This window comes from Falco rusticolus, chromosome 14 (genome assembly GCF_015220075.1).
Source record: "Falco rusticolus isolate bFalRus1 chromosome 14, bFalRus1.pri, whole genome shotgun sequence".
In the NCBI taxonomy this organism is placed as follows: domain Eukaryota; kingdom Metazoa; phylum Chordata; class Aves; order Falconiformes; family Falconidae; genus Falco; species Falco rusticolus.
In genome coordinates, this window is record NC_051200.1 from 1,814,941 (window position 1) to 1,872,969 (window position 58,029).

General features: G+C 54.2%; 3 protein-coding genes and 1 non-coding gene across 24 annotated transcripts; 1 reads left to right on the forward strand and 3 right to left on the reverse strand.

Moving 5' to 3' along the window:
• Positions 1-5,997: 5,997 nt before the first annotated feature.
• KLF8 (Kruppel like factor 8) lies at positions 5,998-12,961 on the reverse strand. Of its 6 annotated transcripts, XM_037408177.1 has the most exons (6): positions 10,058-10,265; positions 9,060-9,612; positions 8,305-8,431; positions 8,063-8,196; positions 7,184-7,235; positions 6,919-7,026 (listed from the first exon to the last, which is right to left on the reverse strand). In XM_037408177.1, exons 1-5 carry the CDS (start codon positions 10,112-10,114, stop codon positions 7,192-7,194), a joined length of 915 nt encoding a protein of 304 aa, XP_037264074.1. In that variant the 5' UTR covers positions 10,115-10,265; the 3' UTR covers positions 6,919-7,026; positions 7,184-7,191. The 6 variants fall into 6 exon arrangements, with proteins under 6 accessions (XP_037264072.1, XP_037264071.1, XP_037264073.1 ...); XM_037408175.1 differs by lacking the exons at positions 7,184-7,235; positions 10,058-10,265 and adding an exon at positions 12,913-12,961 and having other exon boundaries at positions 5,998-7,026; positions 9,066-9,612; XM_037408174.1 differs by lacking the exons at positions 7,184-7,235; positions 10,058-10,265 and adding an exon at positions 12,913-12,961 and having other exon boundaries at positions 5,998-7,026.
• A 5,428-nt stretch (positions 12,962-18,389) lies between these two features.
• LOC119157349 (ras-related GTP-binding protein A) lies at positions 18,390-32,466 on the reverse strand. 4 transcript variants are annotated; one of them, XM_037408209.1, is made up of 11 exons: positions 32,226-32,333; positions 31,704-31,739; positions 29,407-29,506; positions 28,337-28,403; positions 27,111-27,333; positions 25,027-25,122; positions 23,349-23,471; positions 20,999-21,090; positions 19,924-20,039; positions 18,819-18,928; positions 18,390-18,682 (listed from the first exon to the last, which is right to left on the reverse strand). In XM_037408209.1, the coding sequence occupies exons 2-10, from the start codon at positions 31,728-31,730 to the stop codon at positions 18,831-18,833; spliced, it is 942 nt and encodes a 313-aa protein (XP_037264106.1). In that variant the 5' UTR covers positions 31,731-31,739; positions 32,226-32,333; the 3' UTR covers positions 18,390-18,682; positions 18,819-18,830. The 4 variants fall into 4 exon arrangements, with proteins under 4 accessions (XP_037264106.1, XP_037264108.1, XP_037264105.1 ...); XM_037408211.1 differs by having other exon boundaries at positions 18,390-18,928; positions 31,704-31,737; positions 32,223-32,466; XM_037408208.1 differs by having other exon boundaries at positions 18,390-18,928.
• Positions 32,467-32,796: 330 nt separating this feature from the next.
• TRNAE-UUC lies at positions 32,797-32,868 on the forward strand. Its single transcript has one exon. It is a non-coding gene; the product is annotated as a tRNA-Glu (tRNA).
• Positions 32,869-34,064: 1,196 nt separating this feature from the next.
• Positions 34,065-46,015, reverse strand: LOC119157390 (translation initiation factor IF-2-like). Of its 13 annotated transcripts, none has more exons than XR_005107516.1 (6): positions 45,461-46,005; positions 44,040-44,126; positions 41,341-41,400; positions 39,996-40,179; positions 35,952-35,999; positions 34,065-35,302 (listed from the first exon to the last, which is right to left on the reverse strand). XR_005107516.1 is itself a non-coding variant. In XM_037408289.1 (4 exons), exons 1-4 carry the CDS (start codon positions 45,956-45,958, stop codon positions 40,063-40,065), a joined length of 744 nt encoding a protein of 247 aa, XP_037264186.1. In that variant the 5' UTR covers positions 45,959-46,006; the 3' UTR covers positions 39,148-40,062. The 13 variants fall into 13 exon arrangements, 2 of the variants coding, with proteins under 2 accessions (XP_037264186.1, XP_037264184.1); XR_005107515.1 differs by having other exon boundaries at positions 34,065-35,575; XR_005107513.1 differs by having other exon boundaries at positions 34,065-35,742.
• Positions 46,016-58,029: the final 12,014 nt, after the last annotated feature.

The window sequence follows — 58,029 nt, forward strand, 5'->3', positions numbered from 1 at the left end:
CCGGACTGGGCTGAGGGGCTCCCTGTTCAGCCTCCGTGCTGCTCAGGAGCCTTGTGGGAGGCACACGCTGGCCAGGGAAGGGGAACCCCTCACACCCCCCCCCAGCCCCAGCTTGCCTTTCACTGCAACCAGGAGACAAAGGTCTGCAAAGCTGCCGGAGCAACCCGCTGCTTCGCTCCCCCACCGAAACCCAAAACCACCTATTTTTGTCTTTTCCTTTCGCCTCCTCGGGAGGTTTCCAGCCATCAAATCCTTCCTGGGAGCCCTTCAAAGGAAAAGCGGCCACCACATCCACTTGCCAAACCAGTCTGAGCAGTGACGGGCTGGCAGCGGGAGAGGCCCCCGGCACCCCCCTGCCTGGTGCAAGCTGGGACCAGGAAAGGACCGAGAAACCAGCTGGGGGGACCTCGGGTGACCCTGGGGCAAGGAGTCCGACCAGCATCACATACCATCGGGCACCCCAGGGAGGTGGGGATGCCCCCAGCCGAGCAGGGACCCCCCTGGCAGGCTGCAGTCCCCCACACGGCCGTTGCTCGTCCACAGCGGGGAAGCAATTCTTGGATTGCTAAATTTTTCGCTTGGCTGCGGTGTGAGGAGAGGCCAGGGAAAAGGGCAGCTGGGTGATGGGCAAGAGCCCCGGGGAGCCCTGGACACCTCCAGTGTCCCCAGGCGGGCGGTGCTGGAGCACAGGGAGGAGCGCGGCCCCGGGCAGGGACATCAGCAGCTGCCCCAGGCTTTCCTGGGAGAGGAAGAGGGCGGTGAGGAAGCAGAAGGGCCTGAGGCTGAGGTTTTTCCTCGACAAATGGCAGGGTGGGAAGAAAGGAAAATCTGCCTTCCTCCACCCCTGCTAAAAACCCAGCCTTGGACCTTTGCCAAAGGTGGAAAACAACCAAGGGGGGTTTCCCCGTGCTCCCACCTGGGCCGCAGGGATGGACCTGGGGGGTCCTGCAGCAGGGACCAGCCCCACACGATAAACCCAGCACAGAGACATGATTTACCCTGAGGGGTTTTAACTACCTGCCCTCCCCAAGCCCCACCTGGAGAAGCGATGCCCCAAAAAATTAAGCCAAGACCAAGAGCTGTGGCAAAGCCTGGGCCACCCAAAGGCGCTTGTGCCCCCAGCCGAGCTCCAGCCGAGGTCCATGCCCAGTCCTCCTGGGACACGGGGGCCCTGCCATCGCAGCAGCCAGCCCCCAGCTCAGCACTTAAATGCCCCACACATCGCCCCACCGACCCCAGTGCCCCCCAGTCCAACCCCATTTGAGCTGTCGCTGCCTGTGCCAGGAACACCACCTGCGCGCAGGGAAACCCCCCAACACCCACGGAGTGAAAAGCCAAGCTACAAACACAACCCCACCCAGCCACTGGAGAATCCACCTGGAGAACATGGTGCTGGAGGCCACCTTCATGCCACAGCATCTGGCAACTCCAGCGCTGAGGGGCTTTGCTGAAGCTCAGGGACCACTTGCCCCAAGGAGGGGGGTGCCACTGACTTTTCCGGGGTTCACCTTAATTTTGGCCTGAGCAGAGGCTAGAGACTTCTTTGTGGCGTTTGGCCATCAGGAAGGTGTTAGAGGCTCACAGTCATGCGGGAAAGCCACCTGGGGGTGTCACAGGGTCAAGGTTCAGCTCCGCTGTCTCCAAAACAGGTCCTGAGTGGCTTGAGGGTCAGGAAGCTTTGCCCACTGCTGCCTGCAGTCCCACCGTGGAGGTCACGGATGCACATCCCAGTGTGTGGGGCATAGTGAGGACCAGCAGCTGCCATGGGAGTGACAACCTGGCCAGCAGGCCCAGACCCACAGGGATGAGTCAAGGCCAAGGCCAAGCTGGAAAGCCAGCAAGGTCCAGGGCTGTAGTAGGGCTGAGGCAGCTGCAGCACAGCTAAGGGAGAAGCTGGAGCCCCCAGGCTGAGCTTGAAGGGTCTGCTGGGCCCACGGGTGTGGGGTGGAGGTCTTAGGCGGGGCTGATTAGAGCAATTAAGGCCAATTGATTAGTGCCCTCAGGGTTTTACACAGGAGAGCAAGCTAGGAGAAGGCAGAGCCTGGACCTCATGAGATGGTGGCATCAACCCTTGCCCTGATGCCTTTCTGCCAGGACCTCAGTATCTTCTTCACCCACAGGGTGATGCCTATGCTGGAGAGGTGTCCCTTTGCTACATGTGTGTGACACAGGACCCTGTGTGACCCACACACATGTGACTCTTTGCCTCTTCCCAAGACCTGAGGGCTTCATCCCACCTTCCCACTGCCCACCCCAGCCTATGCTGACCATCCATACGGCCGTGCCCTGTGAAGGGGCTGTGGGATGCTGAGCTCCCCCGAGGCAGGGGAAAAAACAAGGGGGTGAGATCGGAGCTGGACAGAGCATGGGGGTCCCATGATGGGGGTGCTGCTCCAAGCGCTTCCCAAGCTCTTCCCTCCATGGCAGCGAGGTGAGGGGGGCTGGGCAGGAGGGCTGTTTGCTCGGGGGCTGGAGCGTGTGCCTCCCTCACAGCCACGCTGGGGCTGCCACGCGGCAGCAAAGCAGGACGGGCAGCCTGACCGAGGGTGGCTCACTCAGCGGCGGTGTGAGCCCAGGGCTGGCTTGTCTGGGTCCGAAAGCATCGCCCCAGATATCGCAGGGTGTCCCCAGGCCATGGTGGGCTGCAGGAAGCAGTTCTGCATGATTTGGGGTGAAGGTCACTGCCTGCAGAGACACCCCCTGTCTCCCCCCTTCACCAGGGTAAACACAGCTGCCAGGGCTCGGCAGCAGCACCTCCTCTGCACGGGGACATGCCAAAACCCAGAGCACATTTGCATGGAGGTGTAGCAGGTCTGGGCCCCCTTCATTAGCCTCCTCCTCCCCCAGTGAGCATCCATCACCCCACGGGGCCCCCAGCATCGGAAAAACAGGTGGGAATGGGGCCAGACAGGGGAAAAACAGGAGAAAAGGCACTTTGCCCCAAAACAGTGTCCCCACTGGCATGAGCTCAGCCAGCACTGGCACCTGAGAAGAGCAGCTGACAGAGTTCTCCTCTCTGAGGGCAAGACAAAGCCACGGTCAGCAGCTGGGAGGGGTGACATGGGGACACACGGCTGCCACGTGCCGCTCAGTTGCAGCCGGAGATGTCTCAGTCATTGATGCAGCGAGTTCTCCCTGCCTCCAGTCCTCAGCACTCCCCTGGGTGCGGCCCCAGCCCCCTGCACAGGGTCACAGCGTCTTCTCCTCTTTCTGTGGTTAAGCTGGGAGAGAAAACACGCGCGGATGGCTTCAGGGGGCCTGTCTCCCTGGCAGCCACAGATCTCGCCATGCAGGAAGCTGCGGATCTGAAGCCGAGGGCTTCCAGGCCAGCTCCTGACGGAGAGCTTCCATGCACATGGAGGTGCTTTCCCTGGGGAAACCGCCTCGGCACAGCCCATGCCGTGACACCTGCATCCCCCATCGCCCCTCGCCCAGCCTGCGGCCACCTCCCAGGGCCACCTCCAGGCTGGCCACAAGGAGCTCAGGGTTTGACTCGCAAAGGTCCAAGCCTCGTGCCCCACCGTGGCCTTGGGCTTTTTCTCAGCCAAGAAAAACGCCTCTTCGTGTCACCATCCGACGGCACATGGAGCAGCACGTCTGTCCCAGCACTTCCGCAGCAGCTCTGGAGCAACGTGTCTCCCTGGAAAACCACTGCCTGCACCCAGGAATGTAGGGGATATTCAGCCAAGCTGCTTTAAAAGTCATTTTTGCTTTAAAAGTAATTTCTGCCTTTCAAAAAGTCCTTTTAAACAAGATGCTGAGCCAGCGGATCACAGCAGGAGGGGGGAACATCAGGGGGGTTTAGCACCTCTCCCTGCCCAGGGTGCGGTGGGGGACTGCCAGCCCTCTTCACTGCCACCCCAGAGGGGTTTGCATCCCCCTTCTCCACCTCGGGGGTTCGGGGAGCGGACAGGGGGTGCCGCAGTGGTGGATGAGGGACGTGACTCAAGGGGAGGCCCCCATCACACAGGTTGCTGCTGAAGCCAAAGGCAGGCCGAGGTGCTGGTGCGCATTTTGCTGGAGATGTTTAAAAGGAAATGCCACATTTTTCCGTGACTCTGAAAATTCTTCAGTTCCTGGGAAAAGGGAGATAATCAAATGATAAAAACGCTGCTTTGGCCAGCTCAGCCCCCCTCCTCCTGACCCAGCAGAGGCAGGAGCGCTCCCACTGTCCACGCTTTGCCCTGGCCCCAGCCCCTCTCCCTGCCCCACCACTGTGGCAAAGCAAGACACACACGGAGGAAACGCATCTACTTTCAATATTATTCCTGTGTAGAAAAACCGTCAAAGTTTTGTATAAATATCACAGCTCCAGAGTTTAAAATTGTATGTTGGGTTGTTGGTTGGGTGGGTTTTTTTCTTAACAACAAAACAGAAAAGAGAAATGCACACACACCCCTGCCCTGGGGCTTGGAAAACAGGAGAGGGGCAGGATGGAGTCCCCAGCCACGGGGGTCCCACGGGGCTGCCAGCAGTGCTGACCCCAGAGCCTCGGAGGCACAGCGCAGCCCCCAAGGCCCAGGGGGTATCACAGCCTCTCCCCGTGGGGGTTCTCACCATTGCTTCCCGGGAGGACCAGGGCCATGCTGGGGGAAGGAAGGACATGGGGGCACAGCCCTGGGAGAAGCCGCATTAGCTGGCGAGCACGGCTTTGGAGAGGGGATGTGCGGCAGAACGGGGGGACACACACAGATCTTGCAAAAATCACGGAATCACTTTGGTAGGAAAAGACCTTTGAGATCATCAAGCCCAGCCGTTACCCAGCACTGCCAAGCCCACCACTAACCCTTGTCCCCAAGCACCACGTCTATGCGTTCTTTAAACACCCCCAGGGATGGTGACCGCCACTTCCCTGGGCAGCCTGTCGCGGTGCTGGGCAGCCCTGTCGGTGAAGACATTTTTCCCAATATCCAACGGAAACCTGCCCTGCTGCAACTTGAGGCCATTTGCTCTTGTCCTATAGCTTGTTCCTCGGGAGAAGAGACCGACCCCCACCTTGCTACACGCCCCTGTCAGGCAGCTGTAGGGAGCGAGAAGGTCCCCCCTGAGCCTCCTTTTCTCTAGGCTGAACCCCCCCAGCTCCCCCAGCCGCTCCCCACAGGACTTGTGCTCCAGCCCCCCAGTGCCCCCCCTGCCCTGTGGGGCCCAAACCTGAGCCCAGGGCTCGAGGGGCGGCCGCACCAGCGCCGAGGGACGGTCACTGCCCTGCTCCTGCTGGCCACGCTGTTTCGGCTACCAGCCAGGGTGCTGTTGGCCTTGGCCACCTGGGCACCCTGCGGGTCACATCCAGCCGCCCCCCCAGGCCCTTTCCCGCCGGGCAGTTCCCAGCCCCCTGCCCCCAGCTGCCTGGGGCTGGTGTCCGCCCAGGCACAGAGCGGTGCTGAGCCTCACACCACCGGCCTCGGCCATCGCCCCTCAGCCCAGCCCCCCTGTAGCCCCTGCCCCCCAGCCAGGTGGCACCACGTGCAGGGGGCCCTCAGTCCCCTCACCCAGATCACTGATAAAGATATTGAGCAGGGACACCAGTGTGCCTGGCCACCAGCTGGACTCTCCCTCCAGCTGTGCCCAGACCCAGGAGGGCCAGGGGCCACCGCAGGACCAGGGACAAGCTCTGTCCCATGGAACACCTTGGCCAGCAGATGGAAAGCAGAGAGGAAAAGCAACTTCCCAAGCATCTGCCAGAGTAATTTTCAAGGGCCACAGATCTCTGCCCCTCACCCCCACACCAGGCCCTCCCCGCACCAGTCTGCCCGTCTCCAAGCAGCCCAGCATCCCCCAAGCCAAAGGGAAGCTCCCCTCCACCCACAGGTACTGGTTGGGGGGTGGTGGTGCTGTCAGTGTCACAGCCCTCCCATTACCCAACACCCATAAGGCTCCAAGCCCAAATCCTGCCACCCTCCCAGGAGAGTGGGGATGCCCCCACAGCAATGGGGAGGGGGCTTTGGCTGGGTGGGGGGCACCCCACCAAAATAATAATTACAATTAAAAAGAAAAGCATGTGGCCACAGTCTGCCTTTTTAACTTAGAAATGGTTCCACTGTCCCATAGTCTTCAAAAAACCCGAGAGCTGGCAGCCCCAGCCCTCCCCACCCCATCCTACCCCCTCTTTAAACTTCATAAAATCACAGTTCCACGTTCCGCAAAGTTTCCCTTTTTTTTTTTTTTTTTTTTTTTGATGGTGGTCATCTTGTTTGTGGGTTGCTGCTGGGTTTTTTTCTGCTCTTTCTTGCTCTTTCTTTTCCTCCTGGCCCTCCTGCAAAGCCCAGCACTTGCCCAGTGATGCAGAGAGGTGATGTGCCAGGGTCCCTTCTCCTGCTGCGACAGGGACACGCAGTGGCTGGAGATGGAGAGGCAGTGGCTTTCTGGAGAGGACAGCCCGACAGCTATTGCACGGGAGCAATGGCAGAGCCCCCCCCCCCAGCCTCTGTCCTTGCCATGGCTCCTGGATTTTGCCACGAGGGCTGGGAGGGGAGCCAGGGACAGTGATCACACGAAGTGGAGATAGGCAAGAGGCTGAAGAGGCCAACACGCAGGTCTGGAGGCAGCTACTGGGTGAATCCTGGGTGAGGAATGGAGAAGGAGCCTCTGGACATCGAGTGGGGAGGAAAAGCCCAGGAAAAGGAAGAAATGGGAGCAAGAGAGAAGTCCAGAAACTATCTTTTTACATCTTGTGCCGGTGAGGCTCCTGGAGCAGCCACAGTTCACTTGCCATCAGGCGGAGCTCAGCTTCTCTGCTCCCACAGTCCCTTCACCGCACACTGAGAAGTGGAGGGGGATGCTGCCCCCCCATTTTCCACCGCTGTCCTTCCCATCCCAGCCAGGCGCCACAGGGACGTCAGCCCCTTCACATCATGACGTGCCGCCGGCGGTGAAGGGCCAGGTGGTCAGAGCGGGAGAAGCTGCGGTCGCAGTCCGAGCAGCGGAAGGGCTTGATGCCCGTGTGCTTGCGGAAGTGCCGGGTCAGCTCGTCGGAGCGGGCGAACTTCCAGGTGCAGCCTTCCCAGGTGCATTTGTAGGGCTTCTCGCCTGCGCAGGGGGAGCAGAGAGGGGTCAGCTCTGCAAAAATTACTGCCACATGCCTTACAGGGCAGGGGGAGGGAAAAAAAAAGGCAGTTTTTTGGTGACAGCGGGGTCGCCACGGCCAAGCAACCCCCTCAGCATCCCTGCACTTGCCCGCACCCACCTCGGCGCTCACCCAGCGCGGTCCGTTGGCGCCACCGGGTGCACGAGCGTTGCTGTAAGGCATAACACAGCGCCGCGCCCGCGTCACCAGCCAGACCCGAGATGGTATATCGGGGTGTGCACACACCCCCCACCTGCAGCATCGCCAGGTCACCCCTCGCGGGACAGCAAGGGGCACCCCGCGAGGTTCATTACAGCACCCCCATGCATGGGTGGCAGAGGGGTGCCCACCCCCTGTGACACCCTGCCACGGGCAGGGTGTGAGTGTAGTGGCAGCACCCCACTGTCCTCCCCGGGGCCTGCCGCGGTGGCACCCCACGGCGGAGCCTGGGGTCCCAGGCGCACGATGGGGCCACCAGGAGCCCTCCTCCCAAGCAGAGGGACCGCAGGGCACTGAGGGGGCGCTGAGGAGGGGGAGAGCCACCCGAGGGAGTGTCCCATAATGAGGCTGGGGGGCAGGAGGGTCCTAAGGGCATGGCCTTGGGTACCAGCACAGAGCCCAAGTGCCCCCAAAGGCCCCTAAGGGGGTCACCCCGAACCCTGGCATAGGGTGCCAGCATCCTCTAAGAGCACCCCTAAGCCCTGACACAGGGTGCCAGTACTCTGAGCCCCCAAAGGGAGTCCCTAGTTTCAGGCAGAGGGTGCCAGCACCCCCATAAAGCCTGCCCGAGCCCCTGAAGTGCCCCCAGCCCTGACACAGGGTGCTGGCACCCCCAAAGGGCCACCCCGAGCCCAGGGACACACTATTATCAACCCCAAGCCCATGGACAGACTACCATCACCCCTCCAGACCCATCCCTGCGTGCCTCCAGCCCAGCAGGAGCTGGGGGCACTGATCCTGACCCTCCCAGGCAGGGGGGCGCACGGCACTGGCCCCTACCCGTGTGTATCCGCCGGTGAGCTTTGAGGTGGGAGCTTTTGGTGTAGACCTTATTGCAGCCCTCGAAGTCGCACTGGTGGATACGCCGTTTCTTGAGGTCGGGGGAATCAGCTCGCTGCCCCCGTGCCGCCGGCCTGCCAGGAGAAGCAAGGGATGGAGGGCACGGTCCCCACACCCATGGACACCACGGGGCACCTGGGGACACAGGTGGCCAAGGCTGGGGGACATACAGGGAGACTTACTCTCTCTGGAGGTCCTGGAAAGGTGCTGGGCCACTCTCAGAGGCGCTGTCCTCACTGTCGCTGTTCATGTCCATGGGGTACATGGAGCCCGGGTCAATTTTCACTGGTGGAGGGCGGGAAAGAAAAGCTATTGAGAAACAAGGAGGAAGAAGGTGAGGCTTGTGAGCAGAGAACAGACACACACCCTCAAAAAAACCTCACCCCTGCACCAGAAGGGCAACCCTCCCCGGGTCTTGCAGCACCCCAAATTCTGTCGCCCCCCAAAAACCCAGTAAGATCAGGTTAGGGAGATGAAAAGCCCCCCGTCCTGGGGCACAGGCATCGGGGGCAGCCCTTTCAGTTGCCTGCTCCTGCCTGGACGAGGGGAGGTCCAGGACCCCCACCCCGGGTAGGGTAGGAAGCTGGGAACGTCCTGGGGAAGGGGCTGGAGGGGCCCGGGAGGGGCAGCTGAACTGAAATCAGAGCCGCTGGCAGCCCGTGGGAAGGGCAGGCAGGCTGCCAGCAGCGGGTTGGGTGGCAGGCAGGCAGCACCATGCCCAGAGCGTTCCCTGCCCTCCCCATGTCCTCTGGGGGGCACAGGCTGGGGGCTGAAGGCCCGGGGGGGGGAAGTGCTTTGATGAATGTGGCATATGTGGGGAGGCAGCCGGTGGGTGGGGGGACACCCCAGGGTGGAGAAATCAAGTCCCCTTCAGGGGTGCCGCTCCATGAGGTGGGAAAACCACCCCCAAAACATCAGGGTTCCTCCCTCCACGCACCCTTACCAGATCCAGCATTCTTCCCGTCCCCCCCGATGAGGGGCACAGTAATGGCAGTGACACCATCGGTGGGCATGGTAGTGTAGACGACGGGGAGGGACTGAACCACCACGGGGATGGTCTGGAGGTTGCCCATCTTGCTGGGCAGGTTGACGGAGGGGATGGTGTGGATGACGTGGAGGATCTGCTGCCCACCGCTGCCCTGCGTGGAGGCCAGGATGGAGCCGGGTGAGAGGACAGCCGGGATGGCCGAGGTGGAGCTGAGGCCGGAGGGCGAGATGGAGACGGTGGCGGGAGCGGGGAGGGGGGGAGCCACCAGCAACGGGGAGGACTGCACGGCCACGGGGGGCGGCGGCGGGGGGGCCGAGGCCGCCGTCGCCTTGGACTTGTTGAGGGAAAGATCGACGGGCTCGGCTTGGGGCTGGCCACAGTCGCTGGCCAGCAGCTCCTCGGGGGGCTCCGTCTTGATGTCTGCCAGCAGCACCGGCGGGTCGAGGGGGCCCTCAGCCAGCAGCGCTGACGAGCTCATGGCGGGCGTCGCCTTCCCTTGGCCCTGTGAGAGACCCGCGGCCCGTGAGGAGACGAGGAAACTGAGGCACGGGGCGGCGGAGGGGCCTGCCCGGCCCTCCCCTGGCCAGCGGGCGCCCGGGGCACGGCTGCTGACCGGGGGGGCCGCGGCAGGCGGCCAGGGGCGGGCGGCTGCCCCGGTCCCTCCAGCCCCCGGCCCCTCAGGCGGGAGGCGGCCGAAGGCGGGAAGGGCAGCGCCCGCCCCCCGCGCGCCTTTGTGCCGCCGCCCGGCCCCGCCCTCCGCTTCCCCGCGGGCGGGGCGGGGTGGGCGGGGCGCGGCGGGGGTGGGCGGGGCGCGGAAGGCGGGGTCCCCGCGGGGCGGCGGCGGGCCCCGCCACGCTCCCCTCCCCCGCGCCTTAAAGGGGCCGGGGCAGCGCTGCGCGTAACCCGCGGTGAGGAGGGGGGGTGGGAAGAGGCGACGGGTCACTCACCCACGGGGGGCTCCTCCGCGGGTGCGGCGCGCTCATCCCCTCCGCGGGCAGGATCATGCTCCCCGCCGCGCTCCGCCGGCCGCGCCGCGCCGGGCCGGGCCGGGCCGAGCGAGAGGTGTGAACGGCCCCGGGCTCCACCCTGGCTCGTCCCGGGGTGGAGCTCCTTAAAGGGGCCCGGCCCTCGCGGGAGGCACCGGGGCAGAGCCCCACCCGCGACACCCCCCCCCCCCCCCCCCCCCTTCCCCGGAGCGCTGCGCACACGCGGTACCCCAACACGCGCGGAACTGCCCCCCGCAACAGGGACCCCCACACAGCCCCTCGCCGGGGACCCCCGGGACGCGGGCACGCGTGGGGCAAGCAGCAGGCAGGCGCCGCGCGGGGGACCCCCCCCCCTCCCCCCAGCAGCACGGCATCCCCCCAGCGCGGGCACCCCTCGCCCCTCCCCCCCCCCCCCCCGGGACCCCCGGCACGTACCTGCCTGTGCCCGCTGCCCTTCCCCCGAGACGGGCCCACGCGCCCCACGGACACGCGCACGGGCACACGGCCGGCCCCGCCCCGGGGCACACCCAGCGCACACACCCGCGCGGCACACCCGTGCGGAGGCACACGCGCAAATGGGGGGGGGGGGGGGGGGCGCAAAAACCCGGCCAGTGACCCCTCCCCAAAACCAACACAGCCCCACACCAGGGACCCCCCGACACGCCCAGCCACCGCCAGGGACCCCCCCAAGCCACAGACACTCACCCGGTACACACGTATCCAGCTGGGGAGCCCCCCATACACACTTAGCCAGCCCCCCACCAACCCCCACTGCCGACCAAGACCCCCCCCACAATATCCCCCCACAAGCCAGAGACCTCCAAACTCACACACACACACTCAGGCATCACCAGGACCCCCCAAAACACCCCCCCCAAGCAGAGACACCCCCAAACACGCCCACTCTCACCCAGAGGCACCCCTCAACAAACCCACTCACACAGCAACAGGATCCCCAAAACACACACCCCCCCAAACACACCCACATCCAGGTACCCCCCCAGCCAGCCATGCAACTGCCCCCGCCAGGGGACCCCAACCCCAGCACACCCCCTGGAGGCCCCCCAGACCCACCCCACCTCCTCACGCCCGGGGGGGTCCCCACAACCAGGCCCTTTTGGGGTGCGGGGCACAAAGGGGCCACCTGCCTCCCCAGGAACCCTCCCCAGCCCATTTGGGGGGGCAGGGGGGCTTGCACCCCAAAGCTCCACGGGGCTGGGGAGTGAGGGATATGGCAGCCAGGTGGGCAGGGGGCCTTGCTGTCCCCCCCCGGGACCCCTCGCCCAACCCAGGATTTCATCAGTGAGCTGAACTCCCCCATTCTCGGCCCCAGCACACCCGAAACCCACCCAGGCGGGGGGGTGGGGGGCAGGGAACACACACCCCATGCGGCCCCTGCAAAGCCCCACGTCGGGGAGCTGCTGTGCACCCCCCCGGGAATAAATAGCGACACCCCCCCTTTTTTGCCATCAAGTACCTGAGGGATGTGGGGCAACCCCAAACTATGGGATGACCTTTGAAGGGGGGGGGGGGGGGAAGGGGGAGAAAATGCCTTCCGTCCCTCCCTGCCTGGTCCCTGTGCCCACCCACCCCCACCCCAGTCCGTGTCCCCCACCCGTGGGCGTGGGGGGGCACACCCCGTCGCCGTCACACCCCCCCGAGGAATTTCCTCCCCGCTCCACCCTCTGGCAGCCGCCCGGGATGCTGGGGGGGGCAGGGGGGGCAGGGACCCAGCGGGGCGTCCCCCGGGGGGCGGCTCCGCCCCACTTCCCACGGCTGGGGGGGCCTCCGGGTGAATGGATTTTTGGGGACACCCCCCCAAGAAAATATATATATCATATATAGCCCTGCCCCCTGGCACGGTCCCCCAGGGGCATGGGGCAGCCCGGGGGGGTCCTCGAGGAGCACCCCCACACCCCACAGTTTGGGGGTGCGGGGTGGATCCCCAAAGCCAAGGCCGTGTGTGCGTCCCCATACACGCGTCCCGCCCCCCCGTACACACCCCACATGCCCCATACACACCCACTGGGGCAGAGCAGGGGGCAACATGCGAACGGCTCTGCTCCCGCCTGCCCGGCCTGGGGGTGGGCAGGGGGCAGGCAGGGGGCCTGGGGGCAGGCAGAGTACAGGCAGGGTCCTGGGTGCAGGCAGGGGGCGGCAGCTGCACCCCGGTGCGGGCGGCGCTGGGGCAGCGGGGACACGGCCGGGTCACCTCGAAACCGTCTTTTTATAGCGCGGGCAGCGGCGCAGGCAGGGGCGGGCAGCGGGGGGAGGGAAGGGCACCGAGTCCCGCCAACGCCATCTGCTCCGGGGCCCCCACCCCCCAGCGCGGGGGGGCCCTGCCGGCCCCACCGCTGCCCTCAGCCCCACGCGAGCAGGGCAGGGCAGGGGGGGCCGCCCGAACGAGGAGGCGCTGGCCCTTTAAGAGCAAAGGGCGTGGGAGGGGGGGGAGGGAGGGAAGGGCGGGGCGGGGCGCGCCGCGACGTCGCCCCTCGGTCGCACACACACCCCCCCCACCCCCCCCGCCGTGACCTCCGAAGCGCGCGGGGGCGCCCTCCCCGGAAGCGGCCACGGTGTGGGGGGGCCACGCGGAGCCCGGCGGGGGGGGGGGGGGGAAGGGCGGGAGGGGCGGTTCCCGCCCCCCCCCCCCGCCCTTCCCTTCCCCCCCCCCCAACCCCCCGCCAGGCCCCGCTGTACCCAAATGCCCCCCCCGCAGGTCCGCTGCCACCCGCGGGCGCTGCCCCTTTAAGAAGCCCCGGGGGTGGCACCGGCCGCGCTCCCCAGCCCGGTTCCCCCCGGCCGGGCCCGACACTCACGTTCCCCCGCGCCTCCGAGTGCATCCCCGCCGCCGACGCCGCTGCCCCGGGGCGGTGCCGGGTGGGGCGGGTGGGGCCCCACGGGCGGGGAGGGGCGGGGCCGCGCTGGGCGGAGCTCCCCTCCCCCACCCAGTTTTGGGTGGGGGCACACCTACCCCACCCCACCCCCCACCCCAAAAAAAATTAAATAATTAAGGGGTGCCCCGCCCTGCGGTGACATCACCAGCAGCCAATGGGCGGCTCCCCGCGCATCCGCCGTTGCCATGGAAACAGATACAGGCTTTGGGGAGGGGGGCTCCCCCACCTGACACACCCCCACCCCCTCAAATCGGGGCGGGGGCGGCACGTTGCTGGAGGGGCTGAGGCCTGGCCAACTCATGTCAGCGATGGTTGGGAGGGGCAGAGACACCCTCCCCAGCTGGGGCCGTGCATCCGCCCCCACGCAGGAGCATCCCCCTGCACCCCGCACCCCCCCACAGGGGCATGGAGCACCCCCAGACCCGGGGCTGAGCACCCATGGGTGCCCCAGGGGGAGATTCCCACGGGGGGGGGAAGGGGCGGGGCTGCCTGCCACCCTGCCTGCAGTCATGCCCACACAGCCCTGACACCCACATACAGCTCCCCCCCCCTCTCCTCAAAACGTCTGGGCTGCCTGGAGCCCCCCACCCCAGCTAGGGGGGCACCGGGCTGGCTTGGGGGGCAGGCTGGGTCCCGGGGGAGTCAGGACCCCGGTAGCGTCTCTCCGAGGGGCCCAGGGGGATGGCAGGCGTGAGGGGGGTCTGGGGGTTCCCCAGCCCTGGCTCCTTCTTGGGTGTCTTGGGGAGCCCCCAGCCCCAGCTGCCAGGTGGGGATTTCGGGGGGGGGGGTGGGTGTCACTCCCGTGGGAACACGTGGCAGGGCCAGACCTCCCATGGGGGCTGCTCCCCCCCCCCCCCCCAGCCTGCAAGAGGTCACACCAGAGCCCCCAGACCCTCAACTGGGCCACCCCCTCCTCCATGCCCAGGGATCCCAGCCTAGGGGTGCCCCGTGGGTCCCACCCCTGCCCTGCTGTGATCCCCCCAGTCAACCCGCCCACCCGCGCAGGGGGCAGCGGTCGCAGCCCCCCTGTAGGACACGCTGGGGGCAGCCACCGCTCCCCACTCGTGTCAGTGTGACTCAAGGGGCTGGACAGGGCCACCCCAGCGGGGACCCGGCCTGGGGAGAAGCTGCCCTGTGTCACCCGGGGGGGCAAGGGCAGGGACCCCTGGTGACATCCTGCAATTCTCCCCCCCAGGAAAGACGGGAGGGGGGCACCTGGCTGAGCTGAGGACTCCCCCTCGCCTCCATGGGCCCCCCCTTGGCCGTACCCCAGAGCTGTGACACTTTTGGGGACTGAAAGAGCTTTTTGGGTATGGAGCCCAGAGGGACCCCTACCCCGACATCCCCAGGCTGAAGGACACGCTGCAAGCCCCAACATGCTGAGTCACCACCCCAAAAAAGGGGGAGGAAAAAGGGGTCACTTCCGCTCCCCCCCCCCCCCGAAACCCCAAAACACAGGGCTGGGGGAGCTGGGGGGGGTGGGACTCTGAGCACCAGTGCCGGGGGGTCCCACAGCACCGGTGCCACCGCTCTGTCCGTAGGCTGGTGCTGGAGGGGAGAAGGGCTGAGGATTCCCCATGGACTCCCCGAGCTACCCCTCCCCCCGCAGCCCCCTCCGCCCCCCGAAAGCAGCAAAAGAACTTGGGGTTGTGCTGTACCCACGGAGGGTGGCGGAGCCAAAAAGTCATTTATTTGCCTCGAGAAGAGCAAAAGCGCTCAGCCCTGCTGGGGCAGAGGAGTGGGAAAGGGGGGACAGACCCCCAGGAAGGGCCCTGCTGGGGCGAGGGGGCTGGGGGGGGAAAGGGGGGGGCAGCCCCCCTGGGAAGGGCCCACCCGTGCTCCCACCCACCGCCCGGTAAAGCCCCGAGGGTGGTGGGTCCAGCCATGGGGCTGGGGCTGAGGGACGCAGCCCACCCGCAGCAGGGCAGGGGGCTGGCTGAGGGGGAGCAGCAGAACGAGCCCGAACGGGCGATAGATCACGGACGTGACGATGGATGATGGACACGCGGCCGGTGCCAAGGGCCACCAGCACCCTGACATCTCCGGAGCGGAACAGCTGCCCGATGACACAAGTGGCACGCGCTGTCCTTGCCCACCCTTGGAGCAGGGGGTGTGTGTGTGTGTATAAATGCAAGGACCCCCAAAACGGGGGCATGCGGCTGCTGGCCCACCACCCCGAGGCAAATAAAAATGTGTTGAACAAGACCAGCGCAGCGCCGCGCCTCCGCCGCCACCGTTAACTGCCAGCCCCTTGACCACACACACGGCACCTGCCCGCCAGCACCGAGCACACCGAGCCGTTTGTGCAAACCGTCGTCACCGGGCAGGGGGATGGTGTACCCCCAGGAGCGGAGCCCCTCCGGCACAGCGCCAGCGCCCGCTGCTTGCTCGATCAACCATGTCCCTCGTGGGGGTCTCGGCCCCTCCCAGCCCAGCCGACCCCAGGCCACTTTGTCCTCGATGCACCAAACACTTGAGCAACCGCAAACACCGACTCAGCCTTCAGGAGCAATGCACGGAAAGGTGGATGCTGAGGTGGAATATTGAACTGTCGGACTCAGAGGGTTGTGATGGGCGCTGGGAAGTCCCCATGGTTATAGAAGAGGGGACCGTTCCGCGCTCTCCAGCTTTTTGGAGACCACAGCAGGACCTTGTGTCGTCTGGGGCTCCCTAGTACGAGGGAAATGCGCGTGGAGATGCTGGAGCATCCAGCAGGCACAGGGAGAGGCAGAGGGAGCTGGGTAGCTCGGCTGCTGCCCCCAAGCACTTGCCGCGGGGACAGGGAAGCGCCGGAGATGGATGGTGACAGAGCAAACAGTGACAGTTCAAGTTGTGCCATGGCAAGCTCCGATACACATATTTTTACTAATAATTTCAAAATCATGAGGATGATCACACAATGGAGTAGAGCCCTTGGATAGGAACGCCCACCCCGGGGATACTCGAGTCCCAGTTAGGCCAGTCCCTGAGCCGCCTCCCCCCGCCAGGCTGATGGAGATGGGGCCTGGCCAACGTAGCTCTGTGCCGACCACCGACTGAGCGCACAGCAGCACCCCCAGACCAGCCCACCTCCCCGGGCTGGGGACCTGCCCCCAGGGCGCACAGCAGCTCCCAGAAGAAGGGCAGCCTGTGCACAGGAACAGGGCCAAGCAGGGGAGGTTACTCAGCACCTTAATGCCAGGCGGCGGGAAGGTTCTACTGGTTTCACAGTTGAGTCCTCGAGGCTGGAGCTCTGCAGCTTCATCAAGACTGTGCAGTTTGGCTTTCTGGGGCCAGACCCGTGCACCAGCCCGTTTGTAAGAACAATGTCTGGAGCAGGCACCGACCTTTGTTTTATATAGCCAAGAGCTGCCAGAGTAAGGGGGAAGACTCTTCCAGAAGTTTGGGTGAGGGTGCTGGAGCCCGATGCACCAAACCTTGTGGCTGGGCGATGCCCAGGGAGCGTGGCTGCTTGCTGGAGGGCCCTGCCCAGCACCAGCCTCTGCTGGCAGCGACCGACCCTGCGGTCTGAAAAAAGCCCTGGGGTTTGGTGGTGGGAGAGGCAGACAAAATACAACAGGGGCTGCCCAAAGAGGCAGGACAGCGTCCTCAGATCAACCCACCTGCGTGTCTGTGTCCACGCTGCGGGTGTTGCTCACCAGCACGCGCAGAGCAGCACTAGCACCATCTCTGCCAGAGAGCAGAAGGAAACGTGGATTTCAAGAGAGCCCCCAAAACACCGTGTGCTGTAGGAAAACAGATCGCAGCAGCGAGAGTGAACAGCAGAACTGCAGCCACCACCGCGTTGCTGGCCACGGGGAGGCCGCAGCAGGCCAAGGCGCCTGCACGCTGGCGTGGGCTCGCCCTCAGCTGTCACACAGCGCCTTCATAGCGCTGTTATCTGCTCCCCCGGCCCACGCTTCCCCCCTTCACCTTATCACTTCCACACACTAATGTTTACCCCTAGAGGAAACCCAGTGGCAACTCCTTGTAACCATGGGAATAGGGCAGCGCTTCCCGCTGTCCTTTCCCGGCTCTGGGAACCGCTGCCTGCCGTGAACGCCTGCCCGCAGCAGCCAGTGCTTTGCCCTGCGCTGGAACCCGGGCCGTAAGCCATCTTCTGCGCTCCTGGAGCCACGACTGCCTCTCCTGCAAGCAGAGCCCATCCCAGCCATCCCTTGGAGGCAACATTCGCCATCGGCAGCAACTCATCCTCTCGCTCCACAGGCCGGGTTTGGGTGCAGAACGCCGTGAGGCTCCTCCGGTGACCGAAGGAAAGGCAGGGACTGACTGTGCCCAAGCCACGCGGCAGTGGCCTGGCACAGCAGCTGGTCACGCAGCCTGCTCCACCCCGGCGTCAGGCAAAGGCGACTGCAGGCGAGGTTTGCTGCTCCCGCTCCAGGACCTGCATAGAATTCCATGCCTGCAAGCACCAAAGACAAACGGACCCCCGCTGCCGCGCCCCCAGCCCGTTCCCAAGCTCTCCAGCAGCTCAGGCACCGGAATTAACTGGAATCTCAGTTAAGTTCCTCTCCTACAGGGACGCTGTCTTGATTCTCACTGAAATCACACCCAGGCCGACAGGGCACTGCCGAGCGGGCGCTGCAAGGCCGTAACGACCGAGAATCGATGGGAGGTTCTGCGCGGAGCCCCCCCTCAGCTCCCCAGCCCAGAAGCGCCCTTCAGCCGCCCGCTCTACGTAACACCCTGTCACTGCCCCGCAGCGCGTGTGTGGGCACAGATACAGGGGGAGGCATGATTTTGAGAATACAAAGTGGAGAGCCAGGCTCAGTCACCACACCCTTTTTTATATAGTAATTCGATGCAGCAGGAAAAAGAAAAAAAAAAAGAAAGGGATGCTGACAAGAATCAGCTCCCACCCAGCACGCCAGAGATCCCCCTAACTCACAGTGCTTTTGTTGTTCCTACGTTTAATGGAAATGCACACAAAAAATTCATTAAAAAATAGACAGTAATGTCAAGTTAACATCGGTGCCAAACACTGCCCAAGTGGCTCGTCGCAAACATAGCTAATACAGCTCATGCACACACCACACACCACCACCGCGCTCCAGGGCTGCCCCGTGCCCGCACCGGCCCCCCCTGGCTCACCAGGACCAAGACCAGGCACACCAGGACTGTATCGCTGCTTGGTCAGTTCAGACCCTTGGCCCCCTGTTATTTACCGTGGCCTTTCCATTGCTTTGGCAAGTGTAAAAAGGCCAAGGCCAGCCTGGCTGCTTCATCCGCTGAGCGAATTTTACCTCCACCTGTCGGGGAATCCTCTTAAATGAAGCTCTGGGATGGCCTCCAGCAACACTCCCCCAAATAACGCGAAAGGAGAAACGCAGCTATTACATGCCTGCTTGCCAAAGCTGCCCTAGGTTTTAGAAGAGAGAAACCCCCACTTTCCAAACCTCTAGGGTCTGAAATCCCTGGTAGCAAAAAATTTATTTTCATGACTGAAGACAAGGAGAAATTTATAAACGTATTCTAGCAACCAACCAATAAAACAGTAAATATTCCATTCCTGTGACTTGTATGATCACCCGGGAGCAAAAACATCCAAAAAATGGCTCTGCCATGTGCCACTATGACAACCAGGAGTATGAGGCCACGTGCACATCACCTGTCCTTACTTCTTCCCAACCCCACGTACGCCAGGGAAGTCTCTTTTGAAGGTCTGCAGTGTATCCAGCCATCCTCGGAGTGACTAGTGTCCAACGTTAAAAGGAGAAAAAATAAAGCAGCACACTCATTTCAAAGCCCAACAAAGACATCGACATTGTTAGATTCTCCTAAAAATAAGTAGTTCCAATTCATTTTTTCTCCCCCCAAAGGCCACGTGCCTTGGCCAACGTTCAGCGCATAAGCAGGCTGTGCTTTGGTCCATCCACTCTCTCCAGCTTCTCAAAGTGTTTTCTGGCATTGCGGATGTTGATCAGCGTAGCTGCAGAAGCTGGGATGGGAAAGGAACAGGGGAGATAAAAGAAAAAAAAAGTTAAAAGGGATGGGAGTAACCGAGTCCTCAGAAGTTCAGTGCCGCCTAAAAGCGATGTCCTGTCAGCATGCTTATTGCCACCCTGCGGCTCCCTGGCTGCGCAGAACCGAGTGCTGGAAGGTCGGGGCCGCTGGCTGATCCTGGCGCAACACCCAGGGAGTGGGAGCACACCGCGCTCGAGCGGCTCGCTCCCAGGGCCGGCTGCCCCAGCCACCGCGCTGCCCGTTCACTGCACCTCAGGCACCATATCGCAGCGGCTGCCAGCTCAGGGCTTACACGGGTTTTCCCTAATTCAGTAAAACCTCTGAGGAGGACGGAAGCATCCGCACCGCAAGCCCCAAGGCTGTCCTGGCCAGCATCTTGAGCACCTCAAATCCTAACAGAAGTGGTTTCAAGTGGAGCTGTGTAAACAGTTAAATGGTCACACTGCGCCTGTAAGGGCTGGCACTGCCAGCTGCAGTTTCTTCTTTAAGATAAATAGATGCTGCTATAATTAGAGTCCTCGCCCACCAAAACAGTTCAGGCAGCAAGAGCAGAAACCCAAATGTGATCCGTCTTCTGCTTCCTCTCCGAAAAATCACTGGGGCTGCCAGCTCAGAACAGCCCAAAATAGGTTGTTAGACATGACCCACGAAGTCAGGTCACATCTGTTTCAGTGGTTCCCCACCGCTGCCACGATCCTCCACCCGACAGCAGTGAACAGCTCGGCTGCCAAAGGCACACGGCTCTGGCCCACCGCAAAGCCAGGCACTTTCTAACCACCTTCCCCCACCCTCTGCTCAGACAGGGCAAACCCGCAGGACAGTAGATCCCTCTATTTAATTACAATCAGTTCCATTGCTTTCCCTGGCGTCTGTCATTTTCCAAAAGAAAAATCGTTTAAACTAGACTCATTTGGCTTTTTGTCCCTGCAAACAAAAGCAGGCCAGCAGCTTATCTTGGCGTCAACTTACGTATTGAAGGGTCTGACATGACCACCATCACATATGTATTTGATGTAAAGATGTCAATGAAAGCAGCAAAGTTAGAGTTCCTGACCTCCATACTCTGGAAAGAAGCTGCCAGCTTACTAAGAGGAGAGAAAAAAAAAAAAAAAAAGAAAAAAAAAACCAAGGAAAAAAACAAGGTTACTGGAACATTGCTCTAACAGCTTTTGTGCCTACCCAGCCAACATCCCATTATTTGAGCTGACGGTAACAAAGAAGTGTTTGAGTCCTCACTTGGCAAGCAACACCAGGTACAACTACAAGTTTGGTTGGTTGTGGGTTTTTTTGTTTGTTTTGTTTTTTTTTTTTTTTTAAAGAAAAAAAGTCTTTAGCTTTAGGCTAAAATATAAAATGATTTGTGCACTGAATGGTGAAGGCAATTCAAGAGACAACCCTGTGGAGTCTGCTATACCCAAGCAGTCAACATCACTTCCCCCACGGATGCCACAGCTCAGCCATTTAGAAAGGCAGGTGAACACTGTGGATAACCAGCAGAAATAAGTATAAAACTGAAACATCTGGAGACAGGTCCATACACCACCCCACCAGCTCTCCATCCTACCCAGGCTCCAAACACTTGCAGATATTACCAACAGACTGCGGAACCTGGAGGCTGTTCAAAAGCTGAGCTGCTCCCAATCAAGCTTTCCGCTTTTCCATTCGAAATACCAATAAACAGTGCCTGCAAGCCTCTTGCTCCCAAACCAGCACCGCAGTACAGGGTCTGAATCAAAGCTCTCCGCCTGACAGCAGCACTGTTGACTCTCACTAATTTATCAGTTTCATCCTGAAGCTCTCCTACCTTGCCCAGGAGAAAACGGTTGTTTCAAAACAAGCCTCCTTCCACCATCAGCAAAGGAGGAAGTTACAAAAGATAACTATTAATTCAGTTGTGTTTAAGCGTGGTGCAATTTAGAGTACAGCATCTCTGCTTGCTGAGGAGTCAGAGAACTAGCAGGAATTTGGGGAGCCTTTGTGCTTCTGGATGAAGCCGAAGTGCCTGCTGAGGTATCTTCCCCACCTAATGATTAAATCATCTCACCTGCAACTCAGCTTGAATTGTTTAATAATGTTGCTGATTTTCTCAAATCTGTGGACATCCCGCTGTTCTTTGCATTGATAGTGAGAAATGACCTGGAAGGCAGAAGGACAGTGCAAGCTGGTTATTTGTTTCAGCACAGGTTTCTCAGCCTCGACAGCAGCTATGGGGAACGGGTAGCAAGGACAGATTCCTTTTGCGTTTTGCCGACTGAACTTGGAAACTATTTGCAACAATACTTGTGGTGCTTTCATGATAAAGCAAGACTCAGTAATACAATTACCAGAGAGCCTTCCACAAGGGCAGATGCAAGTATGTTAAGATATGCAAGAGATGCTATTGTCCATCTGAGGTGTGAATACTCCCAACACAGCAGCAATTTAAATCTTGATTTCAAAAAAGAAAGTGCACAGAGAGGAAAAAAATGCAAGACCATCACTGCAGGTAGGGGAAACACACACTTGACAAAGGCTGGAATAGCTTTTCCTTCCTAAGTCTATCGTGCCGCAGGTTCTCAAGGACCGAACCAGGGCAGTTTCCCGTTCTGCAACAGGTGGGCTGCACAAGCACCGCTCTCAAAGCCCGGCGCGCTGTTCCTCCCCAAGACAAGCAGAACAAAGGCAGCCGGTTCCTAGGGAGTTCTCTCCCCGTCAGTTCACTGAGTCAGACCAAGAAGCGCTAAGCTGCCTGCATTCAGATGGGGTCCCCTCCTCTTCCTCCCACGTAGCGATCCATCAGCAGCACAGACCTCAGTGCCTGGCTGCCAATATTCAGAGGATCAAAAGGTTTTTTGAAATCCTGGCAGCGTGACCCACAGCTCTCTCTCCCTGACCGTTTTCACAAGGCTGGTAGCCTATAGACCTCCTCTCCTCAGCCAAATCAGCTAACGGGCCGAGAACTGCCTTTACTGCATCAGGGGAATGGCACACAACCAAACAGTTACATCATCTTCGTTCCCACAGCAAACCAAAAAGGAATATTTTTAAAAACTTACGCTGTGTGCTTCAAGCTCTTAAGAACCATTACACGGACTGCTACTGGAAGTGTCAGACGCCCTGGTCCAAGGATGTTAAATCTTACTTTTCTACCTACACAATCACATTTAACAGATGTGTAAGAACTAAGCTTTCTGGTTGGTTTCCTCCCCCCGCCTCACCTCAAGCACCTTAAAACGATCATGTACTTTCGACTTTTTAAACCTGCCTGATTATTCATACAAGTACAGGTTTAGCCAGATTCAAGGACTGCATTCGTACCAAAGCCTTCATTGTATGCAAGTTTGTTCCTTAACTTTCCAGATCGGTTTTTCTCTTACTGTGATTTGAATACAATCTCAGAGCAAGATTTCACTTCAGGAGAAAGAAGTCCTGGGGGAAGTTTAAATACACGAAAAAAAAGTGAGAAGAAAAGAGTCTTTTAAAAGAGAAGTTACCATTACACTAAAAAATAAGCATAGAATTTTTGTAGCAAAGATTACTCTTTTTCAGTAAAAAAAAAAAAAAAGTACTTATAACAAAATTACATACCACCACGGTGGAACCATTTATTATCTACAAAAGGTCAAAAAGCAGAACTTGCCAGAAAAGGCATGTGTTTACTTCCGATAGTTTAAGAAATGAGAAAAGCTAACAGCTCCTTTTCCACATTCCCTCCATCATTTCCAAGTCAGACATCTAGCCATCAAGGAAAACACTCAAAACATATCAAACCCAAAATTCCTTCAAGAGTTATGGCGCAAAGTCTGAAGAGACCAATCCAGAAACCAAGAGTACAAATGGACAAGCAGCAACGGTGGGTTTAACCAAAACATTTTATCCTGCAGAGACAACAGATCGGAGCACAGCTACCGTGCAGCCGGTAACTTCGAAAGCCATCACAAACCAACCGCTTGTGATCCTCTATCCATACTCTGGGTTTGTAGAGCATCAGACAAAAAAAAAAAAAAACAACAAAAAAACAGAAGAAAAAAGAAATCAGGCCCAGATAAAATGCTAGGCCAGGAGGAACTGAAAAGACTTATTTCAAGCTAAAGAAGGTTCTTGCCCAGGGTAGAAAGGAATTCTCAGAAAAGTCCCACAGCTGACAACAGAATGGGGATATGAAACCCTCTCATAGCTTGGAAGAGGGAAATACTGATCAAGCCCTCAGCTCAACTGCTAGAAGTGGAAATTTTGGGAAGGTCCCCGTGATCCACGGAGTCACGTCAACTCCGCTCAGTATCACAAGGCCTGGATCAATGCGTTCTGCCATCTGGCACCTCTCTTTGGGCTACTGCCACAACAGCACTTTCCACCCAGGGAACTCCGTCCTAGGCTGGGCAGAGGAACCCGAGGGGCAGAACTGCTGTATTCACCAGGAAAGTGGCTCTCTCAAACAGAAGCACTTCATCTGCCTCGATGATCTGAGCAAAGTTCCTCAGGTTCATTTCCAGCTGCTGGACGTTGGGGATCAGCTGATAGACTATACTGGACCAGGCCTGTCAGTAAAGAAAGACACAACATAAAGGCTGCGTTAGCACTTCTCTGCCTCATCCTCGTTAAGCAGCGTGCTCAAAAACTGATTATTTGCAGTTCTGGGTGCCGCTAGCCTAGGTGAGACTGAGAAGCTTCTCCCACCTCCACGTCCAGGTATCTCCACTACAGCAGAGACTACAAGGGGCACCCCAGACCTGAGCAAACTCTTCACTAGGGCAAGTTCTTCTCCACATCACTCCCAGAGAACCTACAATACTACTAAAAAGACTTAAACCATCCTAATTTTAAGCTGCTGCTTCTGGATAAACCCGCTCAGGTTTTCAGAGGTTTTTTTTTTTAATCTTGAGTAAGGTCGACATGAAGATGGATACCTGGCAGCTCACCACTGACCCAAACAGAATGCTCTACTCCGACCCAATGAATCGGGCCCAGGCCCAGAAGGGGTTGGGGATGCTGTAATGGGCATCTGTCCTTGTTCAGACTCAGGTCCTCTAAGCTCAGCTTCACCTCGCTGCCTACCTACCGCCCCAGGTTTGTGTCAGTGCCTGCCCACGCGCTTCCCCCCAGGAGTCGGGGTGGATACTTGTCTCCCCTATTCACCAAGTAACTGATAGACCCTAAACACTTCTGCCACCCCACTGGCCAAATGCAAAGTCAAAAGCCTAAGCCATGGGTACAAGCTCTGAAGAGCTCTGGCAGGGCTGTCTAGAACAGCCCAGGTGCATCAGCCACTCAAACAAAGTCACCAGCGTAACAGATGACCATCAGGGACACCTGCAGGAAGACAGGGCATGCTTTGGAAGGCTGATTTCTAGAGGCAGGTGGGTATGTGCTGTGTGAAGAGCGATGTCTGGCCTATGGTACCATGTCAGCCTCAGCCAAACACAGCACACACTGAAGGCAGAGGAATTTGCAACAGCATTGGATGGATTTGCCAGGATGGTGAAATCTGCCATCCAAAGTCCCACTGAAGTCAGAAGAAAGGCCAAATGGTCCTCACCTTCCGACAAGCAACCCAGCCACTACACTACCACCGCTGCTTATTAGCATTCGCTGGCAATTATACCAATCATTTGCTATCAGCGTAGCCCTGATAGCACTCACCGCTCCCACACCTGGAAGACCTCCGACACTGCAGTCAAGACTGACAGATAGCAGAGAAACCCCATCATCTCCCAAAAGAAAAGCAAATTCCCAGAAGGGTAAATGATCATGTTGCAACAGTGCTACAGAGAAACACAGGAAACAATTCCTTGCTGGATAAATATGACTAAAAAAACCCATGCAGTAGCTCTTTCTAAAGCACCCAGGCACAGTATTCAAGCAGTATTAGCGTACTGACACCATGACTCCAACACGGGGAGAGGTTTTACTTTCCCTAATTAAAATCCAGATGCTCTGACGCCATTTACAGCAGCTAACCTCCAGAAGTAGCTGCTGCAGAACCAAAAGGGCCAGTCACTAACAAACAAGTAACAACTAACCACTCTCCCTCCTCGTGCTCTTACGTTCAGATGGGACGGGGGAAGCCAAATACGGAGAGGAAGCTGTACAAACCTTGTAAAGCGTTTCATCCCAGATGGAAGTTCTAAAACACACACATTCCAAGGGACGGGAAAGGCGCTTCAAGTCTTCCTCACGCTCTTTAAAAATCTGGGGGGGGGAAAAATGATTAGCAGCTAAGTGTAAGTATTTCTGCCTTTGGTGCAGTTGCTGTGCTGCATTTACAGCAAGCATTTCAAACAAATCTCAAGTCCCTACAGCACCGGAGAAAAGACAGCAGCAGAGCATGCCGGCCAGGACAGGCCAGCAGAAACCCCTTTCACTGGAGCAGCAGGGACTTGCAGACCACAGCTGTCTTGCAATAGATCTGACTGGGACTCAAAGCTGAAATAACTATGGGCATTGTGGAGTGGGAGTGGAAGTGGACACACATGAGTGTCTCCAAGGACCTACATTTTGACAACTCCCTGGTCACAGGCAAGAAGCTCCATCGCTGAGGACAGGACAGGAAGAAAGCACTCGAGGTTCATCAATATGAGGAGCTCTGAGGCATGTACTTGTACAGTCTTGTCTTCTCTTCTCACACCATCCTCTGCCCTTAGAAGTTATGGTTACAAAAAAAGGGGAGCAGGGGGAACAGCAGAGACCAGACAGCCTTGTGCCAGGCTCTGACAGAACTGCTAGAAATGCAACAGGACAGCCAGCACCATGCCTCTACAGAGGGAGACACAACGACCACCTTCACCTCAGCTGTTTTTAGGAACACAGGAGAACATTAACCCATCCCCAGGAAACGCTGCGCAGGCCAGCACTTACCATCTGGGTCCTGGGATACCTAAGGCTTCAGTAAGATTTTACCGAGACAGAGATTTGGCCCAGTATTTGCATGTTCTTCTGAGTAGCAGAATCAAAACAGCTCTCGATGGGTGTGCAATGATACATGTCGAAAGCATATCTGAAATAAGGCCCCTCTTCTGTCCACCCCTCGCTTCAGGGCCTCACTAGAGTCTGCCCCACCGTGTAAAACCAGAATTTGTGTCCACTAGTCCCAAAACAAATCAGGACAGGACAGCATCAAGCAGATTTTAAGAGTCATGCTTCAGCCTGGAGGGAAGGCAGATGGAAGTAAGGAAAAGCTCCTTGAGTCAACCCTACGAAACCAGCTTGAGCTATTTCTGCACTGAGCTGGAGGGTAGAACCAGAACCAGCAGAGGAGGATCACCACTCTGAGACAGCACGCGTGATCTGAAGCCAGCCTGCTACGTGGAAGAAGTCTGCCTGTGCCGGGAGGTCAGGGTGTGGTTTCAGCCACAGGACCTCGCACAGCCTCCTCCGCAGCTGCCCAGGCACGTACTCACCAGGAATCAGAAGAAATTAATAAGACTTCTTACTTCAGACAAAAGCAGACAGCCTAAAGGGGTCTCCAAACATGCTGCAAGCCAGGGAGTGGCCAAGCAGCCAGGGATGTGCTTGTCTAACCCATAAAGCTCATTTTCCTTTCGGTATCAGGAGTTAGTTGCTTTTCAGTCCAAGGTGGTAGGAACTCAGCATCTTTAACCTCCCTGCCACCTTTCAAGAGCTCCAAAAAGAACAGAAGAACTCCAGACATCTCTTAAAGGCTGATCTCCAGGCTCTGCAGGATGCCTTCTGGGGCAGAGGAGTGCTTATGAGGTGATCTCTGGGCAGGCAGGCCCAACTGACAGAACAGAATCCACTGACAAACCACCTCCTAGTTAACGGGGAAAGTTTCAACTGCCACCGCCACCATCTGCAAAGCCAGCCACATGGTGAGCAGCAAGATTAAGGTCACTGGTTTTCTTTCAGTTCTACCTCCCTTCTGGAGCCAACGTCTGGTGAAAGTGCTAGAATCAGCGCTATAAAAGAAAAGGCTTAGAGTAGGTGTCACTGAAAATAGTTAGTTCTGTTCTCAAATAGATTATATGCAAGAGATAGCGATGACATACAGTTTAGAAAAGGCAGAAAAAGCTTAGAGGGCTCTGACAATTCCTAACATCTGAGAAACCCTTCTAGGAGCAGTGCTGATGGGGCTGTATTTGAACTATGAAATCGCAATGCATCAGCACAGCCAAAAGATGTTCTGTTTGAAAGCATTTCTATGGCAACTATCAGGTTCTCACCAAATCCCGCTGATCCTCCTGCACCAAGTCCATCTTGTGCACTAGACAAAAGATCTTTGCGTCAGGAGAGTTCTGAAGAATTGCCTCCAAGCATGACTGGTAGTAGTGCATGTCCTTCTCCAGTTCACGGCTCTCTACATCAAAGACATAGATGAGGACTTCTACGTTGCGGAAGATGTTGTCCCGCTGACTGGTGAAGTAGTTCTCCATGAAGGTGTCCTGTCTGAGAAGGAGCAGAGTGACAAAGCAAGGAGATCCCTGTTAGAGCAACCAGGTCCTGATTAGCATTGTCAGGAAAGGTGCTACGTGTAAAATACCTCCTGCTAGACAGGCAAGGTTCACATTTGGAGCTAGAGACCCCCCCTCACGGGAGTCCAGGCAAAAGCCCCAGGGTGGCTATATTCCCCGTGACACACGGCTCCCTAAAGCATTTCCAAGCAAGCAGAGCTGGATGCTGCTGAAGAGCATCTGCTCACCAGTCTCACAAGAAGCCACAGCTTCCCTCACATCACAGCTGGCTGCAAACAGAGCTACACTGCTTCTGGGCCCAGGCTGGCTTTCAGAGAGTTGCAAATAGAAAAGCCACAGCAGCAGAAGCTAAAACATAACCAAAACCATCGGTGCAGACGGCAGGATTTAAATCTCCTTTAAGTTTTCCTGAAGGTGGCTCAAGCAATGCATGAGAACTTGAGAGCTGATGGAAGATTCAAGTTGGACAGCTCTGCTGAGGCTCTGCCAGCGGGAGAGCATCCTTCAAAAAGCTGCTTCCAGGAGCCAGAGGATCAGTGTCAGCCTTCAGCACCGCTTCCCAGCATGCACCCCCTTTGGATCAAGCTGGTGATGAACAACTCCAAAACCAGCACCACCTCCCACCACCTGAGGAGAAAGTCCAAGTGAAGGACTCAGGCTTTTTGCCAGCAGAAGAAAGCAGGCAGTGAGGGAAGGGCAGACCTATGCACCGCACCTTTTATGCGGGGATAACTCAAGAGACAGTGTAACTGTGCCAACCCCTTCCACCCACAAGCCTAAGATGCGAATCCATTCTTTCCAGAGCTGTCTCACAAGTTTTACAGTGCACGCATGAAGCCTGCTCTATTCCCTTCATACACAACACCAGCACCCACATCCCTCTGGGGCAGGAGGACCTCTGTTTTGCTACATCCCAGCCTTATTCCCCAGAGCCAGCCCCCAACGGTTTCAAAAGCAAAAGAATAAACAGTACCTACCCTCCACAGTCCCAGAGGTTTAATACCAGGTTTCCTAGAAATCTAACATGGGAGTGCTCCACATCAACTGGAAAGAGACAACAGGAGTTTACCAACTGCACCACACTCCCAGACCAGAGCTACCTCTTCAGGCAGCCAAAAATGCCATTCTTTGCAACGCAGCCCACAGTTTGTAAAATCCCATCTAAAGAACACCCTTGTACGCAAATGTGTAGATGAAGGCGCCACGGAAACAGACAGTTCCCAGAATAACTCAAGCCTTCCTACTCTCTACCCAGGACACTATTCTCCTGAGAAGCGTAGTGGGAGGTTCCCCTTTAACATGTTCTCTCATCTCTGTGATATTTTAAGAACGATATTAGTTCCAGTGCAGTCTGCAAGGCCTTCAGCAAGCCTTAAAAGAATAAATCAGTAACACAAAGAATGTAAACTTTATGAACAGGCCAAGTTTATGGCAAAGAGGAAACGTACACCAAAAACGGCATTAAGTCCTCACAGGTGCTTCCCAGCAAGGAACATTAGAACCTGACAATTGACAGCCCGGTTTCAGAGGAATCACTTATTGCTTTTTCAGATCCATGGCTTTGGAGGGGGAAAAAATCAAAAAGGTACATGACACCAACTGAGCCTAGTGCATCACCCTGCCAAAACTACAGGTGCAGAGCAAGATCGCTGCGCCTCCAGCTGCGCTGGCGATCAGCTGGCTAACAACAGGAAAGCCTCACCAACAAGGACCACCACGAGAAGACTCTGAAAAGCCCTCCAATAAGAGGTGTAGCTGCAGCAAAGGCCGCTTCCTGACCAAAATAAAAATTAAGGATGTCAGTTCAACAGTAAAGCAGCAAAACTGAACCCAGTGCTGCCTTCCCTTTCAGTTCAGCCTCCTACATGCCCTCAGCTGCGCTCAGGAGTGAAGCTCCCTGTGAGGTGCGGCACCTGGGAGGATCAGCAGACACCCATCTACCCCAGAGCAGAGGAGAGGCAGGGATTGCTGGAGGTAACAGCCTCACCCTTTTAATGAAGGCGATTTGAGCCTTGAGAACTTGTGGTTCGAACAAGAGAAGACTTACTTGTGGCACCCAGGCGCCGTGTGTCCCTGGCGATGTAGTTTGCAAAGATAATGGACCTCATGCTGGTCTTCCCAGACCCACTTTTACCCATCAGCAGCACCTAGGAAGAAAAAAAAAGGAAAGGATTAGTTGCCACAGAGCACAGAGTCCTTCACAGCTCCCTTGGGATTAACACCTTACTGCCGAATAAACAGCCACCAAAATAAAGGACAAATGTAATTCAGACATGAATACATCACGAGACTGAGGCAAAGAAGAGTACCATGCCCGGGAAAGCAGGAGACAGACATGCTTCCCTCCTTGCTATGCATGGTCACCAAACTGTGGTCAGACTGAAACCCTTCCCTCTTGTTTGCATTCTCAAACTATGGCCACCCCACCCCCCTCAGGAACCTCTGCCCTTCCAGGCACCACACACCCGTTCCCTCAGCCGGCTGCCTACCCCCCAGAAAGCACAGCCAGCCCACAGCCACTGTCCTCCAAAGCCCCTTTTCCCAATGCACGCTGGCAGAGGACTCATTATCAGCACCCGGGGAAGAGTGGGAGCTGCTCCCAAAGCTGCCACAGCCTCCCCATCCCCTCACACCTGCTCGCTTTCCAAACACACTGGCACCACAGGTGAGGGCTTGATGGTTTTGACAACAGCAAAAGACTTTGCCAGGACAGAAGAGGAGCTTTACCTCAAGCCTTTAAGACCAGGCTGGAAACAATCCCTTGCCCACTCAGCTCTGGTATTCTCCACCTATTACTTCTCTCCTAAATCACGCTCTTTTCCTTCCCCTTATGTGACTTGTTTTCTGCTCCCCCACAGAAGTGAAATACAAGTTACGTTTCAGGTATCAGAAAAACAGCAAAAAGTTAAAAGCAGATGGGACAGCCCAGTTTCAAGTGCACCAGGCTCTTGTGTAGGGGGGACACTTGACTCCAGAGTCCTGTCTGCAGATCACCAGGCCAAAGGAGAGGCAGCACCTTTGGTAGTCAAAACCTAGGGGGTGACTGGGGGGGGCGGGCAGGAAGAGGGAAGACAGTCACACAAGGCAAGACTCTACACTGATCTAAAAATAAAATTGAAAAGCCCCAACAGTGACAGTCAACTCAGACTTGCTCACAAAAACAGCTGTCAAACAAGTTCCAGTTACGAAGTCATATTCAGCCTTTGGCAACAGCTCTAAAAATCTATCATCAAGGATAGAGATCGCAACCGGCCCAAGTCTGCCTGCCCAGCTGCGCCAGTGCCAAACGCGAGCTGGGAAGGGAAGGCACTCACTCGCCTCCCAACCTCGCTCTGCGACTGCATGGCAACAGCTGCCAAAATCTCAGGGCAAAACAGGAGAGGCAGAATCGCACCATCCCGTTTGCATAAGTTATCCTTCCGAGAGTGACTGCAACGTTTCACAGGCTGGCGAGCACCCTTTCCAAGGAGAAGCTGACCACATGTCTCGATGATTTGGTAACAAGGGCTTTTCCTCAGAGAGGCAGGCTGCCTACCCGCCTTTCCAGAGCAAAACCCCCAGAAACCTGCACTGTCTTCTGCCCCTGAGCTACAGGCAGGGCAGAAGGAGCAAACATCAACATCTCTTATTTCATAGCACCTGCAGAAAAAGCACACGCAGAAACACAATACGGCTCAACAGCACAGCCCAAGCCAGCCTACAGGCGAACCCAATTCCCAAGTTTTAGGCTACGGAGGCCTTTCAGAGGGGTCAGACAACAGCACTTAGGCCTGGGCAGGAAACTCAATCCTAGCACACCATGGAAAGGCAGCCGTGTGGCCTCTACACAGCCGCTTTAACAGCTGTGAGTATACTTACTGCTGGAATACACCCACCTCCACCCCCCGAGTTCTCAGGAAAAGCTCTACTCTTTCCCCAGGTGTGAAGTCTGAGCCTCCCAGGAGCCCTCAGCGAATTACAGGCTCCCCAGACAAGTTTCTGTAATGCACTGGAAGGGTCTCCCCTGGGCTGATGAAGCGGGTCAGGACGTACCCTCTTCCCTCATACCACAGGAGGCACGCAGCGAGCCCAGGATTTTGCAACACGTACCAGTAACGCGGATGCAGTGGTTACCACGACGGCTCCATGGCAAGCCTGCCCTGCCACTCATGCAGCCAATAAACTCAACTCCAATTTTAGTTTCTAGCACTTTAAGTGAAGGATGTGTCTGCTGACACTGAGCCTTCAGAGGCACATGACGGCTGAAGAACACGCTGAGGCAAGGATGCACACACATAATGACATTAGCAAATGCAGATGGGGAATGAAAACCCAACTGCAAGGGATTCTCCTTTCAGTTCTTACCTTTTTCTTCATGGCTGTGCTTGGCATCACCCACCTGCAGAGAGAAGACCACATTCTTAGCCTGCTCTGCCTTCCCCACGTACAGGCTTTGCTCTAGCGCCTGCATCCCACCCCAGCAGCGCGGTGGGAAAGGGGAAGCGCTCCCACCCGGGCAGGGCGCCCCCGGACCTCCGCCGTGCCAGGCGCTTGGAGCTGCTGCCTCAGGCGGCTCAAACTTCAGCCGAAGCCCCCGGGAGCCCCCTGCGAGCCCCCGGCCAGCAGCGCTCCCCAGCAGGCCCAGCAGGCCGGGCAGCGGGCCCACGAGCGGGCAGCACACCGACCGGTCCCGGCCCCGGGCCCTGCCCGCGGGGCGCCCCGCAGCCCAGCCCCGGCTACCGCCGCCCCCGGCCCCGCTCCCCTCGGCCACCGCCGCCCCCGGCCCCGCTCCCCGCGGCCGCCCCCACCCCGCCGGGCCCCGCCGTGGCCTCGACCCCCGGCTCGGCCCGGCCCGCGCCGCCGGGCCCCGCCGCCCCCCGCTACCTTCTAGCCGCGGTAGGCGCCTCCCGGGCCGGCTCGGCGGTGCCCGCGGGCGGCGGCGGGGGAGCCTGCCGGCCTGCGCTCCGGAGGCGGCGGAGCTCTGCGGCACCGAGCGCCCCCCGCTCCGGGGTAGGCCTCAAAGCCGCGGCCTCACGTGAGCCCGCCGCGCCGCCGGGGTCTCGCCCGCTCCCGCCGCGGCACCCGGGACCCCCCGCCCCCCCCCAGCGGCGCTCACGAGACCCAGCGCTCGGCGGCGGCCGCCGGTCACGTGAGCGCTCGCCCCACCCCTCCCGCACCCCCTCCCGTCACGTGACGCGCGGCGCCGCGGCGGGCGGGCGGAGGCAGAAAGGGGCGGGGCGAAGACGAGGCTCTGGCTGCCATCTTTGATGCGGGCAGCCCGTTACTGGCAGGAGGGGGTTTGCGGTGGCGGGAGCGCGGCGCGGCGGCCGGCGGCGGCACTCAGGGGACGGGCGAGAGCTCTCGGCGGGGCCCGCCCGAGCCTCATAGCGTCCGGGGCGGCGGGAGCTCGCGGGCTAGCAGAGCTGTGAGGCGGCCGGGGAGCTATCCCTTCAGCGCCTCCCATATGGTCTAGCGGTTAGGATTCCTGGTTTTCACCCAGGCGGCCCGGGTTCGACTCCCGGTATGGGAAGCTATGATCTTTTCTTACCCGCCCCGGAGCGGGAAGTGCCGCCCGCTTCCTCCTGTTACAGATCTGCTAATAAGTTAGAATTCATTGACTTTATTTGATTTTATAAAATCATTTGGAATAACAAATATATTTTAATGCAACTTGTAGTTGCACAGTAAAAGCTGCTATGAAATCCTTTGTACAGCCCTGTACCAAGGCCAGAAGAATGGGCTAGAATCATTGTTTAAAACTTAGGTAACAGATCTGGGATTTTACAGATTTCTTGGTATTTGACTAGTCTTCTGTATGTAGAAAGTGTATTGAAATGTCAGAATATAGAATTAATGGGAACTGGGGAGAGTCGACAGGCACAACTCGTAGTTACCTGCCAAGAAACCGTGAACTTTAGTAAAAGGTAATTCCGACAGGGGGCGATCGCGCCCACCGACTCATATGCCGCCTACCCAGATGGTACCCCAGACCCATTTCTGGACCTTTCTAACCTTTACTGCGCAGAATCAGATATGGGAGGAGAGTATGTTAATGATTATTTACTATCATGGGGAAATACTATGATTATGCATGAATACTTAATGAATATGTATGAATAAGTTCTAGAGAAATTCTATAAGAAGGTTCTATGTAAGTTCTAATAAGTTCTATATAAGGTATATGATTTTGAAACTTGGTGTGCGTTGATCGTGAGAGGACTCACTCATGCACCCGGCTGTTAATAAAGGAAGTGTCTGCCCTTCTACATCACAGTGGTGTTGATAAGTTCTTCGTTCCAAGATTTCGGTAACACTCCATTCTTGGCATAAAATCTTTTGGGTTGGAAAGGACCTTTATCAAGCCCAGCCGTTACCCAGCACTGCCAAGCCCACCACTAACCCTTGTCCCCAAGCACCACGTCTATGCGTTCTTTAAACACCCCCAGGGATGGTGACCGCCACTTCCCTGGGCAGCCTGTCGCGGTGCCGGGCAGCCCTGTCAGTGAAGACATTTTTCCCAATATCCAGCCTACACCTCCCCCAGCACAAGTTTTCCCGCAGAGTCCCCTCCCGGCGCTTTCAGACCACATTTTTTGCACCTCTGTGACCAAATGCCCTGACCCCAGAGCCTCCGGAAGGGTCGCAGTGCTCCGCCACTGCAGCCCCCTCCTACCAGCTCAGTTTAAAATGTTCAAGTAAATTGGACAACAAAGTGCCTAACTAATGTGGAGTTAATTGCTTTTTTCCTCTAATGTAAGCAAGAAAATTACTGCTTGTGTCCCACAGCACAAACTGCCCTGGCTATTGTCCAAGGCAAATAACTGCTGTATGGCAACTCCACCAGCAAAAATCTCCTTAAAGATATACATACGTACAAATACATATACACATAATATACATGAGTGTGTCGGGCTAGTCATTTGTGAAGGGAAATCCTTCACACCGCCAGGTTTGTGCAACCTTTCTCACTAAAGCGCTGGGGCAGGCGGCGCAGGGGCTGGGCAGCGCGGCGGCACGAGGCCTCGCATGGCCGGGGTCACCCAGCGAGGGCAGGGCCTCCTCCCCGCACCCAGAACCAGGTGACCCCCCGAGCCCCGGCACCCCCCGCCTGGCAGGAGCAGGGGCACGGTGCCCCGCAGCCCCCCGCCATCCTCTGTGGGGGTCCCGGCCAGGGCAGGCTGTGGGGCACGGGCTGTGCCACCGAGGGGCGGCAGGTGCTGTGCAGACAGAGCTGTCCCCCCGTGGGCTGGTGGCCCAGCACCGCCCGCCTGAAGCCCCGTAGGGTGGGTCTCTGTGCCCCCTCCTGAGGACCACGGAGAATGTGGGGGGGTGATGGTAGGTGCTGCCCCGGGAACGTCCCTGAACACGGCAAGTTCCTCCTGTCGTCTTTTGTTGCTACACAGGGTTAAGATACATGACGGAGCTCTCTGTCTCCAACAATAAGCAGGAAGCAACACTCAAAATAGCAGCTGAATGTCCAAATGATGAAGAGCTGAAGGCTTCAGGCACTACCAAATACATTTTGTCATGTTACGCACCACTGCGTTGTGCACCTCCATCTACAAACAGGGAATATTCACAGTGTTTCTCTTGCTGGCAAAGACGGAACCGCATTGCCACCAGTCAGCCTGCAGCCTGCGTTAAGAACGATCAACCCTAGCTATCGAGTAAGTACAAACATGGTAACTCCGTAGGCTCGGGATGAGTGAGACTGAAGATCAGCTCCACATCCATTCTGATTTCAGTCCACACAGGTTGATCAACCCGATCACGAACCAGGTGCAAACCCCTCCGTGCCCCACGAAGGCTGACAGAGAGCCTAACTGTTACAAACCCACAATGCTCCCATCATCATCGTCAATATTTGAGTTTCCTCATCAAGTTTGCAGCATCTGTAATGCATTTGTCTCGCTCCCGTGTGCTATTCCAACAGCAACGTGTGCCATGCTGATGCTCTGTAAGAACTGGATTAAAATCAATTAGTTAGTAACTTCTCAAGCGAAGCAACAGAATTGCTGTCCTGAAGGTAACCAGTAACAGGATCTGCTCTCAGGTCCAAAATAGTGCCTTTGGAAGTGACTTAAAGGAGATCTAAAGCGAGAGCTGTCAGGTTTTCAGCTGAAGAGGGAAGCCAACTCCAGGGACGGGAGAGATGCTCGGGTCAGTCAGGCTGGCTGCCTGGGTAGCGTGAGCCGCACACAACTTGGAGATCTGCATCCTACGGTGCTACAGCATACCTAGGGGCAGAGAGTGGGTCACACAGCAGGAGAGGGGGCACAGCACGCTGCCACACTGAAAGGGTCTGGAAGTGAGGAACCCAGCCTGGCCAGAGCGTCAGCACTGCGGGGGTTGTCCTCTCACCATGGAGATGCTCGGAATTACCTCGAGTAACTCGGGACGGCACCTGTAACAGATGCCTCGTTCAGTGTCTGTACATCAAACAGGACAGAGTGAACTACAAACAGACCAGAGGAGGCAGCCAGCAGAGAAGCTGAAGTTCCAAGAGGGAAGAATGCCTGCTAGATTAAATAACTGTTTCAAAGCCTACAGTAGACAGTTCTTCTTATATATTTAAATAAGGTGCTTTTTTTGAAAATAATTGATAAAAATTACCTAGCTTATTCCTCATGAGCTGAAGCTTTTCGATGAAGGCTTGATGTCCTAAAAAGAGAATGAAAAAGAAAAAAAAAGGAAGGGAAAAAAAGTTGTCTGACATAAAAAATAGAATTGGTGATCTTTGCCAAGAATTGACTTCTGTCTTTAAAATTTAAGCAGAAATGGACCTCTGAATATTTGAGGATATTAGAAAAGGGGTGCATAAAATGGGTTGTTTTTTCTCTCTAGGTACTGCAATGTAAATTTTCTCAACCCAGGCAGGTGCACACGAAGCCCTCCACCAATGCTGCGCCGTAGCTCTACTGTTCCTTTTGCACCAGAAGCCTGCAGGCAGGCTGAAGCAGCCCCCCTGTGTAAGAAAGGACTGCTGAGAAGGATGGTTCAAGTGCAAAAGGAACAACTCAACCCCAGAATCAAGACAATTAAGATCACAGAACAGTAGAGGTAACATCTCAAAGGGGTGACCGTGTGAGGTCTCTTAAGAAAGTATTTCAGCCTGCCAAGACACACGCAGTACCACGTGTACGGTCTCCCACGAGTCTCTTTGTGCTCTCTAGGGAAGGTCAGCACTAGTCCTCCCCCTCCTGCCCGACATATCTGGAACACTTTGGCTATTTACTGCTCTCACGTGCCTTCTTGTGACAGTACATCAGCTGCAGACATACATTCACAGAGCTGCTCTGTATTGACTTGGGAAGGTGTTTCCTTTCTTTTTTAAATAAAAGTGGTTCCTGGCAAGGATTCCTGTGAGCGGGAGCTTCACATCGTCACACGCAATAGGAATGTTCTTTCTAGACATGAAGAACGGGGTAACTGCACATTCCCTGTAACAGCAGCTGAAGGAATGTGAGCAGTCCTTTTCCTGAAGAACAGACTGCCTTCTGCTGAGAAACACCTTTCTCAAGAGACACAAGGCTCTTGGGAGCACCCACCAGCCACAGACAGTTACCTACATTGCTTACACAGCCACTACTCCAACAGGGTCGGTGGGAACAGATATGTAAGTAAAGAAAACTGTTCTCGAAAACCAGAGAACAGAATATGCAGGTACAAAAGCTGTAAGGGAGCGGAAAGACAGGGCTGATGTGTCTGAAAGACCATCTGCACTGGTAGGCTAAAGGCGTATGTCCTTACGGTTTTAAAAGCTACAATGCACAGAGCAGTTGCTGCAGCCAGTTTCAGCTGAAGGAACTCCCCGGGGAAGGCATTCGCAGATACATTACTGGGAAGAAAAGCACGCTGCTGCTAAACCAGTGCATGTAGCAGCCAGGGCAGCTGAGGCAGAAAACAATCCCTGTATAACCAAGGAGGATTTCCACACACATGGTGCACGCAATAGAATGGAAGTTTAGCCCATGAACAGCCCTGTTTCTTGGATGTTGGATAAAAAGTGCCCACACAGCAGATAAAAATGTTTTCCAATAGAGTAGCAACAGCTGAAAAGACCTGTTTCTAAGACAAACAACACCCGCACAGCGCCCACTGCAGAATTGTTGAGGCTGGAAGGGACTTTGAGGATGTCTGGTCCAACCACCCTGCTCACAGCAAGGTCAGCGAGAGCAAGTTGTCCAGGACTGTGTCCAGCTGGGCTTTGAGTATCTCCAAGGATAGGACATTCCACAACCTTTCTGGGCATCCTGTTGCAGTGCTTGATCACACCGTGTTTTTTGTTTAAGTGGCAGTTCCTGTATTTGAGTTTGTGTCCACTTTTCCTTTCACTAGGCACCACTAAGAAGAGCCTGGATCTACCTTCAGTCTGAACAGCAGGTATTTATACATGTTGAGGTTACTCCTTGAGCTTTCTCTTCTCCAGGATAAACAGTCCCGGCTCTCAAGACTCTGCTACTATGACAGATGCTGCAGCCACTTGATCTCAGTGGCCCTTTGCTGGTCATTTACTGGTCTGACCCTGTCCTTGCACTGGGGAGCCCAGACCTGGACACAGCACACCAGCGCCGATCACCCCCCTGGACACGCTGGCAGCGCTCCCTCACGCAGCCTGTCCGCTGCCTTTGCTGCAGGGGCACATTCCCAGTCCAGGCTGGTGTTTGCCAGGACCCCCAGGTCCTCTGCAAAACTGCCTTCCAGCTGGTCAGCTGCAGCACGTACTGGTGCATGGGGGTCATTTTAATTTACAAACCGGAATGATAGTCAGTAATCAGCTGGTTAACTGCTAGTAGAGTCCTCCTCCTGCTCCTTAGGCAAGTAAGCTGAATTACTATTAATTTTATTTAAAAAGCAGACGTTGCACAGTCAAAATACTTCAATATTTTTCCCTCTGACAAAATGACCCTTAACTATTTAGTGGTGTTGGAATGGAAGTGAATGCCCCAGAGGATTTCAGGCTTTTAAGCTTTAAGCCTTTTTTTCCTCCCCTGTTACTCAAGGCTTTTAAGAGCCAACACAGACATGAAGAATGGTTTTATAGGTCTCCTTTTAAGACTGGGAAAGATGTCAAGAAAACATTCCGCCCCACTTCCTTTTTATATTGGCTCATTTCAAACACCTAGTACAACATCCTTGTCAGACCTTGAACCTGAAATTGTAGAATCCTACAGTTTTGCATGACTCTGTGGTACATTCATCTCACATTCATGCAAAGTATTTTTCAGTAGTGGCTCTGATGACTTTGTGCTCTGTAACAATGCCAAGGTCCACCTTTGCCATGGAATTCAGAGCCAATTCACTTCTTCATTTTTCTTGCTGAACTCTCAGACGTCCCAATTAAGCAAAAAAAATTAAAGGTGTGCTGTGATGAGCTGTGAAACAGCATACAAGCAAGCCTCTTTGCCAAATCCATGTTTTGAAAAGCACTATCCTGTTTAGCAGTTGGTGGAAGGTCGTAAGACCTTATTTTACATAACCACTATTACAAGCTGCTGCTACTAGATAGCTCTTCTCTGTTCGTTTTCGAGTCAAATATGCTTTTTCTCCCCTACCCCCCTTCCTTATGTACACCTCCCCTATTTTTAAAGCACATGTTCAAAGAAAAAAGTACAAAGTCTGATTATTCTGATAAAATCCTTCTAATTCCCTGGGACTCTTACAGGAGATAAACTTTTCTCAAATTCTGGAACTGACTAAGTTTATAATTTAACTGCACAATCCGGCATTCACTTACTGCCAGCACCTAATCTGTGTTATTGTTATTTATAAAGTGCCTTCTGCTACACAGATTCTGTACATTGTATACTCAAGTTGTTAATGCTAGAAGCTTTATTGGCAAAATTTTCACTTGAACATTCCAAAAGGCTCTAAAGCTATAAAAATTGTAGCTCAGGGACTGTACAGCAGTAACAACACTACTTCACGAGACAATTTGCAACCACAGAACAAGAAATCATACTTCTTTGGACATTCAACCTCTTGCTTTTACGACTGTAAAACAATTTACACAGTAAATCACCAAAAGAGATCGAGCTACACTATTTCTTTGACAGACTGCCCTGTTAAGCAGTAAGGGGCGTTTGCACAGAGATGAAACCACAGATACCAGTACTGTGATCATCTTTTGCAGCAATACAGGAAACAAGCTAGGAAGACTTGCTCAGTTCCAAAGGTATCTGGACTTTTCTAATTGTGATCACAGCCCAAGTGCCGTTATCATTAGAAAAAGACTAAAATAGCTTAATCATCTATGTATTGTTTAGTCGGCTTGATTACTGCAGCTATTGCACTTAAACAGATCACACAGTGACTCCACAGAAGTGTCGCTGTTCATCAGTACCCACCTTCTTCAAACCGAGCTGCCAAAACTTTTAAGACAAAATGTTTCATCTAAAAGTGAGAACTTCCTGCTCCGCAGGGTAAAACAGCAGCCTGTGATTCACTTCTCTGATAAAACTTGTACTAAGCACACAAGCAAATGACAAGGTGCTCTCTTCCCAGGGGTCTGCCTACCATACTGCCCTCACTGCAGGTTTTTCTTAGTACACTGAATGTTTTCACCTGCTTTAAATGCTTTTATGTTAAGACAGAGACAGCAAAATGAGGTAATACAAGATTTAGTCTTTACATGCTGCCCTGGCACTATGGGCTTACATCAGTAATGCAGGCTTCTTGCACACTTGCACTCAAGTCTGGTTGTTTGTAGACTATGCGAGTGTCACTAGGTGACACGCAGGCAAGCAGGTATTTGCGCTCGTCCTTGGGCTGCAGGGACTTCAGTGGCCATAGTCAAAGGTGCCGTCTTCACGTTCTCCCAGAAGGGCCTTCCCAGCATCGCCTGCTAGTACATTATAGGTGAGATTTAAAAGGCCGAAGTTTGGTACCACCTTGAGCTGCCAAGATTAAGATGAACTGCTCTAAGCAGAACAGATCTGCACAGAAACCACAGACCTTTTCATGCAGGCACAAAGGTATTTAAGTATTAATAACTATCTGTGCCCAAGGAAGCAAGATACTTAATTATCTTTGGAGCTATACAAAATTTTAAAGCAAGAGACATCAACAGCCAGCCCTCCCTTCTCCTCCTGTCCTGTCCTGGCTAACAGCAAATTCTCCCAAGCAGGTGAGGTGGGCTGAAGAGGCAATTTCTCTGTGCCAGCGCTGCCTGCAGGTAAGCAGGCTGCCTCTCCTTGCCCCAGTGGCAGCCAGTGTCAGTCAAGAGACAGTGAAAAATTTCAGTGAACTACAGTATTACCAGAAGCGTTTCCAATACCTTGAGAGCGCAATTTAAAAGAGGATCACACAGAGGATGTAACTAGAAAAAATATCCTGCACAAAGGCATGAACTGACCTGGCACGTCCAGGAGGTGGCTCACGGGCACGCTGATTGCAAGGCCCATTTCCACAGCGTGAATTCTTATGTTCTTATTGAATATATCACCGCTTGTGAAATACAGTACACTGCAATATTACTTTTCTCCAGGGGGCCAGTCTGGAGTAAGAGAGAGAAGTAAAAAAAAATACACAGAAGACAAATACGAATAGAAGCCATTTGGAATTCAGGCACTCGGCCATTCTTCTCGATTTACTGCCCATGAAGTGCACAGATACAGAATTCTGTGCATTTATTTCCCCAGAAACCTGATGCTTGGCTGCAACACATATCAACGGAAAGTACCGCACACCTGCCTCGGCCTGTGAATTACTGGTGTTCAACCAGTGGCTATGGTGCTGGAGGCCTGCTCAGAGCTAACATTAAAGCATCCGAGCAGCGTGATAAAGCAGCTCATAATTCTGGATATGGACATAAAGCAGCCTGTTTTGCAGTTGTGAGGCGAGATGGAATTCTTGCTCACAACCCGCTGCAGAGATCAGCAGCTGTACAATGGCTTCACTACAAAACAAAGGACCTGGGTACCCTGTGTTTCGCGCACGGGAGGAGACACCTGAATGCACATCTTTAATCAAACGCTTGTGATGGAGCGGAGATCTAGCGTACTTGCCAGGTTTGCTGTGGATAGGCTGTTCCATCTTCTTTATTGGGTGGGTGACAGACACCCTATGAGAAAGCAAATAAAGCAAAAAATGCAAAATTGAGAGTCTCACAGAGTTTCACAAACCTCCCCACCACTTTTTGAAGTGCACATCTCTAAACACTTGTAGTTCTGTGACCACAGGCTGTCTTGAAATGCTGGTAACAGATGGTGCTCGTTAAACTAGAATGAAATCGTAACATACAAGTTTCACAGTCTCAAAGGGATTTGCCACATGGACACGACAAATCAAAAAGAAGCAGCAAAATACTTTCGGAAGGTCCTGAAAGCTTTCAGCAACAGCATGTTAACATAGCTCATCTACACCTTACTTCTGTCCCCTGCACTGAGTGCAAGACTGCTTTCAGCTGGTTACTGAAATCCACTCCATGAGGGTCAACTTATATCTGCACGCTGAGGCTGATCACCCGTCAGCCTGGAGGGCAAAGTTAATGCCCTGCCAAACTGCTTAGTTCAGTATTTTCCAAGAATATCTGGGTGTCATATGACTGCGCATAAAACTCAAGTTGACAGAAAAGGAAGGCTCTTTCTTGAGAGCTCCTCTCTTGCTTTTCACATCAAACTGCTTTGTAGCCCCTGTGTGATCCACTTTTCAGCTTTGTTTCATGTCTTGTCTGTAATCACCTAAAATGATCAGACAGTATGTGGAGCAGGGGAAAAAAAAAAAAAAAAAAAAGAGAGAAAAATCAATGAATGATTAGACATGTTCGCACAGGAGAGTCTTGTAAGATGTATCCTCCAGCTTCACGCTGAGATTTCCCCTTCTATTCTTAGCTTTATTTTGAAAGCCAGATATTGCCTTTGCTTTTTAAGTTACATGGTCTGTCTCCCGTACCAAGGATTTGCTCTGCTGAAATTCTCAGCCGTAATCACACTTCTGTTCTCTGCAACATTCCTTCCTTACCTTCTGCTTTGAAGGCAACGATTACAAAATCCTCTCTAAAACCTGTCAGGATTACACAGAGCAAGTGGTCAAACTGTTAATGAGCTTGTAGGGCTCTGAATGCAAACTGGGATGCAGTGTCTCTGCTTTGGCACACAGATGCGCACTCAGCTTTACATCAACACAACACTCACGCTCTTAACTCATGGGCAAGAACAGGAACTATTCCTCCTCTCACAATGTAACTGTCCTGGGTAATCTGCTAAGTCTAAAAGCACGTGCCAGACAGCAGGTAAAAAATAGTACAAGCACTAATGGCAGCGATTTAGGGAAGCTCATCTGATGTGCACCCCCGTGGATAAATCACAACTTGAAGCATCTCTTTTCATTTACCCAGCTAAGCAGGGAGGTTTCTCCAGGAAGTGGGTTTTTCCCAGGATTATCATGATCCCGTAGGTTAGACCACCTCAAACCTCTGCACATTAAAGGCGATTTTGGACAGGGTTTCACCACAGCCTCCCAAGTTAACCCCCTTCTCCTGCTGCTGCCTCTGAGCTCTGGAACACAAACTGAATTGTAGTCCAAAACACCCAAGCAGCTGCCTCTCCCACATTCCTCAACTAGATCTGCGCTGGTAAAGCCACAACTGGCATCAGCGCAACTTCAGCCTCTTTTACGTGCTTTCCCTCAGCTGAGATTTTTAACTCAGAATTGGTGATGCTTTCATGTACCCCTGCAAAAGGCCAAGAAAGCTATCATGTAACTCTCCCTCGGACATCCCTGCGAGCGAAACCAGCGAAGACAAATTCCGTCTGGATTATTTTAGCACTTCCAAGTGAAAAAGAAGACATCATGTCCTGTAACAACCTCTTTCACCCTGGGACACCGAACATCTTTAAGCATTTACACCTTCCAAAAGATTAACTTAATATTTTTATTCTTTAGCAGGAATTCATGCGGCAGAGCCTTTTGCTTCATGGCCCTCCAGGATCGCTCCTCCAAGGGATTTCACAAAGCCATTACTGTGACTGGTGGAACTCGCCACTCCCCATTTCCACTCACTGTTGCTTACAGCTTCACTTTGCTGTTAGAACTGGCTTTCACACAGCCTGCAAGGCTAAGATAGCTGCAGCCTGTAAAGAAACCTCTTCAGTGAAGCAAGACAACACACCAGCCCCATGCTCCAAAAAATAAAAGCTGTGCTGTGAGCAAGGGACCTAACAAAATGCAATGCCAGAACTTGCTGCGCTTACCAGACACCCCCCATTATTCTGTATTACACCCCAAGCCTATCATCGTATCCTCTATCCCACTCTGCAACAAAATCCACAGGAAAGGAGAAAAAAAGTACATTAAACATTACACAAAACAAGGTGGAGATGTACCTGAAATCAGAAATTGTGCTATTCTGTCCTAAACATCTTGAAACTACTTGGGGAGGGGGGGGGGCGGAATGTGGGCTGAAGAAATGCTGCAGTACCAGGCTCCTGGAGGAATACAGGCAATACAAGGACAAGTGTCATGACTGTGATGTCAGCAGGATTCAACTACAAAATGTACAGGAACAACTACAGAAATACCTGTAGATTTTCTAGCACTGAAATCTTTACAAGAGTAATTCACTAGGCAGGGAACCCTCTCAAAAAACACACAAAACCACATTAACTCTGACTGTCTAAGCAACAAATTTTGTCCACATTCTAACTTCTTTCTTGAGATGTAACGTCCCCCACATCTCCAGCCTCCCAAAAATCCACTTACCATGAATTCTGTTTCATGTTTTGGCAGCAGCTGTGACCACACTGCCCTTTTCTTCAGTTGTTCTATAACCTGATGCAGAAATTTTAGCTAGAAACAGTAACAGAATCAGAAAAAAACAAAAAAAACCCCAACAAAAAAATTACTTTACAAATACTAAGAATCCTGCTTGTTTACCAAATCATTGCTCACATGTGTACTGCACATTGCTGTAAATATGTCTTTTTATATGAAATATGACTGAAGGATTACAACAACTGCAAGAAAAACTAACAAAATTAAAAACTGCCCATAAATCTTCCACTGAACTCACTCTCAGCCTGCTCTAGTTAGAAATGAGAACTTTTTTCTGAGTTTGAGGCCCAGTTTTCAAAGTAATTAATTTGTAGGAACTATGTAAAAAATGCAAGATTCCATTAGGATTTCCCTACAGTCATCCCAGAAAAATTACAAACCACCCTAAGGTGTTTGTATCTCCTCTAAGCGGTCACGACGGCATGACGAGATACTCTGTTTGACTTTAATTGCTGTTTTATTCAGCTATTTGTTGCAATTAGAGGTTGCAAAATTATACAAAATTGGGGGCCGGGGGAAAAAGGACAAGAGTAAATATACAAAGTATTTCTGCAAAAAGAACAAAACGTGAAATACAGAGACAGGGAAGTGACTGCAGCTTCTTAACCTGAACATGTTGATCCCAGAGAACTGGCTACTGTTCCCAGGATAAAATCAACCATAAAAAGCTGCACTGGGAGCCTGAGATGACATTATTTGAACCCTTCTGGTGGCAAGGCACAGCAGGAATCCACAGTGACAGGAAGACACGTAGTTGTTGGGATGAGCTGGGCGCAGAACTCGGATGTGTCAGGAGAATATCCATCCTCCTGCTTGACTCTGCACTTAGGGAGTTCACACAAAGAACTCTGGGTGAGCACTGCTGCCTGTTTTAAAGCAACAAGTCAAGTCAGGCTTTGCTTCTGAACTCTGGCACTAGTCACTGACTCAGCACTGACAGATGTTCACCCAACTGGTCCTTAAAAGTGTGGGTTTCTGCAAGAAACCCACCCGTAACTGGCCAAGCTTTGCAAAAACCTGATCTTTAGGTAGAAACATCGTTTTCCTTCAAACAAAATGAGTTAGCATCGCCCTGCATCTCAGAAACCACTCAAGAACTTCCTACTATACTTTACAGTAAGGAAGGACAGGTGCTCTGAAAGTAAAACAGTAATCCATGCTATTCTTTATAGGGGGAAAAAAGATAGTTATTTGCGGGCGTTTGAGCCCTGCACCGGCCAGCCGAGCGAATGCTGGAACAGCGGGCGGGATTCCAACACGCCTGCTATTCCGGTGGGACCCCAGGGCGCCACGCGGCCCGCCCCGGGAGGCGGGCACCCCCCGCGCCGCACCGCCCCACCTACCCGCACCAAAGCCGCGGCCCCGCCCGCAGCTGCCGCAGGCCGCGGTGCAGCTCCAGCCGCCCGCCAGGCCGCAGCGGCAGCGCGGCCGGCACTGAGCCGTCCCCGAGGGCCGCTGCTTGGCGCCGGAGCTCCCCGCAGCCTCCGGCGGCCCCGGGGCCCCCGCCGGCCCGGGCGCTCCCTCAGCCGCCCCGCCGCAGCGGCACAGCCGGAAGTGGCGCGCAGCGCTTCCGGCAACGTCACAGCGCCGCCGGCCGCAGGGCGCATGCCCGACCCCTCGCGCTTGGCAGCGCTGCGCTGCGATTGGCCACCTTCGCCGCGCACATGCGCACTGCCGCCCCCCAGCGGTGCCCCCAGGCCGGGCCGCGCCGCGCCGCCCCCAGGCCGAGTCGCCTGCGGGCCGGGCAGCCCCGGGGTGGCTCCGTGAGCGCTCGTTGCGGCCGGGGCCCTGTGGGAGGCCCGGGGGCACCGCGGCGCGGCCGCCAGGACGGAGCAGGACCGGCGCATGCGTGAGCCGCGCGGCTCCCCACCGCCCCCTGCCGGCCACCCCGCGCCCCGCCGGGGTCGGACCCTTCCTCGGGCGCTGCCCCCACCGCGGGCCCCGCTCCCAGCCCCCAGGGACCCCCAGGGACCCCCAGGCCCCAGGGACATTCTGGCCCACCCAGCCTCCCCCTTCCGCCTCCCCAGGCCGCCCTAGGGACCCCCAGACACCACCACCCCGCCTCGCCAAATCCCCCCAGCTTCCCCAGACCCCTCTCAGCCCCACGTCCTGCCCTCCCAGGTCCCCTTCAGCCTCCCTCCCGCCTCCCCAGGTCGCCCTAGATACCTGCAGACCCCTCCCAGCCTCCCCAAACCGCCCGAAGGCCCCCCAATCCCCCACCTCAGTTCCCGGCCCGGCCCCCCAGGCCCCCTCCAGCCGCCCTAGCCACCGCCACAGGCTGCACCCCTGCGGTGCTGAGCGGTGCTGAGCGCCCGCAGACCCTGGTGCTAAAAGGTTCTGAAGAAATCCGTGAGGAGATTCGTCCCCCTCTGTAACAGCACCGGGCATTTTCCAGCATCTCCTGATGAGGCAGGGGGGCAGGCAGCGATGGCATCCCTGCCGCAGGGGGTTACCTGCTGTTACCGTGACAGGACCTGGGCAATGCTGAAACAGGGACCAAGGTCGAGTTCCAGGCAGGGAATAGCCTGAAAAAGAAAAGCATCAAGAAAAGCCAAAGGGGATGCTGCGGGGAGCCCCGGCCCGGCCGTAAGGAGCAACCTGGCTTCTAGTCACGGCCTCAGGCACAGAGAAGGGTGTTACTGCAGCCTGTAGGAGAGCTGCTTTTAATTACCACCTTTAATTACCAAAACTGATGTCAAAGCAGAAGGGACTAGAGGTGTCTATAGCACAGCAAACTATGGAGCATATGTAAAGCATACCCACAAAAACCTGAACAACAAAAAGCACTGAGAATGCAGGTAAAGGAAAGCGATGTGTGTGATGAAGGTAAAGGAAAGGGAGTGATGCGGCTCCGAGTAGGGTGAAGCAGCTCCATCCATCGCAGTTAAGGTTTGGAAAGGTGCTCTCCCGACAGGGTGACCGGCCCCAGCACTCCTGGCTGGTTCTGCAGGGTAACCCTCCGAGAGAAGCTGCCTGCCCTGGCGGTACAGCTGGGTTCGCTGTAGTTGTTTTCTTTGAGGCAAGTGTCTGAGTACAGAAAGCACTGGAGAGGTGTCTCTTCGAGCAGAGGGAAGAAGAAGGGCTGTCCCTCTTCTAGGTAGTGAAAGATTGAGAGAACTGTAGGGTAAGCGTGTGTATAATTCGCCTTTGAAGGTGAACTACTGTGGCTGGAATTAAACAGCAAGTTGTAAATGAACAAAAGGGAGAAACAGCAAGACATGGATCTAACTCAAAGCTGCTTCCACCTTCAAACAAGAGAAATCCTGTTTCTCTCACTAAGGATAAATGTCCTTCCTCTTCCTACTGTCTTGGTAGTTAACATCACCGGCATCTCTCTATGTAACAGAAAATTAGACATATATAGAGAAATAAATTTATGTACCTACAAAATATATTATTTTTGAGCTCAGGCAAATCACTTAATTCTACAAACACTTCCCACCACGCTGTGCTTGAGCAGGCTGTATCCCCTTAGGTGTAGGTTTTCAGCCAGGGGACAGCGAGGACAGCACCTGCCTTGGAAGAGCAGCAAATTACACTCAGTGGAAGCCAGAGGTCCCTCAATTACAGGCATTGCAGAATGCGGTACGTACATGATACCTACTCACACATCAAGTTGATGACAAAGAGGTATTTGTTACTTAGACGATGACGAGTAAATGGCAAAAATGTGCAACTATGGTGTTCCTGTCTCTTGCGAGGAAGTGGGTTGATCTGAGAGGCATTTTTCTAAGTCAGGAAAAAGCAGAGGCAGCAGCTTCACAGGAAGGAACATACTTCGAACTTGAAAACCCTGCTCCACAGAAAGAAGTTTGCTGTTCTGCACAGCTGGTCAGAACGGGACTTGGGTGCATAACAGCAGCATATCAAAAGCAGTATTTAGTGACTTTTAATGAAAACAACCACCGCTCCGTAACGCATTGGGTGTTGTAGGCCTGTTTTAGTCCAGTTACTGTGCTAGGAGCACCGCAGACTGTGGCATTACTGTGTGCTACCGCACTGTCACTGGTGTATGCATAAGCCCAAGTCTCTGCTATCGCACAGCTATCTGTGCAGCTGGATAGGCAGTAACTCATGAGAGCAAAATCCAGAGCGTAACAACCACATGACGCATCAGTTGTGACACTCCTTTGCCCCGAGAGCACAAATCATACTGGAACTTGCTGACTTCAAGGAAACCTCTGGAACCACTTACAGCCTATTACTATTAATACTGGAGGCAGCAACGGTTTGGAGGGACCAGAACAGCAGGGGAGAAAGGTGCTCCAGGAAAAGGAGCATTGGTGATTTGTCACCCTGATCACTGTTACTAGCAGCGTGAACACCACCCCTCCTCAGCACAAGAAACAAACAGGGTTTCTCTTGTTTGGAGAGACAGGGGCAGCTGTAAGCTGGTTCCACTTGATTTTACTACTTCAGTCAGTTTACCTTTTTGTCTTGTCTTGAACTTACACATACTGTCTTTTTCCTTTTCACACATGCCATCTGATAACAGAAAGAGTGAAAACAAAGCTAAGCCAGGAACAGTCAGCAATATCCACATGGTTGGAATGGCTTATTTATTCCTCTGTGCTAGCCTAAGGAACGAGAAATAAGACACGATTCTCATCGAGGTAACTCAGGACTGTCACTCAGGCTGGGACGCCTCCTTCTGGAGGAGTTTCTGGTGATATCAAGGGTCCCTCAACTGCATTTCTGCTCCATTATTTTATCCAGTTCATTAGGTAATATTCAGAAAAACCGTTCACCCATCCTCTCTCATGTTACTTGTCACTATTTGTTATCATTGGTTCCATCTCTGTAGCAAACAGATAAACTTTGCATTTAATTTAAAGAAGTTACTATAACATTTAAGCATCAGTTTTTATCACCCTCTTTTTATTTTTTTTTTCCTTAAAGGAAAGGTCTTAGTACACCACTTGCTCCAATAGACTGCAGTTAAAACTTTTTGGAAACAGTAAATTCAGTGTTTAAGCTTTGGTTATTGGATAGGGAGTCCCCTAATACCTCACTATAGCGTCGTCTGTTGGAGTTATTTTTGTTCTGGGTCAATCATATTATTGCTAACAATAATTTTAATAGGAAGAAAGGGAAATCTGTGTGTGATTCACTACTATGCATTATTCAGCACTTGGTAAACATCCAGTGCACAGCTCTTTCCTAGCATCTCAGAGCACTGGCATGGAGGCACTGCAGATCCAACATTTTGGGGATAAGAATTTCATTCATTTAGCCCATCCCCAGTCATTAAAACATGCTTCATGCAAGGCAAAGCAGCTTGAGAGCCAGAGCTGCAGAAGCTGCCCAGCTGCTGGGTATGTTCATTTGGAAACAATCAGACTAAATCGCTCTCCACAGCTGAGAAAAGCAGTGCTGAGACAGAGAAAAGCAATGCCGAGATCTGCCCTGTTCCGCATTGCTATCCCAAGTTGTCGGGCTCCCTCCAAACAGGCAACTGGAGGAGACTGAGCCCCTTAGTAATAGCCTGGTGATGGCTGCCAGGAATCCCATATTTTCATTCCTGAGTAGCAGCAGAGGGAATTGGTGTAAGAGTGAGGATGCTGAAAATGTGCCGGACAGAACAGTAGGTTCTGTCAGAGGCAGCAGCACCACGCTCGCCCATACAATGCGGCTCCTTAGCGACATCCTTAGGTGTCACTGACACAAACCCCCACAGCATGGGCTTGCTGGCATCAGCTGTGTCATTTTATAGAAAAAGTAGGTCAAATCTATTCTTGTGACTCACATTTATTTCTACAAAATACAGACTTGGTTATCGAGGGTTCGGGTTCACCTTTGCTGAGGAACAAGAGACTGTCAGACAAATCCATAAGGTTGTACTGACTGAAAGACACAAGCTCTTATTGATATAAGTGCTAGTGCTGTACCATGGTAAACCCTGGGAAAATCTGACATCAACACTGAGCAGACGTCTGTAAAATATTCTGACATGCTGTGTTATGTTAGCATGCATCACCTGAAACAGGTCTTCAGGCCGCAGTTGTAGCATCACATTACCAGTGTGTGGAGACAGCCTTGGCCAAGAAAGCTTTCAAGCTAAAAAGCCCCTTTGGTGTTTTCCTTCCCATAAAAAAAACCAAACAACAAACCAACCAAAAAACAACCAACCAAAAAAACCCCACCAAAACCAAATAGGATTGGTTGCATAAGTCAGGGTTACTCTTAGAAAATCACATTCAGGGCATTTGTGTCTTAACAAGCCTGAGTGAAATCAGAAACTAATGAATTTGGGAATTTTGCTACTGGCATTCCCCCCAGCTCTCCCCCCCCCACCCCCCACCCCCAATTCCCTTGCAGGAAAAGTACTGTATAGCAAATGGATTCTATAGAGACACAGTGCTGTAGTTAAATCCCCATGCTCAGCAGCTGTCGCTCCTCTCTTTATATATGCACAAGTATTTGGAGCCAAAAGGGGCGACTGCACTTGCACAAAGAGAAAGCTGCTCTGGCTTTTGTATTTTCCTGTGCTGACACACACATCCGTGCACTCTGCAGAAAGCACTCCGAGCGTTTCTGGGCTTTTACTCATTACAGCAAGTATTAAAAAGAAGAAAAAAAAAAAAACCAAAACAAAACAACCCCAAACTGTCAGACACAAGAAATATTTGCCTCGGCCCAGTATCAGCTTTCCGGCAGGAGTGGAAGGGATTAATGGCTGCTGGCAGGCGGTACGGCTTAGCTGAGGCAAGTGCCTTAGGAAGACAGAGAGCTCCAGCAGGCTCACAGACATAACTCACACCAGATGCCCTTGCTCTGGGTTCTCTTTCTCTCCCCTGGTGTGATAAAGATCCTGATTTATTAGTGAAGATACAGCAGCACCCTCTTCCCAAGCGGTGTGCTGTCTTTACAGCCTGCTGGGGTTCTCATTAATACTCCCCATCCCTCCCATTTCAGAAGGAGCAACGGTATGAGGCAGAGAAGCTGTTGCCTAGAGATCAGACCATGATGCTGATACCCAGGCCACGCTGTTTGCCAAGCATGATTAACCAAACCCAAGCAATTTCTGCATGGATTATTTGATTGTAAACGGGTTTATAGGGTGGCAGCATTAAAACGAGCAGGAAGGACAGACGGCATCACTGTTCCTCCGCACGCCGTGGCAGCACACGCCATCCGTTCAGCTCTGCAATCCGCACGCTTCAAATCCCGGGCTCATCGTAAAGGTGGGAAATATTTTCCAGAAGCAGATTTGGATTTTAAATATTGGCTTTCCTAGCACTATTGTCTTTCTTATTGTGCCCTTGGTGAATCCCGGCTGGCCACAGCCTGCTGTCTGGGGCTGGAGGGTTGTGTGGTGTTCAGGACCGGTGACGACTCGCCCAGCCTGCAGCATGCTGCAGCACATACACCAACAGCACCTGGGTTCTAAATGGCACTATTTGCATCCAGCACTTCACACATACAGGATGAGCCTGTAACATAAATAACACTACCCCATCTCCCACTCATTTATGTAATCGCTGCCTCCACACAAACACGTGGTTAAATAGACGCCGCAGGAAAGCCCCAGTGGCTCAGGGCTTGCGGCTTGCTACCAGGCCCGTCAGCTAACCCAAATCCTGACGCACAGACACTTATCAGGTCATGCAGGCTGACTCGCTCTTGTCTGGTGCAAAGCCGATCTTATTAATTTGCTGGGCAGGATCCCTGGGACCTCTCCGACCCACCACTGATCATCTGGCCCAGGCCCGTAAACAAGTCACGCTTTCAGCATCATGAAGTTACCCATGGATAATCCAAAGGGTCATCCACACTGGCTGTTCTGTTGGACAAGCCCACAATATTCTATATCCACATACCCTGTTCTTAATGCAGGGAGGACCATGGGCCAAGTTCAGGCTGGTGGAGCCTTTCTCGGGGAAAACAGGGCGACAGCTGGCATCTGACAAGGGACATAAAGCCCGAGAACATGAAAAGCAACTTGATCTCTACTTGCTGAAACTCCTTCACAGCCATGAACCACTTGGGATTCATTCATGTCACTGGGTAAGACTTTGCTTTCAGGTAAATTTAAGCTAATTGCTTCTTCTGGCAGTTTGTTTCTCTTACTAGGCTCAGGTTGTTAAAGGTCTGGAACAAAATTTAAGGTAACAGCATTTGTAGACAGCTCATTATGAGATAAGTACAAGCATGCTGAGCCATTTGAAAGCTGGGAAAAGCAGGTACGTTTTTACTGAATTATTAATTGCAATTACTAAATATACACACCGTCCTAAGTGCAGGGCACTAGCCCAGACTTCTGTTGAAGAAAGGCAGCTTGGGTGGACAGCAGGACAGAAGCCACACAGCAAAACCCACCCGCAAGGCAATATAACACATGCCTGAAATCTCCTTCTGGAACAACCACAGAAGGCTTCACAAGCTGCAAGTATCCCGCACACATGCATCGGGACACCCTGCCTATGCAGGGATCTTGCTGCAACTATCTATTTTTGTCACCTCAGGATTGGATTTCCACCGTGCATTCTTTGTGGGACTGAACCTCAGAACTACTGGGGAGCAAAAGGTAATGTGGATCCTGCTCACCCAGCCACGTGTCACTGTGAGAAAGCACCACATAGCCGCTCTGAGCCCTGCATTCGCTGCCAGCAGGCTCTGGGTGGAATTCAAGATGTTTGGTTTTCATCTGTCAGGCACCGAGTTCTTCAGCAGCGGTGGGTGCCATAGCCCAGTGCCAAAATGCAGCAGCTGAGACCAGAGAGAGGAATGAGTTTGGGGTGTTGTTCATGTGAGGAGGAGTGAACTGATGGCAGAGAATTCTCTATGGAGCTGCTGTAGCCTTCAAATTGTTAGCTAAGTCGGCTAAAGCCAAAAGTTAATAGTCTCTTCATGTGCTGAAATACGCATCAATATTTCATCGGTTGTAGGAAAGTATGGTCTAAGGAAAAAAAGAAAGTATTTCAACATCAACAGCTCTGTTATGTATTTTAATGTATGGCACGAGCCTTTCAGCACCTTCAGAACTTACACTGCCACCAGTCAAGTCACAGCTACATTTGTGCTGTTGTTCAAGTTGGGCCAGAACCCTTCCTTTGAGTCTTAAACTGTCTCACATCCAAAGTGTTCGGAGTGTAAACGTGGTCTAGAGCACTTCCCAGCCCTGAAATGTCTAGCACCGAACAGCCCTGTAGTGGCTGACACATTGGGATCTGCCTGGGTGCAGAGTGAACAGGTATGTAACGATGTTCTTAGCTCCGAATGTCTATTTAAAGACTCCGCCTCCTCTCCCTGTTCTAGACCGTTTTGGCTTTTTTGTACTTTCTCCCCCTCCTTCTCCCCCCATTTCTCCCTGTCTAACCATCCCCCATCTCTAAAGGCAAGACACTTCTCTGCTGTCAAAGCCCCTTCTTTTGTCCTCGTGCTGGAACAGTACTGCAGCGCTCTCTGCCAATGCCCTTGCCTCCGGACCCCCAGCTCTGCCACCCACAGCACCCGGGGGCTGACCCACACCGCTCCTGCGCTCTGGATTCATCCATCCCCCCACTACCACATCCCAGGCACCCACCACAAGCTGCTCGGTGCCTGTGAGACACCCGAGCACCGGGGGCTGCGGCCCCCTCTGAGCCCCGTGGGTCCGAGCTCTCGCCATGCAGCGTTACCGACGCACCCTATAGCCCAGGCCAGGCGAGACGCAGAGCCCCCCGGTTCTGCCTCGGGGCTGGCGCAGCTACCCACCCGCGTGGTCCTGGGGGAGCGGGAGAGGTTGGGGAGCTCCAGAGCACACCTGGATCCAGTGGCAGTCACAGCCTCACAGCTGGCAGGGGGGAAGCAGGACTCACCTAGAGATTTGAGGGCATGGAGTGGAGGGAAGAAGAGGGCAAAGAGACGGCAGAAACTGAACCCAGCAAGAGGGAGCAGCTTACTCAGCTGCTGAACAGAAGCAGGAGCCCAGCGCCCAGGCTCCTTCCCAGCAGCATGGCCCCTGCGCCGCGGGACGCCACCCGGGGCCTGGCCAGTGAGACAACTGCTGCCTACATTAGCTGTCCTCAAAAGTGTATTTTTTAAACAAGTTGCAGGAAACCGTTTTTAATTCACAGTATTTTTTGTTGTTGTTGTTGTCATTAACTGGCAGGAGAAAATCAGTGGTCAGCTGTCTAAGGAGAAGAAAAGCTGAGAATAAACTGTCCCGCTAAAACAAATTACCTCGATCTCCTCTCCAAAGCTGGCAGCTGAGCAGCATTAAGTCTCCTATCTGCCCATGTTTGGCTTGTTATTTAATTACAACAGAGATAGGGATGACAATCTAATTACACTGAAATGTGAATCTGGGCTTAGAACAGCACATCCCATATACGACCCAGGAGAATCTGAGGGAAGAAAGAATTTCCAGGATGGGAAGAGACAGCTACTTTCATTTATTAATTGTTTTTCAAACACCTCGGACCCTGTTGAAGAGGGGTCCCAGCAGAGCCCCCCACGCCCCCAAGGACTGTTGCAGGCAGTTTAACTGGGCTGTGTGTGAACCATCTCGCTTGACCAGGAGCCAAGGAGACAACCACAGTCTGACCTTCTGCAGTCCGACTGCCTGCCTGAGCCACGAGCTCGCTCCTGAGCAGATGGAGAGGAAAACCTCCTAATTATGCCGTGACTGAAAGATGGAGCCCTTTTCTCTCTGCTACCGCTATCCACCGATGCTTCAAAACCAGTAAAGCCTTAAACAAGATGTTTAGTTAAAGTAACATCCCCTTGTTACCGAGATGGGGCAGACAGGGAGCAGTGAGCTGTCAGTGGGTCCAGCAGCAATCCGGCATCGCCCCCCCGCACCCTCAGCCCTCCCTCCCACGCTCAGACCGCAGTTACTCCTGCTAGAAGCGCAGAACAACGAAATCCTACAGGGAGCCCTCTGCACGGGCCGTTACATGCAGCGGCTCTGAAAGACCAGCCCATCCTACGGCTGCAGCCTTCGCTTCCCTCCTGGCAGCATCCCAGCTGCTGGCAGAACACGGGATGGAGACGACCTCACCCCAGCCCTCAGCGGGGCACTGCTCGCGCTGCCCAAGTGCCCCCTCGCTGGCAGAAGCCTGCTGCTATCTCCCGTCCTGTCCGTGGTCCCCAGTGAGTGGGAGATGTTGGGGAGCTGCCAGCATGTGGACCCCTGCACACATTTTCTTCCGTGTTTGACTGCAGGTTAGTTAAGGAGAGGGAGCTGCTTTAGACAAGTGCTGGTGCTGCCCAGAGCTGAAAACAATAAACATGATCTATGCATTCCAGGACTGAAGGGAGACAAAGACAGATAAGGCTGAGGATACTGATAGTTATATTTAAAAAAGAGAAATAAAAGCAAAGCCGTTCCTGTCGGCTCCTACAGTGCTTCAGGAGAACCAAACGTTTCCTTGGGCAGTAGGAAATGAGCAGGTATTTCTTACAGCAGCGCTCACATGCCAGCGTGAGAGAGCCCTGTAAGGCTCTTGGTATTAACTTTGGGGACCAAGGGAGCTGAACAGCTTAAAGTCACTTGCTGTTCTTTTGCACCATCAGATTTCTCTCCAGCTCAGGGCTGAGGTACACTAGGAAGAGATCACAGGAGAAAGTTGGATTTCCTGAAGCTATTGGTGAACCTGCCCCGTTGATTAATGGAGTTGCAATATCCCAAACTGAAAGCTGGTTCAGTTTTACGACCTTAAATTTCCCCCTTTAAAAAAAAAAAAAAAAAAAAAAAAAAAGGAAAAAACCAAGCTGAACACCACTGCAGCACCATTTCAAGTTTGTCTACTATCCCTGACTGACAATCCTCTTAGCAGTTACTGTCACCCTAGGAAAAGGATTTGACACGTTCTCTATAGGAAATGTATTTTTATGGCCAGGTAATGAGCTGATAGCTGTTTGTCCTCTCAGCCAGGCAAGTGCTCGTGGCTGAGAAACCTTCTTCTCGATTCCAGTCACAGGCATGCCAGACTGGAGCCCGCAGACGAAGCAGAAACTCTATTTTCATCTACACTGAAACACGTTTTCAGCTTCTGAGGGAGAGGGCAAGGCGCTGGGTCATGTCCAGCCAGATGTGTGACTTAGGGAACCGCTCTGGGCCACCAGTACAGAAGGGTGGTGGGAGGGACAACCGGAACCAGATTTATCTTTCCAAGAAATTAGCTCAACATCTTCTAATCGAAACTGGATTCAAGTCTTTGGGTTTGGAAAGGATCACACTAATACACGTCTCACCACTCTACTTCTGAATAATTTCTGACCTACGGATGAGGTGCAGGGTTCCACCCTGCCAGGACAAGCAGCGGGGTACCACAGAGGTGACCTGCGCAGGGTGGTGGGGCTCCCCCCATTGCAACAGATCCAGCCTATTCACAGGCGGTGGAGCAGACAGAGGAAAAAGAGATTTAAAAAAATAATTAAAAAAAAGATAAAAAAGTTACATGAGAACCACCACAGGTCGGGTACAGATTCAAAAAGCAGAGGGGATTCAAGTCAGCTGTATCGCTGTTTGGGGCAGGGCTCACACTGTCATCAGCAAAGCCATGAGTCCTGCTGCTTTCAACAGGAGACCCAAGACATAAAATTTTTAATTTTTATATAGAAAACTGCGCACAAAAGATGCACCTGCAATCACCACATGCACACCAAAGGGTGTGCATTAACCTACCTACCCCGTGCAGCACCAAATACACGCGATCGTGCAGAAATCTCATCTTTCGGTCCTCTCTGCTCTTTCCCCTCTGTCCGGGTTTTGGCTGCGATAGTTGATTTTTGTCTTAGTAGCTGCTGCGGTGCTGTGTTCTGGATTCCCTGTGAGAATAATGCTGATAACTGATGGGTTTAGCTGTTGTTGGTAATGTTTATAAGAGCCAAGGGCTTTGCAGTTTCACAGGCCCTGCCAGTGAGAGGGCTGGGGGCACAGGGAACGGGAGGGGACACAGCCGGGACAGCTGGCCCGAGCTGGCCATGCCACAGAACGTCATGCTCAGCAATAAAAAGCTGGGGGAAGAAGGAGGAGGGGGGACGTTCGGAGCGATGGCGTTTGTCTTCCTAATTCCCGGTTGCGCAGATGCAGCCCTGCTCTCCTGGGGGGGCTGAGACCTGCCCATGGGACGCGGTGAATGAATTCCCTGTTCTGCTTTGCTTTTGCTTTACCTGTTAAACTGCCTTTATCTCACCCCAGGATGAGACACTTTCTCACTTTTACCCTTCCGATTCCCTCCCCCATCCCACTGGGGGCAGTGAGCGAGCGGCTGGCGGGGGGCGAGTTGCTGGTGGGAGTTAAACTACAACACCCTGTACGGGAAAAGATTGTGCAGAGGTGCCACCATCTTACAGGCACGCTTTGTGCTGTCACTGCAGCTTAAACGCTTTGCAACCAGGGGGTGAAAGGTGCCGCACGAGCCCCCAGCACCCCAGGGAGGATGAGCTGTGCTGGCTCTGCTCCACAAAGGGAGCAGCTGGACGGACAAAGGGAAGCTCCATTATTTTTTCTTCATCATCCTCAAATCCTTTCCTGACCCAGGTCCAAGAACGTGGCTCTTTGGAAGGCTTGCACGACATCTGCTTTTCTGGGGGGGGGTTGAGAAGGAGGGCTGGGTTTCAAAGAAATGTGCAATGCAAAAGGAGTTCTGTTATTCCAAGATTGTACTGGGATGGTTTCCAGTGATCTTTTAACCTTTTCAGACCAGTGGATTTACATCTGCTTACACCAGCAGTAAATTTTGATCTTGGTCTCCTATCTGACATATTAGGCATCTGAAATAAGAATTACACTAATGAATTGCAAACAAATGTTTGTTGATCCAGTTTGCTGTTACAGCCTCACCGTTTAAGCAAGCGGAGCCTCAGTGCTCTGTATAAACTATCTTCCATGGTAGAGTAAATGTGAATTAAGGGGAGGCAGCTTCCATCTCGGCTAAGAAGAGCAAATGACAAAAATGCCTGTTCCTAGTACATAAAAGCTGCAATT

What these genes read in the sequence shown, in the direction of transcription:
- LOC119157349 (XM_037408211.1), bottom strand. Translation starts at nt 31,730, where the DNA reads ATGCCAAGCACAGCCATGAAGAAAAAG. An exon ending in GCACAGCCATGAAGAAAAAG is followed by an intron (nt 29,507 to 31,703) that starts GTAAGAACTGAA and finishes TTTTCTTCCTAG; the next exon opens with GTGCTGCTGATGGGTAAAAG. An exon ending in ACGGCGCCTGGGTGCCACAA is followed by an intron (nt 28,404 to 29,406) that starts GTAAGTCTTCTC and finishes GTCTCTTTCCAG; the next exon opens with TTGATGTGGAGCACTCCCAT.
- KLF8 (XM_037408172.1), bottom strand. Translation starts at nt 10,114, where the DNA reads ATGATCCTGCCCGCGGAGGGGATGAGCGCGCCGCACCCGCGGAGGAGC. An exon ending in CGCGGAGGAGCCCCCCGTGG is followed by an intron (nt 9,613 to 10,057) that starts GTGAGTGACCCG and finishes GGTCTCTCACAG; the next exon opens with GGCCAAGGGAAGGCGACGCC. An exon ending in GAATGCTGGATCTGGTAAGG is followed by an intron (nt 8,432 to 9,059) that starts GTGCGTGGAGGG and finishes GTTTCTCAATAG; the next exon opens with CTTTTCTTTCCCGCCCTCCA.
- LOC119157390 (XM_037408287.1), bottom strand. Translation starts at nt 45,958, where the DNA reads ATGCGCCGGTCCTGCTCCGTCCTGGCGGCCGCGCCGCGGTGCCCCCGG. An exon ending in AACATGAAACAGAATTCATG is followed by an intron (nt 41,401 to 44,039) that starts GTAAGTGGATTT and finishes GCTTTCTCATAG; the next exon opens with GGTGTCTGTCACCCACCCAA. An exon ending in ATCCACAGCAAACCTGGCAA is followed by an intron (nt 40,180 to 41,340) that starts GTACGCTAGATC and finishes ATGTACTAGCAG; the next exon opens with GCGATGCTGGGAAGGCCCTT.